Source organism: Triticum urartu, chromosome 1A (assembly GCF_056163025.1).
Source record: "Triticum urartu cultivar PI428250 chromosome 1A, HENAU_Tu73, whole genome shotgun sequence".
Classification (NCBI taxonomy): domain Eukaryota; kingdom Viridiplantae; phylum Streptophyta; class Magnoliopsida; order Poales; family Poaceae; genus Triticum; species Triticum urartu.
Genome location: NC_141873.1, coordinates 547,370,760 through 547,442,848, shown reverse-complemented (window position 1 = coordinate 547,442,848; position 72,089 = coordinate 547,370,760). Strand labels below are relative to the sequence as shown.

The following is a 72,089-nucleotide window of genomic DNA, read 5'->3' as shown; positions in this document are numbered from 1 at the left end:
CATTCGGTGAGCGATGTGGAGGGTCCAGCGTGCCGGGCTGCAACGCGAACGCGACAAGAGCGATGTACAGTCAAAACCGATTGACCGGTCGTCATCGGAACCACTATTCACACTAGAACCTTCGCTGCTCGGCCTACGCCAGCCACTGCCCTAAAACCACACCAAATCTCCAGCCCATTCCCCCATCTTTCGATACCCTAGCCCTCATCAAGCGTCCCCTAGTTCGCTGGAAAGCCATGGTGCGCTGCAAGATCACTTACTACAAGATGCTGACGCCGGAGCGCCGCGCAGAAATCGCGGCAGCGGTCGGCACCACAGACCTCTGTTCCCAAGCTCGCTTTGTGGCGGGCCAATCCCCGAGTTCTCTGGAGCCAAGCTATGAGGAGGAGGAAGCCGATCCAATGTTCATGGCGGAGGTCGCGGCGCAGAAGGCCCCCGATGGGTATGAGACGATGGACGTCGACTTCGTGTCGGCATCCGAGTCCCCCATGGTGCAGGCAGACCAGCGGTTCAACATGGAGATACTAAAGGAGGACCGGGAGGCAGAGGCTCAACTCGATGTGGAGCACATGCATGCCGTTGCCATCGAGGCTCTCCTGCAGGCGGAACCGGATGTCGTGGATGTGAACTGGGCGGCGGAGGCTCAACTTGAGGCGAAGCGCGCGGATGCCGCTGCCAGCGAGGCCCTCCTGCAGGCGGAACCGGGCGTCCTGGACTTGAACTGGGCGGTAGAGGCTCGACTCTACGCAGAGAGCGCGGATGCCGCTCTCATCGACGCCCTCCTGCAGGCGGAACCGGACGTCCTGGACTTGAACCGGGCGGCAGAGGCTTGACTCGACGCGGAGCGCGCGGATGCCGCTGCCATCGAGGCCCTCCTGCAGGCGAAACCGGACGTCCTCGACTTGAACCGGGCTGTGCTCTCGTCCGTGCAGAGCACCCGCACGCTCTGCTTGAACGAGTAGTTGGAGGCCGAGGACAACCACGGTGTGGAGACACACGTCGGCAGCGACGGCTGGTTCGCGCCGGCAGCCAAAGACGACGAGGTCGTCTCTTTCCGCGAGCAGTGATAGTTTTTCTTTATGTTGTTGTTTTTATGGATCTTTTGCTATGTAAAAATATATATTTGTTATGCAAGTCACCGGACTTGGGTCAGTCTACCATTTCAGGCGGTTGGATGAATATCCTGCGTCTCCTAACCTTTCTTTCCTTCTTCCTCACCTCTTCTTCTTCCCCAACAGACCACCGCACGGGCCGAACGAATACTCTCCAACATGCGGTTGGATAAGCATACTCTATGAAACGAAAGTTATGTGTCATCGATAGGATGGCTGAGTTTGGTGTGTTCACATGCAACAGCACGTGTCAGTGAGGGTGTGTTCCCTTGGTTGGGTCTGCGGCGTGTAGGAGCGACTGTGTGAGGGTGCGGTGCGACCGCGGCATGCAGGAGCGACCGTGTGAGGTTGCGGTGCAACCGCGATAGCCGTGCGCAAGTGGACCTCCTTCTCATTTTGAAAACCTTAGGAAAGCTTGGCAAAAATGTGTGGCGAACTTTGGCAATGCAAGGCCTAGACCCAAAAATGTGTGGAGTACTAGTGTTAAAAAAGAAAGGCTGGGTTTTCCTTCGCGCGATTTAATCGATATGAATCCTCATTTCATGTGTCAATTAATGCATATTTTTTTCTCCAAAGACCAAAGAGCTAACCATCTCACTTCTCATCGCTTGATTAATGCAGCGCCATGCAAACCAACCTTCTCACTTCCGCATGCATGCAGGGGATATTAATGTCCTTGGTTGCTAACCCCATCAATTTTGCCTCGATTAATGTTAGTGGCCCTTTGCAAATTGTAATTTTGATATACTGGCCTTGTGTACAAAAAAATGGAGGTAGTAACTATATTTGACTTCCTTCCCCATTGCGGTGACGTTGACGATATTTTTTTGGGTGGTTTGGCGAAGTGCGTTCGACGGAGAACACCATTGAGGGAGACCACGGTAAATCGTTCGCAAGTGCTGCCTGCAAGCCGAGACAACCGCCTTATTTGGATCCAGGAAGTCCTTTACTAGTACTACTAGGAGTAACTAATGCGGTGATATGGCTTCTCGAAGAAGACGATGGAGAAGCGGAGTCACCGAAGAGTGAAATGATGGTTGCTTCATCCATGCTTTTATGATTTGACGCCTCACTGCTTTGTGATTTGTCATAGAAGGGACAGGGGAGTAGACTTTGTGCTCTATACTGTACTACATGCGTCCAAGCATGGGAGAAAGAGGAGAGACGTTGCATTTTTCTATTCCTTTAATCAATCAATCAGGGAGCTTCGGTTCCATCTTTTTGGCTTTGGAAACACCGTCCACAATGGTTCCCACGATGCCAAAAGCTATTTTCACATTTGGCTACACATTGTGGATGCCCTTAACCATACCACTTGGTTTTGCTCCTGTGTGCTATCTATACAAATCTCAATTATATTGATCTAAAAAATTATAGAATCGAGATTAGTAAAAAGGAGGTGATTTTGCCGCGCGGATGTTGGGGGAGGTTTCTTATTTTAGCAATGCTACATCCACGTAATGGTTTACGTAAAGTTATGAACTGATGTGATGTGGGACTATTTGATTGGATTAAAGGAGAGGATTAGGCCCACCCCACCTGAAAATCAGGGGGGCATATATAGATTAGATGGAAAGTATACGTAGCATCTACGTAGCCCTTTGTAAGTCTAGGATTAGGCTTCTTATTTTTGGAGGATGTTGCCCTCGCGGTTTGCTAACATGTGGTTCCACGTGTCAGTGCTTTACCAAGCCGATCCGCGTCCCACATGAGGTAGAACAACGGCAGAAGCAACATGTGGTTAACTTGAAGAAGATGAGGGAGAAGTGGATTCAACAACGAGTGAAATGATGGTTGCTTCGTCCCTCCAACTTAACTGTGGGAAAGGTGCAGCTTTGTGATTTGACGCCTCATTGCTCATTACTACGCCGGTGCCATGACTGGGGTGCTTCACCCCGGCTGCTCTGCACTGTATTTCGGTATGGCACGTGGACCTGGTAGCTTGATGTCCCACATGTCGGCGAAAGGGACTAGAAGATTTATGAAAGCGAGCGCTCCACTCTTACGACAGAGGAGTAGACAACACGACGGCCCAGTGAGCTGTCACTTGTACTGTATAGTACTATAGTTTTAGTTTTGTTGTTTCGCACGATCCATCGATACAAACCCGATTAAACAGCAAAGGGCGGGATTTTTCCCGCGCAGTAGATGATACTGGCCATACATTTCAAAGGCAATTTTAATGTATGCAAACTGAATAATTATAAGTAACAATATGATATCTAGTAAAACTAAAAACACATATGATTTATTGTGTTAGAGTGTAGTAGTAGTGCTATATTGCATAGTTGTTAGATGTAACATGCGAGAACGTGTAGAGATGTAGTTTTGGAGGGCCTACAGAAAGAAAAGCGTAACACGGTCACCGAACTTCAGAATAAGCTGATTACGGTCACTATATACATTTTGCGGTGATTATACGGTCACTTGCTCACAGCTCAGCATCAGATTGCACTTTGTTGACCGGCCAAATAGTCTGCGTGGCGCTATGTTGACTAGTTAAATTGACCACGTTTGTTGTGGGTCCCACCTGTCAGTTCGCATAGGCAAATAGGTCAGATAAACACAAATTTACGCAGGCGCGACAAGGATCCAACCCGTGCGTGAGAATCACCTGGTTGTGTATGTGTCTGTGAGGGCCTGATGTGTGCGCATGCACATGTAGGTTGAGGACTTGAGCGTGATAGTGTGTGTTGGTCGTGTGGTGTACTGGTGTGTGCATGTGAGTGTTGCGTGCGTGCGTGTGAGTGTTGCATGCGTGTGTGGCTGTGTGTGTACGTGTGAGTGTTGCGTGCGTGCGTGGGTGCATGTGTTTGTGTGAGTGTTGCGTGGATGCAGTTCGTGTGCATGCGTGCATGTGTGTATAATCACCACACCAGCTCCTGTGTGTTAAAACAGACGGCTCAGCATACCAATACAAGGCCACCTTGTCCGCTGTGCCCGCGGTCATGACTTCGAACCACCGTCCAAATATATTTTTGTCGTTTGTTTTCATTCTTACTAGCAAGATGCCGGTGCGTTGCATGTAACATCAAGTGCATTTATATGACTTGTTTATCTTGTGAGAGAAAAGGATGAACGAGGGAAGGCCTTATTTGCAAATGTGGAGAGGTGTGTGGGTACCTTTTTGCAAAATTGCCATAGTTTATTTCCTATCCGTCAGATATAAATCGGACGGCCTATATTGCAGGATGTCAGGCACACCATCATCACCAACTCTGTTTTTTATAAGAGTGTTTTTATGTATTTTATAAGAGTGTAGATGTAGAGTAGATACAAGTCGACAGGTGGGCACGATGGTAGTGAGATAATGTGATGCAACACTAGAGGTGCCACGTGGAGCATTTAACTGGTCAACTAGTCATGTCATGAGTAAATACAGAGTTGTACGGTGAGCCCGTGACTACATAATAACCACTAAACGTAAATGGTGACCGTAATGAGTGGATTCTGAAGTCCAATGTATGTATCGTGCTTTCGCTTCAAATACAATGATCGTCATTGCATATATCGCGAGAGAAAGATGAAATATGCGTGAATTTTCTGGGGGCTTACTTTTTGAGGACCTGGAGATAGTTTTGTGTGCAAACGTGAAAGGGGCGTACATGGGGGGTATGCGATGGAGAGAGAGATGCCCTTCGTTTCTCTTTATTATGACTAACTTTGTATATAGTATAAAAATATACAAATTCACAGTGCCGAATAAATATCATTGTGGGCACCATGCAATGCAAATTAGCGTTCTTACTCCTCATATAACTTTGTAATGTTGTATATATGTAGAAACTCTAAAATAAATTTTTGGCCACACTTTTTTCAAAAGGAATGTTGTATGCGAAATAAACGTGAAGAGAGGGCTTTTTAGATCAATGGGGTACGTGATGTAACATGTGTGAATGTGTAGTTGATGCATTTGGCGGGGCCTAGAGAGGTATGTGTGTGTATTACGTATTCGAGAGAGGCATGGATAGAGGGGCCGACGGGGGTGGGGGGGTGGGTGGGAGAGATAGCACGAGAAATGAGAGTGGTCTAGAGAGAGAGACGAATATGACGTCATGACAAGAGATTCCATTCCCTTGAGTGTGTATATGCAGGGGGGGCGAATAGAGGCACCAAGAGAAATTTTCTGTGTGTGTGGTATTTGTGTTGGTATGTGTGGGTGTGAGAAGATATTGAGATGTGGGGGCAAAGGGTATGTCACCGCGTGAGGTTCGGTGGGACGAGGTGAGGCCCTTCGTTTTGTTCCGTCCTGAGCCACATTGGTCGGCCCATGACGCATTTAGGAAGACCCATGGATGACTAGTCGTACAAGACAAAGATAGCAGAATTGTGAAGGACTCTGTGTCCACAGACAAAGCCGGCTAGGATTTGTAACCCTAGGTTCTCGGACTAAGGTAACCCCTTTATCTCTGATATTACTATTCATCCAACCTAACTTTAAGGGGCATCCTACAAAATGATCTGCTAGAATCATACTCGTCGATTAGGAAGAGACATGTGAGACCATGCGTGAGAGACAGGCGTAAAGATAATGTGCGTACATGAGACACGTAGGCAGGTCCATGTATATAGAAAGGGTCAATGAGGATTGTGAGTGTGTATGTTTGCGAGAGGAAGAGTGCTTGTGATAAAGGTTAGTGAAAACAGTTGTAAATGGTTACGAGAGGGAGGGAGGGTTATATCTAGAGCATGTGTGCGAGAAAGGCACCTCGGGAGAGAGTGTGTGAGCATGTGTGAGAGACCACCAATGGAGAGTGAAACTACACGTAAAAGACTACTGAGGGAGTCCTGGATTAGGGGGTGTTTGGGTAGCCGGACTATACCTTCAGCCGGACTCCTGGACTATGAAGATACAAGATTGAAGACTTCGTCCCGTGTCCGGATGGGACTTTCCTTGGCGTGGAAGGCAAGCTTGGCGATGCGGATATTCAAGATCTCCTACCATTGTAACCGACTCTATGTAACCCTAACCCTATCCGGTGTCTATATAAACCAGAGGGTTGTAGTCCGTAGGGAATCAACTTCATACACAACAATCATACCATAGGCTAGCTTCTAGGGTTTAGCCTCCTTGATCTCGTGGTAGATCTACTCTTGTACTACCCATATCATCAATATTAATCAAGCAGGAGTAGGGTATTACCTCCATCGAGAGGGCCCGAACCTGGGTAAAAAACATCGTGTCCCTTGTCTCCTGTTACCATCCGGCCTTGACGCACAGTTCGGGACCCCCTACCCGAGATATGCCGGTTTTGACACCGACATTGGTGCTTTCATTGAGAGTTCCTCTGTGCCGTCACAATCAGGAAGGATGCCTCCCCCCGTCTTTAAAGATGGCGCCGTTGCTAAAGGAGCCTTGGTTGTCGGCCAAACCGTCCAGCTAGGTGGTTTCCTCATGACCGCCTGTTCGGCTGTTGCGCCGACGGTGACCTCTCGGGTCATCAAAAGCAACCTACATGTCAGCTCGGAGCTCGTCGAGCAGCTAGATCCAATGGAGCTCTGTTCCATGAACGAGCTCTTGGATCGCATCGCCGCCCTGGGGGTCGCTACGGATTACGACCAGGTTGGACTTAAACCCGATCTAAGAGAAATTAACTCTCCCCAAGTCACCCACCACGTTGCCGTGGTAGAGGCGCAGTGCGGCGACCCTTCATCTATTTTAAGGACTAGCTACGTCCGAATTCCCGACTCCTCCAAGCCAGATACCCGCGGAGAGGAGGATGTAACTCAAGACCTGAGCTTAGGATCAGGCAACGGGCTAGATTCGTTGGATAACATCCAAGAATCCGAACTTCAGAGTTCGGAAACTCTTCAGCCTCCGAATCTTGGATTGGGCGAGGTTTCAGATTCAACAACACCCGCCCACCCGAACATAAGCGATCTCTCCCAAATCAGGCAGAGGCCCGAGGAAACAGTACATCATTACTGGGCCAGATTCCTCCTGGTTATGAGCAGGATAAAGGATTGCCCCGAGGGAGACGCAATCTCAATTTTCTACAGTAATTGCACGGACGAGGGAATCCTTAACGCTGTAAGTCATCATGATATTACACGCTTCGCTGACTTTGCGTCCATAGTACAAAAATACTGTGCGATGGAAAGCGCCTGGAAAACCGAAATAAAGTTTTGGGATAATCCGGCCTTGAATACTAATCTCGTCCGAACTAAGAGGGTGCATCATCATAGGACACCCGGGATAAACACCAAAAAACCAAAACCCTCTACAGGGCATGGAACCGTACTGGAAAGGTGGCTTGATGGACCCTGTAGAATTCACAGTACAGAGGACGCCACACCAACTCATAGCCTTAGAGCGTGTTGGATACTCCGGCAGGTGGCCAAAATTGGCGAGGACCTCTTAATTCTGGAGGCCGCAGAAAGCCAGCCCGAGGACACCAGTACCGTTCTCACAGTCTTCGAGACTTTCGCATCAAACAATATGCAAAAAAGAACACTCCGCGGCCTCGCCGAAGTCTATCAAGTTGCAACAATAAATCCATGGAGCGACACTGCCATTACCTTCAACGCAATTGATGAACCTAGATTCCAAACAGCTCGAGCACCAGCCGCATTGGTCCTCAGTCCCATAGTGGACGGCTTTCGCCTCACCAAGGTGCTCATGGATGGAGGCAGCGGACTAAACCTCATTTATGAGGAAACCCTTCAAAAAATGGAAATAGACTAGAACCGCATCGAGCGAAGCAGCACAACCTTTAGAGGAATAATCCCCAGTCGGGAAGCACGCTGCACAGGAAAAATCACACTAGATGTGGTGTTCGACACGCCGGATAATTACAGGTCCGAAGAAGTCACGTTTCAGGTGGCCCCGTTTAAGAGCGGATATAACGCTTTACTAGGGCGAGAAGCATTCACAATGTTCCAAGAAATACCCCATTACGGGTACATGAAGCTTAAGATGCCCGGGCCGAATGCAATTGTCACTCTAGCTAGTGATCTGGACATAGCACTCTGCACCGAAAACAAGACGGCCGCATTAGCCCTTGAGGCGCTATCCGAAGCCTTGGTGGCCGAGGAACTGACTGCGCTGCGCTCCACGGTTAACAGGGATGATGTGATACTCGATAAGAGATCCAAATCCACATCCTTCAAGCCAGCCGACGAAATAGTCAAATTCCGGGTCCATCCAACGGACCCCAATAAAACAGCTTCAATCGGGGCACGACTGAACCCTGATGCAGACGCTGCACTATGAGAGTTCCTATGAGAGAACTGGGACATCTTCGCCTGGCACCCTTCAGACATGCCAGGGATCCCACGCAGGCTGGCCAAACACAGCTTAAATATCCTAAAAGGATTTAAACCTGTCAAACAAGCCCTTCGGCATTTTTCCGAACCCAAGAGACAGGCTATGGGAGAGGAGCTAGCCCAAGCTATTGGAGGCCGGATTCATCAGACATAAAACATCCGGACTGGCTAGCAAACCTGGTGATGGTACCAAAGAAGGACAAATCCTGGTGCCTGTCTGTCGACTTTAAAGACCTTAACAAGGCTTGCCCAAAGGATCCCTTCCCCCTCCCCCGCATCGACCAAATTATCGATGCCACCGCAGGACACGATTTATTGTGTTTCCTCGACGCATACTCCGGTTACCATCAAATCAAGATGGCAGAATCAGACCAAGCTGCAACAGCATTCATCACACCATACGGCCCATTCTGCTTCAACACAATGCCCTTCGGGCTAAAAAACGCCGGCGCAACATATCAGCGCATGATCCAGACATGTCTGGCAAATCAGATCGGCAAAACAGTCGACGCGTATGTGGACGATGTGGTCGTCAAATCAAGACATGTCGAATCTCTAGTAGACGACTTGAGGCTTACATTCGATAACCTCCAAAAATATGATATCAAGCTCAACCCGGAAAAATGCGTCTTTGGCGTTCCAGCCAGAAAGCTCTTGGGCTTCATTGTATCCGGTAGAGGAATTGAAGAAAATCTAGCCAAGATCCGAGCTTTGTCACAATTGGATATCCCAAAGGACCTCAAATAAATACAAAAATTAACCGGATGCGTGGCGGCTTTAAGCCGCTTCATCTCCCGCTTGGGAGAAAAGGCACTACCCCTCTATCGCCTCCTTCGGCGCACCGAACACTTTGAGTGGACGGAGGCCACCACGGCCGGACTTGATGAAATAAAAGCCATATTGGAAACAAACCCAGTCCTGGCCGCGCCGAACACCGGCGAAACAATGTTATTGTACATTGCAGCAACACATCAAGTTGTCAGCGCAGTACTCGTTGTCGAGCGGGAAACGGATGGACACAAATTCCCCCTTCAAAGGCCGGTCTACTACGTATCCACCGTCCTCACTCCATGCAAATCACGGTACCCGCATTATCAAAAGATTGCATACGCGGTATTCATGGCATCCCGGGAGCTACGACACTACTTTCAAGAGTGTTCCATAATAGTAGCCTCGGAAGTACCACTCAACGATATTATCAACAACCGCGACGCAACGGGCCGGATTGCAAAATGGGCCATCGAGCTTCTCCCATTTGATATAACCTATAAGCCACGGCGAGCTATTAAATCGCAAGTTTTGGCCGACTTCATTACAGAATGGACAGAGGCCGATGTCCCTAAAGAGTACAGCACATATTCAAACTGGATTATGCATTTTGACGGCTCCAAAATGTTGGCCGGACTGGGGGCTGGCGTCGTCCTGACGTCCCCCACAGGAGACACAGTCCAATATGTGCTCCAGATCATGTACATGGATTCCAACAATGCAGCCGAATATGAGGCCCTCCTACATGGCCTCCGGATAGCAGTATCCATGGGTATCCAGCGCCTAGAGGTACGCGGGGATTCAACCCTCGCGATATCCCAAATAAATGGAGACTTCGATGCCAAGGACCCAAAAATGGCAGCTTACTGCAGCGCCGTCCTAAAAATGTCAGCTCGGTTCGAAGGGCTGGAGTTCCACCATATAGCCCGAGAAAACAATCAAGCAGCGGACGTCCTGGCACGCATCGGAGCAAGACGCGATGCAGTCCCCCCCAACATCTTTTTGGAAAGATTGTTCAAGCCATCCGTAGCATGGGAGGGGCAACCCGCAAATAACAGACCGGACCCAGCCGCACCACTCGACGCCGAACAATCTGACACAATTGGAGGCTCTGACACAATGTGGTGTCTAGCTTGCATTGCTTCTTATTGGCTGGAATGGTTTCCGCTTAGTTTACACAAACAGTTGTGAACATGCCATGCCGTCCTTTTTTTCGTACATATTCCATCCTGGTATCATGTGTTTGCCTTACATCAAAGTAGTGATTGTCAGTATCATGCATGAATGAGTTCTGAAGAGAGAATTTTATTGCTTTTTCTTGTCAGTTTTTGACAATTCAAAATCAATAAAGCGGAAGGAAGTTAGCAAGGAGGCGGATAAAGGTGCTCCTTCCGAACGGAGAGCCTCTACAGTTTCTACTCCTCCACACCCCCAAGATGATTTCCAAGACAACACATGCATAGACACTCAACAAACATGTGTTTATGATGAGCACGTCTCCCCTAGTGCAGCATCAACGGTGCTCCCTCTAACTTGGCACTGTTATATGTGGTTGCATGTTATGTGTGATGTCTAGCTTGTATTGCTTCTAATTTTGTTGAATTCCATCTGCTTACTTTACACATTATACTTGAATAAGACACGTGTTCCTATTTCTAGAACATACAATATCTGTCTATCACACCATGTTCTTACATCAAATTACTACTGTTGTGTAACCTGCAACAATCACTTATCATAAGACACGTTTGACTTCGGAGTGTGATATAGGTTACATCTCACATTCTTTTCTAGCTTGTATTACTAATTTGTTGAAATGGCACTTATGACGAGACAGTTTTAATTTGTAGAGTGATATTCGTTGCATCTTTCATATGGTGTCTAGCTTTCATTGCTTCTAATTTGTTGAAACGCCTTCTCCTTAGTTTACACATCATAAGCTGTGAATACGCAATGGCACTAATGACGAGAGACCTCTAACATGTAGTGTGATGTTGTTTGCATCTTGCATATGATTTATTTCTTGTACTGCTTCACATTTGTTTAAACACCATTTATGATGAGACACTATTAACTTGGCAGAGCGATATTTGTAGCATCTTTATTATGGTGTCTACCTTCCATTGCATTGCTTCTAATTTGGTGAAATGTCTTCTTCTTAGATTACACATCATAGTTCTGGTTATCTCTTCCGTCCTGTTTGTCATACATATTACATCCTCCTATCATGTGGTTGTCTAACATCAAAGTTCAGTTCGTCTGCATCACGCATCAGTTTGTTCTGAAGAACTAAATTGTTATTTGTTTTTCTTGTCGGCTTGACTTAACATGGCATAGAGAAAGAGGAAGAAACACAGAATGGCAGGGAATGAGAAGCGGATGAATCCTGCAGATTCTGCTGGTACTGATGGTGCAATAGAAGGTCAAAGTCTAGCAGAAAATTCTACAAACAGGGCATCCCATGCTACACGAGTTGCAAAAAAAGACAAACAGAAACACATAGCTACCACCAAACAAGCAGAGACAGCCCTAGTTCTTGCAACACCTAGCACAGTACTACCAGCTGCACGACGTACTCGTGCGTCAACTGAGCTAGCAGCATGTTCCCAAGCTCCCTTGCCACCTGACACTACTTCCCAAGCACTCTTGACACAAGACGAGTTGGCAATATCAGATGAACCTTGTGAGCTTCAACAGCAAGAAGGTAGTTGATGGAGTTAAGTTACAGTTGCATGCTTCTTTATATATAGTCTCATAGTTTGATGTACACTAACACTTCCTATGTTTGTTGTTGGACTAGCACCTAGGCGCAAGAGGAAACAAACATTAGGGATAATGCTCGATAGGTTAACTAAATCTAGAGGAGGAAGAATGGATATCCATTTTGAGGCAGGTTTAAAAAGGCCACGTGATGCTATAGAGTCAGCCAAGTTAGTATCAGAGGCAGTGGTTGCTATTAGGTGTCATGTACGTATCCTCCCAACATGGATTCAGTACAGGAATGACAAAGATGAAACCCAGTTCAACATCTTCCTCGACCATTTATCTGTAAGTATGGTTATGTATGGAAACTAGTAATATCATCTTGCTATGTCCAATACTTTCTAGGTTGCTGATAATGAGACTCCCATAATTTTCAACAGATGAGGTTCAAGTTGGATAGCCAAGATGATGCAACCAGACAAGCTTGCACCCATGTTTACAAGTCTGCTATGCGACAGTATCGGTATAACTTGAGGAAAACTCACTTTGAAGGCAAGGCTAACAGTGAACTTGCCCAAACATCTCCAGTGGAAAATATATCTGATGAAGACTTGTGAGGCCTCGTTAAACACTGGTCCGATCTGAAGTATCAGGTACATTATATATATGTCATCACATCACATGTTGAAGTCCTATTTACGCATGTGCCACACAAATCTATCTTCTTGTAGGTGAACTGTTCAAAGAACAAGTCCAACCGTACGAAAGTGAAATTCCAACAGACGACCGGATCTCGTAGCTATATTGCACACTGCGAGGCTCTTGTAATTAGCTGCTGTTTCACTCTTTTCGCTGTACCATATTATCAGATCTATATTAACTTGTTCCAAATGCAGAGGAAAGCCCGCAAGGACCAAAAAGTACCTGAACCAAATGCTGTGGAAATCTTCAAGGACTATCACACCAGCAAGAAGAAGGGCATGACTACACCAGTCAAAGCCGTTGTTGTAAGTCCTTAATCCTCATGCCTTTTAACTACTACTTACTCTGACTTGTGCCTTGAACTGCATGGTTTGTAGCCAATGTCTATTACTCTTTTCAATTTTATACACAATTGTCTTAGCGTATCACTGCACCTTACAAGGTTTAAAAGAGAGGAGTGATGTTCCTTTGATCTTGACCCGTAATCTAGTTCCGTGCTAGACTTGGCCACACAACGTTACAATTGCCTGTTTGTCTGTTCTTAGTTGTTGTGTGATATGAATGATGTCATACTATGCTTACCGTATTATAAACTTCGTCTCTTTATCCTTAGCCCTCAATAAAATGTGAAGAAATAGACAATACATTAGAGATGGTACATGGTCATATGTTTGGAACCTGGTTTTATTATGTACTTTGCAATAAAATACAGCTAATATTTTATATGGGTTCACCAGAATAAGTTCTATATATAAACCAAAGCTATTTTGTTTGGTTTTGCTGCCTCCTTAATATCTTCTGTTCTGGTACTACTAATGTAAAACCTCAACTTTTCAGTGAGCTATGGAAAAAATGGTGGAACCGCCACCTTCTGAAGGTGGCGAGGCAACTATAACCGCAACGTCAGCTCTTGCTGCAGTGGGTCAGTACCTGTCCACTAACAGTGCCAAAAGCACATTCCTACGTAATACTGTGTTGGTTGTTAAGGCAATATCATCCAAACTGCCTCATGATCAAGATATGCAAGCTCAAAGCAATGTTCTATCTGCGCTCCAGACACAAGTCCATTCCCTAACAGAGACCCTTTGTGAAACAAGGAGAAACATTGCTCAATGTCGTCAAGATATGCATGGTTTTGAAACCAGACTATCAGACATTTTCTATGTTGTTCAGGAGCCTAGGGGAAATGAAGGTGAGGGTTATGGTGCTCCATCGGACAATACAACATGAAAACGTACTAGTCAGGTCAAATGAACTGAGCTTCTGAACTTCTGGTGGTGCATTTATTTGCTAGACTGTTAAGTTTTATGCCAACCTTCCTTTTGTTATATAGTTGTAATTTGTTTTGGTGCGATACAAAATTTATTCTTAACGTGCAGCCACCGCCTGAAGAAAACATCAAGCCATTTTTGTCTAGTGTAGGGTATTCCCTATATTTGCACTGGTGGCGATCTTTGATGCCGAGTGGATGTAATCTGTGCAATCGCCTTAATAGCCTAGCGTTAGTTTCGGCCTTATTTATTTCCTAGTGTTCGTTTTCCCTGATTTGCTAGTGGCTGGAACTACCATGGGCCATATACGTGCCGTAGGATCCATGGGTCTCCTACGGGCCGTCGATAAATCGGCCTGTAATCGGTGGGCCTCGGGCCGTCGTATAAATGGGTCTACATGGGCCATAATCGGGCGTAATTGGTATCGGCCCAGCACGGTAACAGGCCGTTAATAGGCTGTAGGACAGCAAAGGCTTAATTCTGTCACAGGCATAATGGGTCGTTAATGGGCCAGAATATAGGACGGGCTGGAAACGGCCCAACGGGTTAACATGCCAGAAACGGGCCGACTCTTGCCATGGGCCGAATTTGGCCGATTAGGGTAATAGGCCAGTAACGGGCCGACTCTTGCCATGGGCCAAATTTGGCCCATTAGTGGAACAGGCCAGTAACGGGCCGACTCTTGCTATGGGCCGAATTTGGCCCATTAGGGGAACATGCCAGTAATGGGCCGGAAGTAATCAAGGGCCGAAAAGGAGCCCAAGAACGTATGGGCCGTCAATAGGCCGAAAGCGAACACTGGCTAGAAACGGCCCATGTAAATCACGGGCTGTTAACGGGTGTAAAGAAAATTACTGTTCATTATGGGCTAGAGTCACCGTGGGCCTGTAATGGGCCGAAAGACGTCGTGGGCCATACATGGGCCGAAATGGAAATGGGCTGGTATTATATTCGACGGCACACATGACATTGTTGGGCCGATTTCCTTTAGGGCCTAACGGGTCGTGAGTTAATGGGCCGTAAAGTGGGCTATTTGCGAAGAGGCCGTTAACAGGCTTTTCATGGGCCAGCCCGTTAACTTTTGACCAAGTCAAATGGGCCGGCTTTCTAAGCTAAATGGGCCACTGTTGGGCCGTGCCACGTGTTGACATATCATAGGCGCCTATCTGACCCACTACGAGCTGACACGTGTTTTGTCCGGCCAATAAGAATTTTACACGTGGAAATTTCCCATTGGTCGGGGCTGTTAACGGGTTATCGGATCCAAAACCCGACCCGATAGCTTAACGACGTTCCGTTACGGTGGATGCCACGTGTCGGTCACCCTTGACGAAAGCACTTCGGTGACGCGCGATTTATCGTCATGGAAGTGGACACTTCCGTGATGATAATTTTGGTAATGTCATGGAACACTTCTACGACAGCACAGGTATGACTATCTTGATTCTGTCATAAATTTGTCATGGATGTACATGCATGACAAAAAATGCGACCTACTGTGACAAACACGTATCATCACGGAAGTGTATTTTTTTGTAGTGAAACCAATAGTAATAACATCCTTTTTGCAGTCTATCCTAGCATTAACAGTGTTTAAGAAGGGTCTACCAAATATAATGGGATAAAAGCCATCTTGTGGGGAGCCAAGAATAAGAAAATCAGCAGGATATTTAATTTTCCCACACAAAACTTCAACATCGCTAACAATTCCCATTGGTGAAATAGTATCTCTATTGGCAAGTTTAATGGTGACATCAATTTCTTCTAACTCAGCAGGTGCAATATCATGCATAATTTCTTTGTATAGGTCAATAGGTATTGCACTAGCACCATCACCCATATCACACAAGCCATGATAACAATGATCTCCTATTTTAACAGAAATAACAGGCATGCCTACCACAGGTCTATGTTTCTTTAGCACAAGGTTTAGCAATTCTAGCAGTTTCATCACAGAAATAAATAACATGCCCATCAATATTATCAGCCAAGAGATCCTTAACAATTGCAATATTAGGTTGAACTTTAACTTGCTCAGGAGGTGCATAGGTTCTAATATTGCTTTTATGAACCACAGTTGAAGCTTTAGCATGATCTTTTATCCTAACAGGGAAAGGTGGTTTCTCAACATAAGAAGTAGGAACAATAGGATCATTATAAGTGATAGTCTTTTCTTCAACTTTAATAGGTGCAGCTACTTTTACTTCTATAGGAGGATGATATTCAAACCACTTCTCCTTAGGGAGATCAACATGAGTAGCAAAATATTCACAAAAAGAAGCTACTATTTCAGAGTCAAGTCCATATTTAGTGCTAAATTTACGGAAAACATCGGTATCCATAAAAGATTTAACACAATCAAACTTAGGTGTCATACCTGACTCCTTACCTTCGTCGAGATCCCAATCTTCAGAGTTGCATTTAATTCTTTCCAATAGATCCCATTTGAATTCAATAGTCTTCATCATAAAAGAGCCAGCACAAGAAGTATCGAGCATTGTGCGGTTATTATCAGAAAGCCGAGCATAAATTTTTTGGATAATCATTTCTCTTGAGAGCTCATGATTGGGGCATGAATATAACACTGACTTAAGCCTCCCCCAAGTTTGAGCAACGCTTTCTCCTTCGCGAGGCCAAAAATTATATATATATATATATAATTACGATCACGATGAACAAGATGCATAGGATAAAACTTCTGATGAAATTCCAATTTCAATCGTTTGTAGTTCCATGATCCCATATCACCACATAGCCTATACCATGTCAATGCATCTCCCTCCAAAGATAAAGGGAAGACCTTCTTCTTGATAACATCATCGGGCATACCTGCAAGCTTAAATAATCCACAAACTTCATCCACATATATTAGGTGCTCATCAGGATGTAATGTTCCATCTCCTGCAAAGGATTAGCTAGCAGTTTTTCTATAATACCCGAAGGAATTTCAAAGTAAACATTTTCATTTTCATTTTCAGTAGGTTCAATAGGTTGAGGAGCAACTCTTTGCTCTACTGGTTGGGGTGAAGATACCTCGAACAAGCCCCTTAGAGGATTACTTTCCATAGTAACAAGTGGCAGTAAATTTTAGCACACTGTATAAATTTTTCCTTACCAAATTCCACCTACTAAAGGTGCTTCACTCCCGGCAACGGCGCCAGCAAAGAGTATTAATGACCCACAAGTATAGGGGATCTATCGTAGTCCTTTCGATAAGTAAGATTATCGAACCCAACGAGGAGCAGAAGGAAATGATAAGCGGTTTTCAGCAAGGTATTCTCTGCAAGCACTGAAATTATAGGTAACAGATAGTTTTGTGATAAGATAATTTGTAACGAGCAACAAGTAACAAAAGTAAATAAAGTGCAGCAAGGTGGCCCAATCCTTTTTGTAGCAAAGGACAAGCCTGGACAAATTTTTATATAGAGAAAAGTGCTCCTGAGGACACATGGGAATTATCGTCAAGCTAGGTTTCATCACGTTCATATGATTCCCGTTCGGTACCTTGATAATTTGGTATGTGGGTGGACCGGTGCTTGGGTGCTGTCCTTACTTGGACAAGCATCCCACTTATGATTAACCTCTATTGCAAGCATCTGCAACTACAACAAAAGTATTAAGGTAAACCTAACCATAGCATGAAACATATGGATCCAAATCAGCCCCTTACGAAGCAACGCATAAACTAGGATTTAAGCTTCTGTCACTCTCGCAACCCATCATCTACTTATTACTTACAAATGCCTTCCTCTAGGACCAAATAATGGTGAAGTGTCATGTAGTCGACATTCACATAAAACCACTGGAGGAAAGACAACATACATCTCATCAAAATATCGAACGAATACCAAATTCACATGACTACTAATAGCAAGACTTCTCCCATGTCCTCAGGAACAAACGTAACTACTCACAAAGCATATTCATGTTCATAATCAGAGGGGTATTAATGTGCATATAGGATCTGAACATATGATCTTCCACCAAATAAACCAACTAGCATCAACTACAAGGAGTAATTAACACTACTAGCAACCCACAGGTACCAATGCTAGACTTGAAGACAAGAATTTGATACAAGAGATGAACTAGGGTTTGAGAGGAGATGGTGCTGGTGAAGATGTTGATAGAGATTGACCCCCTCCCGATGAGAGGATCGTTGGCGATGACGATGGCGATGATTTCCCCCTCCCGGAGGGAAGTTTCCCCGGCAGAACAACTCCGCCAGAGCCCTAGATTGGTTCCGCCTCGTGGCGGGAGAGTCTCATCCCGAAAGGTTGCTTATGATTTTTCCCTCAACGAAAGACTCCATATAGCATAATATGCACATCGGAGGGCCACTAGGGGGCCCACGAGGCAGGGGGCGTGCCCAGGGGGTAGGGCGCACCCCCCACCATCGTGGCCAGGATGTGGCCCCCCTCTGGAACTTCTTGCGCTCAGTATTTTTTATATATTCTGAAAAGGACTTCCGTGAAGTTTCAGGACTTTTGGAGCTGTGCAGAATAGGTCTCTAATATTTGCTCCTTTTCCAACCCAGAATCCTAGCTGACGGCATTCCCCCTCTTTATGTAAACCTTGTAAAATAAGGGAGAATAGGCATAAGTATTGTGACATAATGTTGTTGCTATGGAACGACACGTATGGGATCACAAGAATCCCTACTATGGTTGCCGGGGTGCAGGGTTGCGAGGAGAGCAGGGCTAGTAGACAGCACAAGGATCGTTTACCCAGGTTCGGGCCGCGAGGATGCGTAAAACCCTAGTCCTGCTTCGGTGGGTGTATTTCTGAGAGTTCTTGGGCTCTCGAACTAGGTGTGGTCAGCGTGTGGTTCCAAAGAGCCGAATCCCTCTCCTCGTCGCCTCGGGCCTCCTTTTATAGGAAAAAGGGGTTGCCAAAGTGGCACACAGGAGGTGGAAAGGTCTATAGTGGCACGAGGTTATACCTCGTATTACAGGACAAGGTGCATTTAATGCATCGCTTAGGTGGGCAGGCAGCTGAGTTGGCGCGGTGGTGGAGCCTTGACAAAGATCTGCATGCCGCCACGCAGGCGCTTGGTGAGTTGACCTGGGACCTGCATGTTGCCACGCAGGTGCCGCCCTGCTGGTTGGGCTGGCAGCTTTATGTGAACGGCGGTGGAAGCTTGGTTGACGTGGGCTTGGCGGTGGCCTTGCCGGCGTCTTTGGCAAGGGCCTTGCCGGGTGGCCCGCCAAGGGTCTCGCCGTGGCGTCTTGTCGTCCCCGGCAAGGATCTTGCTAGGGGTCTGGTGGCCTTCCTTGGCAAGGATCTTGCTGAGAATCGTCGTCTTCTGGTCTGATCTTGAATATGTCTTCACAAAGATCTATATGCCACCACAGGGGTGCCTTCCCGAGTCCTGGCCCAACACTGATGATGGCACTGGGGGCCGTGGGCTCAAGGGTGGCTCACTTTGTTGGTGCGGGGCGAGTTGTCCCGGCAAGAGTCTTGCTGGGGCCACTGAGGCCACCCGGCAAGGGTCTTGCCAGGGGAACCTGCTTCGTCCCTCTACTCTTTGTGGTCTTGGCCTTGGCGTTGCTTTGCTTGTCTTGGGCTTCGATCTTACCTTGGCTCACCTCCCTCATTCTGCTTGGTGTTGCCGTGGGCGCGGCTTTGACTGCCCGTGCACAGAAAAAGGGGTACAAAGATGCGCCCCTATTTTTGTACACCGACAGGAGCCCCGGGGCCTGGGCCACACATAAGCACGACGCGTTGTTGGGCCAGGCCCAAAACGGTGCGCAGGTAGGTGGGCCTGTTTCTACAGTGGTAAGATTCTTCGCGCGCTCTGCCTCCCATGACCCGCGCGCGAGGCGCGGCGTGGAGGGGTGTGCGTGACTTGGGCAGCATGTGTGGGACGGTTTCCACACGCATGCGTCACGTCGCAGTAAATGGGCAGCGCGCCCCGCGGCTTCCCCATAGAAAGGGATAACCGTGGGCGCACTGTTCCTTTTACCCTCCGCGCAACCCCAATCTCAGAAACCTCCGCCTGCCTTCCTCTTCTTCCTTAAGCTTCGTCCCTGCTTGCCGTCGTTGCGCTTCCGCCGTCCTCTGTCCTGCCCTCCTCCCCAAGTTTCCATGGCGCCAAAATTCACCAAGGGCAAGGGAGTGGCCAAGGACGTCGGAGCCGCGGAGCTGCCGGAGAGTGCACTGGCGGTGCAGCGGACGCAGTCCGCCTTCTTCCCCTTGACGGTCGACGTGTTCGAGCTTCGGGAGTCCTTCAGGCCCCTGTGGGGAGTGAAGACGGGGAAGAGAATTCGGGGCATCCGGCCACGCGCGTCATCCCCGCTGTCGGTGTCAAAACCGGCGGATCTCAGGTAGGGGGTCCCGAACTGTGCGTCTGGGCCGTATGGTAACAGGAGGCAAGGGACACGAAGTTTTACCCAGGTTCGGGCCCTCTTGATGGAGGTAAAACCCTACGTCCTGCTTCATTAATATTGATGATATGGGTAGTACAAGAGTAGATCTACCACGAGATCGGAGAGGCTAAACCCTAGAAGCTAGCCTATGGTATGATTGTTGTTCTGTATGTTGTCCTACGAACTAAAACCCTCCAGTTTATATAGACACCGGAGAGGGTTAGGGTTACACAAAGTCGGTTACAATGGTAGGAGATCTATATATCCATATCACCAAGCTTGCCTTCCACGCCAAGGAAAGTGCCTTCCGGACACGGGACGAAGTCTTCAATCTTGTATCTTCATAGTCCAGGAGTTCGGCTGAAGGTATAGTCCTGCCATCCGGACACCCCCTAATCCAGGACTCCCTCAGTAGCCCCTGAACCAGGCTTCAATGACGACGAGTCCGGCGCGCAGATTGTCTTCGGCATTGCAAGGCGGGTTCCTCCTCCAAGTACTTCATAGAAGATTTTCAACACAAAGATAGTGTCCGGCTCTGCAAATTAAGTTTCCACATATTTCCATAGAGATAATAATATTTACACAAATCTAATCTGTTGACATATTCCGTAGTGTGACACACCACGGCCAGGCCTTTATCTGAATCATTTTATTATCCCACCTCAGCGCGTCATGCGAGGCGGTTTCCTTGGCACGTCTTGTTAAAGCAGAGATCGTGTCCCCTTATCCCGGGATTCTCATCAATACGGACGTGGGTAACCCAACCGTGCCATTGATTACGGCGCTTGGAGATAAGCGAGTTTTACCAGGCTGGTGGGGACACGTAGTTGCGTCCACCCATATAAGGGGATAAGGATCCACCTTTTCACCTACGCCTTCTTCCTCCTTTGCCTATCCATTTTCGCGCACTCGAGCTCCAGCGCCCAAGTCCGCACTCCCCACCTCAACCTTCTCCAGCCATGTCCGGAGCGGGAGGCAAGTGGATGGTCTTCTCCGTCACGGAGGGACACATCAAAAAGCTGAGGAAGGCCTGATACTTGTCTAACGACATCGCGTACCGGATTCCCGAAGAGGGGCAGCTCCTCCCCACCCCAAGGCCCCATGAGAGGGTAGTGTTCCTTCCCCACTTCCTCCGCGGACTGGGCTTTCCTATCCACCCATTCGTCTAGGGACTCATGTTCTACTACGGCCTGGATTTCCATGATCTGGCCCCCAACTTCATCCTCAACATCTCGGTGTTTGTTGTCGTGTGCGAGGCTTTTCTCCGCATCTGCCCCCATTTTGGCCTATGGCTCAAGACTTTCAATGTCAAGCCGAAGGTGGTACGCGGCAACCAGGCGGAGTGCGGAGGCGCCATGGTGGGCAAGATGCCCAACGTCTTATGGCTCGAGGGCTCCTTTGTGGACACCCTGAAGGGGTGGCAATCGGGGTGGTTTTACATCACCGAGCCGCGCGACCCTGAGTGGGTCGCAGCCCCCGAGTTCCGGTCCGGACCCCCAACGCGGCTCACGTCCTGGAAAGAGACGGGCTTGTCGTGGGGCATCAAAGGAGAGGTGACTAGACTGCAAACATGCATCCAAACCCTGGTGGACAAGAAGCTCAAGCTTGTCAACGTAGTCCAGGTTATGCTCATCCGCCGGATCCTCCCGTGTCAACAACAGGCCGTCAATCTGTGGGAGTTCAACCCGGCGCAGCACCAAACTCTGAGCAGGCTCTTCGACATGACGTACGAAGATGCCTGGAAGGTGCTTTTCAAGGGTGCCGAGGCTCCCGCATCCGCTACTGAGGATCGCGGATTCAGCGCGCAGCGTCACACTAGCGCGGTAAGTTGTTTGTACCTTTTACAGGGTATTAGTTTTTCATAGTTTAACTCTATGCGGGATCTAAGCTCCCTTACCTTTGACAGGATTGGCAGGCGAAGTCCGGACAGATCGACTGTCCGCCTCCCTTGCCCGAAGACCTAGCCGATGCCCGCTTGGCGAAGCTGCTGGTTCCGGCACCCTATGTGGTACCGGAGAAGAAGGCCATGAAGAAGGCCACGGGGACTCGAAAAAGTGCCCGGCTCCAGGAGGTGTTGGGTTCATCATCCGACGGCTCCAAGGCGCATTCCTCCCGTGAAGACGAGGAGGAGGAAGAAGAGACCTCTCCCCCTCCAGCAGGGGGGGGGGAGAAGAAAAGGAAGGCCGCCCTCACTGCGAGGCCGAAGGGTCCAAGAAGGGGAAAACCCTTCCTCCGGACTACTCCACCAACGCCGACGACGGCGGAGAGGAGTGGCCGCTCAGGGCCAAGCCCCTGGCGAAATCGTAAGTATCCGGATACCAGAGTAATTCATAGTATTCCTTTATTGCACAGCTTTCCCTTATGCCGAATATGATTATGCAGCCCACCCAAAGACCGGCTCGACGCGTCATCGAGCGGTTCACTGGACTCGTCGGATGTGAATTCGCTTTCGGCGGCTACCTCCCCCCGCCCTACGGACGACGCCGAAGTGTTGTCCCAACAGGTTCCAAGCCAGGAGCAGGTGGTCCTGGAGGCGCCACAAGGCGACCTCCCGGACTCCAGGAGTAAAGGGGATAAAACCCCCCAAGGCTCCAAGTCCGGCCCTAGGTCGGACACCGCTCTGGAACCATCAAAGGTTCCAGAGTCCGACGGGCGACCTCCTTCCAAGAGGAGCAAGCCCACTGTGCCGGTGACCCCCGTCCAACCGGAGGCGCCGGACAATCTGTTGGAGGTGCTCAAAGGCGCCTCCATCGACGAGGAGCACCACACCATTATGAGTGCGGTGGTCTAGGAGGTTCAGTCTGCCAAGAGTGGACTGACTGAAGCTTGTGCTAGCCTTTTAACAGGCTTTGAGGTAAGTAAAGAATGTGTAAATAATATTACCGCATAGATACTAGCCCCTAATGCTCTATTTGGCATTCGAGAAGAAAAGCCGAATAGAGGATCAAATAAAATTCGCAGGAGTCTAACAAAAAGGAGTCAATATGCGTATGCAAGCTTCTCTGCTGGCGTCCGCCGCACTGACTGCGGAAGTGGACACGCTAAAGCAGAACCTCGAGCAGTCCGAGCAAGAGCTCGGGCGTGTCAAGAAGCAGCTCGAGGATAAGGAAGGTAAGAAATACCTTGTTTAAATATATATATATATATAAAGTGCATGCAAAAAATGACAGGATTATCATGGCTATTGTAGGGGCCACGTCTGAGGTGGCGACCCTTAAGAAAGCGCTGGTCGAGGCCGAGAAGAGGGCGGCCACGGAGCGCACCGAGCGGGAGAAGTATGAGGCCCAGGTTGGCAAGGTGCAGCAAGAGCTCCAGGCTCTCATCAAAAAACATGAGAGTTTGGAGCTTGACTCAAAGATGCGAGCGTCTGAGCTCGCGTTGGCTATTAAAAATGCCAAGTCTGCCAAGGCCGAATCCGAGAAGACCCTCCAGGAGTTGGATGCGGTGAAAAAGATAGCGGCGGGTATGGCATTCTTTATGCAAAGCAAACACATAAACGTGAGTTACTTGTTACTTACCCGAATCCGGAGCTCTCCAGGGGCATTGCAGATCTTCCCTGTAGCATGTCCGATGCCGCCGCATTCTATCGAGCCGAGGAGGGCAGCTTGACAGAGAAGGTGTTCTGGTCTCAGTATGCAGAGGCTGGACACCCCGTGCCTCTGAGCGACCAGCTGAAGAAACTGGTAGAGCTCCACAAGGCGGCCGAACAGGCCATGAAAGGCCTCATAGTTCGGCTATGGCCTTGAGAGGCTCTACCTGGGAGCTATTTCGGGCTGGTGCGGCGGCTGGTGGGGGCCTGTCCAAGGCTCGAAGTCATCAAGCGCTCCGTCTGTATTGAAGGTGCCCGTAGGGCCCTTGCTAGTGCTAAGGTGCACTGGGGCAAGCTGGATGCTGAGAAGCTTGTGAAGGACGGGCCACCGCCGGGGAAAGAGCATCGCAAGCCTGAGAATTATTATAAGGATGTTCTGAAGGGTGCCTGCCTTATGGCGGATGAATGTTCCAAGGATGTAATTTTTGAGTAAAACTCGCTCGTTTTGTCCTGTGCGCTGAAAACTTGTTGGTATGCGCTAAGGAATGCTATTGGAATTTAAAATATTACCTTCTGTGCGGCTGTTTATCAATTCTGGGACATGCCGAGTCGTCGGCTTCTGCCCCCGTGCCGCTAGTGCTGGGGTGTTCGGGGATACACCTGAGCGCTCTTTTTCCCATGTTTGGGTCCTTCGAGGGAGGCGCTCAGCACAACAAACAAGGCAATCGGACTGTAATGCATGAACACTCTTACTTAACCATAGAATTCTATAATTTTAAATTTCGGCGAAGCCCCTGGTATTCGGAAGACCGAGTTCGGGGCGCTATCCACGCCTTGGCCGGACAGAGCCGACTCCTCGCTCTAAGCGGCATAAGTCTTTAGGGACTCGAAAAACCTCTCAAACAGCGACCATCTCTCGCTTCATCATGACAGTCAGTTTTAGCTTTCTCTACTGAGGTGCTCGACCCAGCTCAACTGTGGCACAATCGCAGTAGTTCTCCTAGTGCTACCTTAGCCGACATAGCGGAACGTAAGGCACCAAAACATAGGAGCCGGGCAAACCCAACTATTGACCCAAGACATGATTCGGAGCCGATGCATATAATGCTATAAGTTCGGGGTGCCGCACTTGTTAAAGTGTTTGGACTTCTCACACCATATTGAGGGGTACTAAAGCCCCTGGCGTATTTTGGCCGTACCAAAGTGTACGGATGCCACATGTCGTTAAGGAACATATATTTGTAAAAAAAAGAGTAATGCAAAAATAGACAAAAGCTATGCATTGTTTATTAAAAAGGGCTGCGATCAAAGCAGAACGATACAAATAATGTGATAAGCAAAAGGTTGGACTATTTAACATGTCCGTTCCAGGGGCAGGCTCCGGAATGGTATGCGAAACAGGTATACCGCTCGTGATAGAGACCACATGGGAGTTCCGTAATGCGGCATGGCTTGTCTGCTTCCCTGGTTCTTGTATCGTTTGTGCGGCAATTGAACTACCGAACAGGCCTTCCGAAGAATGGAGTCCTGAAAGTAAGAGAAAATTAAAAAATCGGCAGCCCCTGGTGCGGTTTAAGCCGTGTTTCGGGCGTTCCGTGATGGTGCCCCTTCCCCTGTACCCATGGTATTTCTAGAGCGTAGTTATGTACGTGAAGCACTGGCGTCGCATTTTTGCGAGGGCTGGGGTTGGGGCCGCATTGCTATGCCTGCTCGGAACGTGCCAGGTGGTCTTGTTGTGGGTTACTCCGGGCGCGCTTGACGGTGTCCGGACGTTTAATGGCCGGACTTGAGAACTGCCTCGAGAGGCTACTTTGTACTTCCACTGCAAGGGCCGCCGTGTGCTCCTCCGTTCGGAGGGAGCGTTCGGTGTTTCCATTGACCGTAATTACTCCTCGAGGGCCTGGCATCTTGAGCTTATGGTATGCGTAGTGAGGTACCGCATTGAACTTGGCGAATGCGGTTCGCCCGAGCAGTGAGTGATAGCCACTGCGAAATGGGACTATGTCGAAGATTAACTCCTCGCTTCGGAAATTATCTGGAGATCCTAAGACCACTTCAAGTGTGACTGAGCCTATATAGTTGGCCTCTACACCTGGTATTACGCCTTTAAAGGTCGTTTTGGTGGGCTTAATCCTCGAGGGATCTATGCCCATTTTCCGCACTGTATCCTGGTAAAGCAGGTGCAGGCTGCTGCCGCCGTCCATAAGGACTCTAGTGAGATGAAATCCGTCAATAATTGGGTCTAAAACCAATGCAGCGAATCCGCCATGACGGGTGCTAGTGGGATGGTCCCTTCAATCAAAGGTGATCGGGCAGGAGGACCATGGGTTAAACTTTGGGGCGACTGGCTCTACCACGTATACGTCCCTTAACGCGCGCTTCCGCTCCCTCTTGGGGATGTGGGTTTCGTATATCATGTTCACCGTCCGCACTTGTGGGGGAAAACCCTTCTGTCCACTGTTGTTCGGCGGCAGGGGCTCTTCGTCGTCATCACTATGCAGCCCCTTGTCGGTATTTTCGGCATTTAACTTGCCTGCCTGCTTGAACACCCAACAATCCCTGTTGGTGTGATTGGCCGGCTTTTCGGGGGTGCCATGAATCTGGCACAAGCGGTCGAGTATTCGGTCCAAACTGGACGGGCCCCTAGGATTTCTTTTGAATGGCTTTTTCCGTTGACCGGATTTATAGCCTCTGAATCCGGCATTAACTGTCGTATCCTCAGCATTGTCGCCGTTAATGTGGCGCTTCTGCTTGTTGCGACGCGACCTGCCACTATTATCCCTGGTATCCGAATTACTAGGGTTCTTGGTCATATTGTTGCTACGAGCAAGCCAGCTGTCTTCTCCCGCGCAAAAGCGGGTCATGAGTGTCGTGAGTGCTGCCATAGATTTCGGCTTTTCCTGTCCAAGGTGCCGGGCAAGCCACTCGTCATGGATATTATGCTTGAAGGCTGCTAGGGCCTCTACGTCCGGACAGTCGACTATTTGATTTTTCTTTGTTAGGAACCGTCTCCAGAATTGCCTGGCCGATTCCTCTGGCTGCTGAATTACGTGGCTTAGGTCATTGGCGTCTGGTGGTCGCACATAAGTGCCCTGGAAATTGTCGAGGAATGCGGCTTCCAGGTCCTCCCAACAACTGATTGATCCTGCTGGCAAGCTGTTAAGCCAATGCCGAGCTAGTCCTTTAAGCTTGAGTGGGAGTTATTTGATGGCGTGGAGATCATCGCCGCGGGCCATGTGGATATGAAGGAGATAATCCTCGATCCATACCGCAGGATTTGTTGTGCCATCATATGATTCGATGTTTACGGGTTTGAAACCCTCGGGGATTTGATGATCCATTACTTCGTCTGTGAAGCATAGTGGGTGTGCGGCGCCTCTGTACTGGGCTATATCACGACATAGCTCCAATGAGCTTTGTCTACTGTGTTCGGCCCTACCGAATTTGTGTCCGGCGTGACGGTTACCGTCTCGAGTCGTGGGGTACCCACGCGATCCGTAGATCGATCTTGTTTGCCTTGCCTTATCCTCCAACATATCTCGCAGGTCAGGCGCATTTTCCCATGCCTTGGTACAGGGTGCGGCTTGAGTGGAGGGCCGAGAGGCCTCTCTGTCGCGGCCACGAGGTGGCCGGTCGGCCGTATCAAGTGCTGGTGATGTAGGTTTAAGTGCTTCATCCTCTAATCGGGGTAGCAACCTACGCTTTGGGTAGCTCTTGGAGGGGCATTCGAGTTTATGCTCTTCGGCCGCAAGGACTTCAGTCCATCTTTCAACTAGCAAATCTTGATCAGCTCTAAGCTGTTGCTATTTTTTCTTGAGGCTTCTTGCCGTGGCCATAAGCCTGTGTTGAAAACGCTCTTGCTCGACGGGATCATCTGGCACGACGAATTCGTCGTCGTCGAGGCTTGCCTCGTCTTCGGAGGGAGGCATATAATTATCGTCCTCGACCTCTCTGTCTGCCGCTCTCTCATGAAGGCTGGCTTCTCCATCCTCCTGTGCTGAATCTTGCTGGAGGGGGTTTTCTTCGGCACTCTGCGGAGTATTATTATCTCCCGTTCTGGAATCACCGTATTTGCTTTGGCGGGATTTTGAGCGGCGCCGCTGACGCTGGCGCTTAGGCTGTTTCTTGGAGGGGTCATCCTCCGCTGTTCCATCGCCATCTCCTTCTTGTGGGGTGTCCACCATGTATATGTCACATGACGAGGTGGCTTTCCAGGGCCTAATAGGCGCTGGTTCTTCATCGTCTTCTGCATCGGCATCCATACCGTCGATGTCTTCGGAGTCGAAGTCGAGCATGTCGGTTAAATCGTCGACAGTGGCTACAAAGTGGGTGGTGGGTGGGTGTTGGATTTCTTCATCGTCCGTATCCCAACCTTGCTGACCGTAGTCCGGCCAGGGCTCTCCTGATAAAGATAGAGACTTTAGTGTCTTCAGAATATCGCCGAAAGGCGAGTGCTGAAAGATGTCCGCGGCAGTAAACTCCATGATCGGCGCCCAATCGGATTCGATCGGCAGGGGCGCGGAGGGTTCGGAGTCTGGAGAGGAGTCCGGCTCCTTGGAGTCACGAGTCTCGCGGAGTGCGGGGCTGGTGTTCAGCTCGATCGCCATTGGGATCGCAGCCCCTGAGGCGGCGTCCAACCACCCATCCTCGATCGACGCAGTTGGCTCCGAATTAAGGGTCGACGCCGATGCGGGTGCGGCCTCCAGGGCACTGTTCGGCGGCAGAGCTAGATCATGCTCGTCGTGACAGTGCGGCGCGCTCAGCAGTGGCTCGAATCCGTCAAAGATCAAGTCCCCGCGGATGTCAGCCGTGTAGTTTAAACTTCCAAATCGAACCTGACGGCCAGGGGCATAGCTTTCGATCTGCTCCAGATGGCCAAGTGAATTGGCCCGCAGTGCGAAGCCGCCGAAGACAAAGATCTGTCCGGGGAGGAAGGTCTCACCCTGGACTGCATCGCTATTGATGATCGTAGGAGCCATCAAGCCTAACGGCGACGACACAGAGGAACTCTCAACGAAAGCACCAATGTCGGTGTCAAAACCGGCGGATCTCGGGTAGTGGATCCCGAACTGTGCGTATGGGCTGGATGGTAACAGGAGGCAAGGGACACGAAGTTTTACCCAGGTTCGGGCGCTCTTGATGGAGGTAAAACCCTACGTCCTGCTTGATTAATATTGATGATATGGGTAGTACAAGAGTAGATCTACCACGAGATCGGAGAGGCTAAACCCTAGAAGCTAGCCTATGGTATGATTGTTGTTTTGTATGTTGTCCTACGGACTAAAACCCTCCAGTTTATATAGAAACCGGAGAGGGTTAGGGTTACACAAAGTCGGTTACAATGGTAGGAGATATATATATATATATATCTGTATCACCAAGCTTGCCTTCCACGCCAAGGAAAGTCCCTTCCGGACACTGGACGAAGTCTTCAATCTTGTATCTTCATAGTCCAGGAGTCCGGCTGAAGGTATAGTCCGGCCATCCGGACACCCCCTAATCTAGGACTCCCACACCCGCCAACTGCGCCGAGGCTGCCCCAAACCGGTACCCCTTCTTTGTTGATTATTTTTCTTGCGGGCTCTATCCTCCCTTCTCCGATTTCTTCAGCGACATCATGCACACCTTCGTCTTCCACCTCCTGGATTTTACTCCGAATACACCACGCACTAGATTTCCTTACAGCTGTGTGTTGGGAAAAGTCAGTTTTGCCAACGGACTATTGGACGGGTAAGATTCTATCTAACTGTTGGTCGGTAATACTTGCGTATCATGACCAACTGTAGGTCGGGAATAGTTGGATATTTGATGTCCGATTGTTGGTTGGGGAAGCATCTTTTTCCATCTGACTGTTGGTCGGTGATCAATGCCGACCGACTGCTAGTTTCCAATTGGGCTGGCCCGTCTCTGCGCGCGCGGGCCAAAAACTTAGCGCCAGGCCTCCCTCATATTTTCCCATCCGGCCTACTTGTGGCATGACCGCACCCCAATTCTCCAAACCTAAATCCTCTCAGGCGCTCCCTCCCTCCGCCGCTAACCGCTAGATCTAGCAGCCCGCACGCCGTCTCCACTTGCCAGCACGCCGTCACCGCGACAGCGAGGTTGCTGCCACGTCCCCTTCATCCTCCTACACCCCCACTGCTATCCCCCAAACACTCCCAAACCATAGCTTGTGCGCTAGAGTTCGGGGAGAGATAGATTGCACCAGCGCGGAGAGGCCAAGGCGAGATGGTGGACGCCGCCGTCTTTCTCAGATCCGGTGGTGAGTGAGGGAGGTGCGTCACCAGGGAGCGAAAGCACTAGAACTCTCTCATCACCCAAGCGCCTCCATCCCTGTCGCCATGCCACGGGCCTCCTCCAATCTGCCCTCACCGGTTCTGTTGAAGGGGGATCTGGCTGTTGACTACTAGTGCTTCCCCTCCCTTGGTGGTGAGTGTTCTTTTCCCTCTCCTTCTCCCTCTCTACCCCTCCCCCATCTAGGGGCGGATTCAATGGGGGTTCCATGGGTGCCATGTCCCCCTCCCCCTGAAAATGCAAATTATATTTACTATATAGTAGTTAGGCTAATTTGTGTGTACTACCTGTGTTTAAATACGAGTATTAAGCTTGGCACCCCCTCTCATGCTGTTTTAGATCCGCCACTGCCCGCATCAGGGTTGTAGTTTGTTGATTTGTTCCTTTTCCCTTTTCCATTCAGATCAGCCATAACTTGTGGTAGTACTTCTATTCAGCAAGCAGCGCTTTGGTTGGGAGCTCGAGCTCGAGCAGAACGTAAGATATGGTTCCTGTAATAGGGTATTTTGTGCATTGTCTAGAGTGTATTGAACAATTGCAAAATTGTATTACTAATTCTTATAGTGAAAAGATAGATGTAAGATCGCGGCAGATAGTTTTCTAGCAATTCTGTACTTGAATCGACAAAATCTGGTAGACATATAATCTATTAGACATTTGTGACTATCAAATTTGCTCCTCTTCTCTGATGATGACTTCGCCGAAAATTTTATTTTCTTATATTGCTATATCATTTTGTGCTTCTAATGTTTTTCTGCACCATTCGAGCTAGTATGTTTTCCATCAAAAAATTAGAAGTGCACCACGCTTTTTCATCAAATATTCATCTATAGGCTGTATGACTTTTATTTTATTAAACCTCCCTGGGCCATTCGTGAGAGGGATGTTAAGGATCTCTTTTACAATGTAAATATTCAATTTTGTGTAATGATTTTCGCAATTATGTAAAGATAATTGACTATAGCACAAACTGACGAAGTTCTTGACCTTGTTTGTGTAATTTGTACATAGTAAGGAAACTATACTATAGGTTGCAGTTCATTTACATGGCATTGGAAGGATTAAAACATATTTATTCATGCCTTAAATTTATCTTGCCTTTTTTTGTTGGAAGCAAAGACTGCTTTGTCATGACTTGTTTGAAAAGTTATCTCTCAGGTGGAATTAGCTCATGATGGAAGTGGTTAATACTACTCGTATAATCGTCCAAGCAGCATTAGCAATGGACACCATGGAGGTGTTTCTAGGTGCTCTGAGTATCAAGGTTTGTACTTCTGTCTCGTTGATGAGTTCACTGTAATCCAGCTTACGACGTGGAAGATGTATTGTTTCATATGGATGTTTGTGTATGTTCCTCTGATGTGTTATTGTAATCCAATTTTTCTTCAAGCACACCAACTGAGTTTCCTGTTGTATTTCCATAGCAGCTAAATATTTTCTGTTGTGTTTTCAGCGATGTTGTGTTTGCAGGGGAAAAAATGGCAAGCGCAAGCGGAAAAGTTAAAGATGGTGGGGTCACCAAAGACCAACTGAAAGTAGCAGAGTATGAAGTAATGAGAAGTAAACCATTAAGAAAATGAGAGACGGACGGAAATGGTATGTGAAAAATTACTGTTGTGCAGCAAGATATGGAAGCAAACTGCACACCAAAAAAAGAAAAGAAAGGTATGTAGCTTCCATCACATTTATTTTCTCCGCCAAGAAGAAAATGTAGCTTCCAGCACTAACCTATCTATGCAGGCACCTTCCCACGCACCTGTATGCATGAATGAAGGACGTGTTTTGAGTTCTAGTGTAACAAAAGATCATGATCATGTAGACCCCGCACATCAGCCGTCGAAATTAAGCCATCCTGCTGAGTTAAAATTGTAGTATATTCATCTACACATTTTCATTTTTGGTGGAAAGTAAATATAGGTAGAACATTCAGCAGTACAAACACAACTAGCTGAAGTCAGTGATATATGTTCTATTCTGTTATGAAAATAGAACATCTAAAACACATGTGCTTTATGTGATGGCTTAGTTCCTCCCTGCATTTCCTTTTTAAATTCATCGTAATTTACTAAACCTTCTAGTTCTGTTATCTGGGCTAGACCACCACATGTGTTTTATGTGATGGTTTAGTTCCTCTAGAGATTACCTTGAAATTTGGAATTTCAAAGTCTAACTGTGATTACTAATTACGAAGATATCATGTGGTGACCGATGTTGTCGCAGTGATGTGGTGTAGTCAGCATGGGTTATGCAGTTTAAGTCTTGGATGTTATGCCTGAGCTACTTTTTAACTCCTCATGTGATTACTAATTATCCTGAAACACCAAACCATGAGAAAAGTAGGTGGCCTTTTGTTATGCTCTTTTTTTGCCGAATGAACTTGGTTCTCTTTCTCTCTCCACCTTTAGATCGACAGAGTAGCATCTTACACCATAATTTATCCGCACAAAACTTAAATCTAAGTTATATTGACGATTCTCAATGCCGTGGCACTGATCGACCCCCTCCCCCCTCACACACACACACACGTAGGTGAGTTCTTTCTGATTGCTTCAGTCTCCCTATCCTACCCATCAAATGCGAGTTATACTGATATGAAACTAGATCTCCTTGTAGAATTTTAGTTTTGCATTTTGTTATATTTATAATGGGGCATCGTATTATTAACTAACTTTTATTCTCTATACACTTAATGCAAACGAGGTATTTTGTGTTCTTATTCTCTGTTTTGCACAAGTGGCATGCAACTATTTCCATGCTTTTTATTATCTAGAAGCAACAAGGATATATCATACATGAGGGTACTTAAAAGGCCAGCTAGGAAATAAAATAGCTTTGAATACCAAACTCGAGAACCTAGTTTTGTAAGTAGACTTTTAGTGCTGCCACTATCGTGAACTATATGCAGCATGGAGCACTCTAATTATTCTTCTCAATTGTTCTCTATCTTGACAACTACTGTAGTGCAGGCTGAAGCGATGGCATGTATGACTGATGTAACTGCATCTCAATAAGAACTATTTGGTGCATAGTATATTGGTCCCAGCCTACTTGTTGTAAATGCGTGATTTTGATGGATTTTGTTCATGGATTTGATTATACAATCTAGAAATTTTACCGTTCTGAGCCAAATTCAATAGAGTATATCATCCAGTAGTAGCAATTTTAATTATCATGGTGTATTAAATTCAACGCTAAATCCACTATGAACTTCTAGAAATCTGTACATCTACTGAAAGAGTCATAGTTATATATATTTAGTTTTCAGTTGGATTTTTTTTGAAACAAGTGTTTGAATATGGGCTAATGGTACCTATGTATAGTAACTTAAGTATGTTTCAGGTACACTATTTGCCCAGCAATCGTACAAACTAAATGATGCACTTCCTTTTGAATGGATAGACAAATAGTGGGCAGAGGGCTTCTATGCCACATCCATGGCTAGTGCTGGAAGTTGATTGTCGGTCTTCATGTCCTGAAATGCTACTTTTATAGATTAGGCACATATATTCCTCATTTTGTGTTGTTGTGTGTGCACAGTGCACATGTGAATTTTGCCTGCATTCAATTTCATAAATTAATTGAACATTCTAATAACTGAGACTTACTTGACTTCTGTAGGGCGCAAACATAAGGGATTGGACTCACAATGAACCATGAAGCCAACGATCCACGTCAACTGGATGTTCTATATCTCATTTTGTACAACTGCTGTCTCATACTTTCATCTTTTTGCTGTCCTTCTGTACATCTGGTGTATGGTGTCTTGATGCTTAGAACAAACTGGTGTATGGTGTCTTTGAGCTTAGAACAAACTGAAGTGTCTGTATGTAACAATTAGTTAATGGAATAAAAAAAATGTTTGGTGCACCTGATGTATGTTGTCTTGGTGATTATGCTTTACCACACATGAACTACATGTACACAACAATTAGTACCATATGGTAACTCCGGTTGTGGTTTGCTAAACAAAATGTTGCTCAATTGTTGGTTGGAAAAAGTAAACACTGTCTGATTGTTGGTCGGCAAAACAAACCCCGTCCAACAGTCGGTCGGGAAAGGCTAACACCAAGCCCAACAAAATGTTGGTTGGGAAAGAATTACCCATCAGATGGTCGGTCGACAAAGGCCCATGAATACCCCAACAGACTGTTGGTCGGGAAAGGCCCATGGAAGGCCCAACAGACTGATGGTTGGGAAAAATACCCCTTAGCCGTCAAGAAATCGGTCAGGAAAGATATGTCGGTCGTGAAAGGGCTTTCCCGTCTGGACTTTCCCCAACAGACATGATCGGTCGGCAATAGTTTTTCCCGACCGATTGTTTGTTGGTGGAAGCTGTATTTCCGACCAACCTTGCTGTCGGAAATGTAGTGCTGTGGTGTAGTGGAATGCGGTGGCGTGCATGGCCCTTTTCGCGCACCTCTGTGAAGGCTTCGCCGGGGTGCACCCCTACACGGCGCTCTTCCGCCATTACTTCTTCCCTCGGATCCAAACGGGAGGTGCCATCTCGGGTGCATCGCCTGGATCCCAAAACCCAAGGGAGCGTACCTGGACGGCGCCATGAAGGAGAGGTGGGAAGAATGGCGGGACCGGTGGTGCTGGATCGAAGAGAAGGACCCGCCGGCGTTCTGCAGAGTTCGCCGGGCGCCGCCAGTTCGCGGAAGCGATTGGAGCGACATCGACACCGATGACGGAAAGCTCACGGTCGCCACCACCAGGATTCTCCGGCTTAACCAGGTCGGGCTCACCCTTCAGATGATCGGGGTGGACTTCATCCGTCGCTGGATCTCTCCTCTGCATAACAAGGGGAGGCCAACCTGGCTCTTCACGAACCCCGCCGACATCATGCGGCTCCGCCCTGGCCTCACCCACAACTTCACAGTGATGGCGCACGCACATTTCTGCCAGCGGATCTTCCAGCTCGATGTGGGCCGTGACGGCGAGGTCGAGCGGACCAGCAAGGTGGAGAGGGCCGCCGCGAAGGCCGGCAAGGTCCTCAAGGCGCCTCTGTTCAAGCTGCCGACGGGGGTGGTCCCGCTGTGCAACAACTCGCCTTGGTCCAAGATCATCGCCATGATGCCGGAGTGCAACGCGCAAGGCCCTGTCCCGAGCTGGAAGGAGCCGGAGGATGCTGAAGTGCAGCAGTTCTTCGACACCCTGCACGAGGTGTATGTCAACGCCGACGTCGAGCGTCTGCTTGTCCAGGACACCTCCCATGCGAAGCTGAACTACATCGCCACCAGGGCGAGGGAAGCGCAACTTGCGAGGGAGGCCGGCTACGCCGACGGAGTGGAGGACAAGGCCGCGACGGCCGCAGAGGAGGAGGAGCTCTCCCGGTGGGCGGCGGCTGTCGGGGGAGCCAGCAGCGCTAGCATCGAGGCTCCTTTGGTTGAAGATGTGACCGACGGGTCCTCGTCGGAGGAGGCCGAGACCGCAGAGCCGACGCCGCCTACGGGGAGGGGCGAGTCCTGCGGCGGGCCAGTTCCGGCCAGTCGGTCCGGCCTGGCAGGGCTGCACGGTCACAACTGACCTTGGAGGAGCCCGGGCGCCATACGAGTGCTGCGAGGACAGAGAAGCCGACGAAGGCCGTGGTGAAGAAGAAGACAGCCGCCCCTTCTTCGTCTGCGCGTGCCCAGACACCACCTCCTTCTCCTCCTCCGGCGAATGTTGATATGGAGGTTACTTTTGATTATGGATCCCTCAGCCTGAGGAGGAAGAGGAAGACAGGAGAGGAGGAGGCGGACGACGAGTAAGTATCTGGTTCCTTTTCGTTATCTCTGCCTCCTCAATCTGCGTTTCTTGTCTTGACTTGCTTTCATCTTTGCAGGGACAGGGAGACGCTGGCCCAGAGGGCAAAGAGGGCCAAGGTCTCGGCGGGTGGCCAGCCCCCAGCTGGTACTTCGGGGGCGCCATTGGTGGTGTTGAGCAGCCCGGACAGCAGCCCCCGGCATAGCCCCCAGCGTAAGTTCATCAATCTTCTCCCATTGACACGTGTCAGGGGCACGACACCTTGGTGCTGACCTTGTCAGGTACGCAGGAGGATAGCAGCAGGAGGAGGAGCCACAGAGGGCTACTCCCAACATGCCGCCCCCATCGACTACGCCGCCCCAGGGGGTGTCCTCGGCAAGGGCGCCAGGCACCGGGCCCATGCACATGGAGGAGGAGGAGAACTTGGGCGCCGGCGGCTTTTCCTCGACGCCATATGTTGGCAGGGAGGGTGCTTCCGTTTCCTAGCCGGGTACTAGCACAGGTAAGCCGTTTGTCGTTCGTCCCTGCTTCCCCCCTCTTTTTTTGCTCCTGGTCCTGGCCTTGCCTCACCCCCTTCTTCGGCGCCCACACTCCTCCTCGGTGAACCCATAGGACGTGCATGCCGTCATTGAGGGCGTTGCCAAGGCCGCCGGGGCAGACGCCGAGAGGATCGCCACCGAGAAGGCCGCCAAAGACGCTGTCGAGGATGCCGCCAAGGGGCCCACTAAGGAGGCCGACAAGGCTGCTGCTGAGGAGGCCGACAAGGGGCCTGCCGGGGAAGGCGGCGGGACCGTTGCCGAGGAGGAGGGGGAGGAGGCTGGCGACCAGCCTTCCTCCTCTGCTACTTCCGGCTTCGGCAAGTACCTGAGGGTGTGACGATTTGTTCGTCCACCTTCCAGGCGCGTCAAGCACCAGGACACCCGTTGAGGGAGAGGTGTTCGACGACGAGATGCTTGGTGCTTCCGGGTTTGAAGTCGTCGACGAGCCGATCATTGGCGGTGACGGCTCGCAGAAAGAGCAGTTCCTCCACTACATGGGCGCCATCTTCCGGAAGCTCCAGGCACTCCACCGCACCCACCTGGACAAGGCTAAGTCCAGGACGGTGGTGGTGGAGAAGGCGGAGGCGGACCTCCAGAAGCGCGTTGCCGAGGCGCAGGACTGGTTCCGCGAGGCCCACAAAGAGCTTAAGGTGGCCCAGGGTGAGCAGGCCTTGCACGACGTGGAGCTCACCATGAAGCTCGCCGACGTCGAGAAAGCTCAGGAGGCGGCGAAGAACCTGGCCGAGGCCGCCGAAGCTGCTCGGACCCAGCGCGAGCCCGCGCTGAACTCCCAGGGGGAGGAACTCGCTGCGTGCGAGGAGAAGCTTGCTGCCATGCTTCGCGGCAAGGATGCAGAGGTGGAGAAGATTGTCTTGCAGCAGACCAGCAACCTGGAGCAGAGGCACAAGGAGGCACTCAATGCCCAGTCCCAGGTTCACGCCGGCAAGGTGGAGGAGCTGGAGGCAGAGCACGACAGGCTGAAGGAGGAGGCCCTGAACCTGTCCCAGGAGCAGGACACGCTCAATAGTGCCCTAACAGAGGTGCAGGGCGCGGTCGTCCGCAAGGCTGGCAAGCTCTCCGAGGCCAACAACTCCATCAAAGACCTCAAGCCGAAGCTGGAAGGTCTCGAGAAGGTGCTGTCGGAGGCCACAACCCGAGAGGGGACCCTGGCTAAGGAGCTGGAGGCTGAGAAGCTGTTGCGAAAGAACGAGGGCCTCAACTTCGCGGACCACGTGGAGGGCGAGAACTGTTGGCTCGATCACCTTGCCACCGTCGCCAACCAGGCCGCCGCGCAGCTAGCCCTCATGGGGATGCTGGACGTGAGGTATGTCCCGGAGCGGGGTGTGAGCGCCAATTGCAGCCTGACCATGTTCTTCAAGAAGGTTGTCGGCACTCTGGAGCGGCTCCACGCCAACCGGACGGCCTCACTGGCTGACGAGTCCCGGAGGTTTTGCCAGGGTGCCATGACCAAGGTTGTCACCAAGGTGGTGCACTGGTACCCCGACCTCGACTTCAACACCGCGCTGGAGAGCTTGCCGGAGGGAACCGACCTTGCGCCGCTCAGGGAGCGCATCGAGCCCATCATCAGCTGAGTCAGTGGAATTCTGAGGGTGGAGGGCCAGCGCCAGGATTAGGCATCCCGTTTTTTTCTTTATCGCCGCTGCAGGTTCACAACCAAGACAATTGCTATCTCTAGTTAGAACTGCATCAACAATTTGATGTAACATAACTCTGCAGCACTTTTTAGTATCATGCATGTTATTTTCCTGTTCGATTTTTCCTTGTATGTCCACCCTACGTAACTAGGTAGGCTTGCCGGCGCGTAAACCCAGGGCGGCGTCGTGGGGATGGGTCCCCATTGGCCTGTCGGGTGTGCTTGCTGCCGGGCAAACCACCTTACCGCCCTTAGTGCGGCCGCCTGAACTGTCGAGTTTGACTCGAGTCAGAGTCAGGAGCGTTGCCAGGTGTGGAAGGCTACCCCACCACTCTCGACACGGCAGCTTTGAGTTGTTGAGCGGACTCGAAACAGAAAAAAGGCATTGCCAATCGCGGGGGGGGGGGGGGGGGGGGGGGGTGGGCTTCGTGCAGGTTCCCCATACATAGGCCAGATCTCTGAGGAGTGTAAGAGGAAATAGTCCAAGGCTCTGAATGACTTAGCTTTTCTGTCGCTGAGACAGTGTCGTTCCTCCAGCCGCCTTCTTCTCAGAAACCGAAAGCGATGAAGAACGTCTAGGCTAACTACCAGACCAGATTCTCACAATTGTGCCCCCTACCTGGCGCGCCAAGGATGTTGGTGTGGAACGACACCTATGGGATCACAAGAATCCCTACTACGGTTGTCGGGGCGCAGGGTTGCGAGGAGAGCAGGGCTAGTAGACAACACATGGATCGTTTACCCAGGTTCGGGCCGCGAGGATGCGTAAAACCCTAGTCCTGCTTTGGTGGGTGTATTTCTGAGAGTTCTTGGGCTTTCGAACTAGTAGTGGTCAGCGTGTGGTTCCAAAGAGCCAAATCCCTCTCCTCGTCGCCTCGGGCCTCCTTTTATAGGAAAAAGGGGTTGCCACAGTGGCACACAGGAGGTGGAAAGGTCTACAGTGGCACGAGGTTATCCCTCGTATTATAGGACAAGGTGCATTTAATGCATCGCTTAGGTGTCCTCTTGCTTTATCGGGGACGGGGGCGAGGCCCGTCCCGTCCGTCGCCGCTCCTTCTCGCTTCGACACGTGCCTCGGCCGGGGATGCGTGCGGTGCCAAGTAGGCAGGCAGGCAGCTGAGTTGGCGTGGTGGTGGAGCCTTCACGAAGATCTGCATGCCGCCATGCAGGCGCTTGATGAGTTGACCTGGGAGCTGCATGTTGCCACGCAGGTGCCCGCCTAGCTGGTTGGGCTGGCAGCTGCATGTGAATGGCGGTGGAAGCTTGGTTGACGTGGGCTTGGCGGTGGCCTTGCCGGCATCTTTGGTGAGGGCCTTGCCGGGTGGCCCGGCAAGGGTCTCCCCGTGGCGTGTTGTCGTCCCCGGCAAGGATCTTGTCGGGGGTCTGGTGGCCTTCCTTGTCAAGGATCTTGCCGAGAATCATTGTCTTCTGGTCTGATCTTGAATATGTCTTCACAAAGATCTATATGCCACCCCAGGGGTGCCTTCCCGAGTCCTGGCCCCACGCTGATGATGGCATTAGGGGCCGTCGGCTCAAGGGTGGCTCGCTCTGTTGGTGTGGGGCGAGCTGTCCCGGCACGAGTCTTGCCAGGGGAACCTGCTTCTTCCCTCTGCTCTTTGTGGTCTTGGCCTTGGCGTTGCTTTGATTGTCTTCGGCTTCGATCTTACCTTGGCTCACCTCCCTCGTTCTGCTTGGTGTGGCCGTGGGCGCGGCTTTGACTACCCGTGCACAGAAAAAGGGGTACAAAGATGCGCCCCCATTTTTGTACACCGACAAATGTGTAATAATAGCCCATAATGCAATAAATATCGATATAAAAGCATGATGCAAAATGGACGTATCAACAGCTTAGCCGTCGGCTTAGTTTGAACCTACGCCGACGGCTATGCCGTTGGCATAGCCCTGCCCCAGGATCGCCCAGTTGACGCCACGTGGCAGATATGCCGACGGCCTAGCCGTCAGCATAGTTTGAATCTATGCCGACGGCTGGGCCGTCGGCATATCTACCGCGTGGAGGCAACTAGGTGCTCATGCCGGCACTATGCCGATGGCCTAGCCATCGGCATAGATTGTATTTGATATTTTTTCTTTTTTCTGTTTGTTTTCAGATCAATTCAATTCAAATATACAGCAGATATCAGCAGATATATATGATAGAAATAGATATATAGAACACATCTAAGTATCATGCGGCACCATCACAACAATATATGCATAAGCACCATCACAATCAACATAAACATAAGCATAAGCATATAAAGAAGCACACAAGTCATCTAAAGGACCATCAAAGACCACAAGTTTATCATCATCATCACCACACACAAGTCATCTAAAGAAACATAAGCGAAAGGCTTAAGCGCCAGAACGTCGAGCACCGCGGAGGTCGTCACCGCCAAGACCGCTGAAGCCCAGGTCGTCACTGCTAGCGCCAGCACTACGCCAAGACCGCCTCCACCTCTGCCTCCATCTCCGTGGATTGGAGTGGTCAGGCTCCGTGACTCGGGAGTGCTGCGAAGACCACCGCCAACGGTTGATCCACCGGTTCCCTGGATGTTGAAAAGACATATTAACGGGATATATGACTGTGTTGAAAGGCATGATATGCGTTGAGTGAATAGATTGGGGATGAACTAACCGGCGAGGGGCCAGCGTTCTGTGCCACAAACTCCTCAAAGGTAAGCAACCTTGGTTGTGGTGGAAGAGATGCTGCTGGTTGCAATTGAGGAACCCTGCCGGCCGCCATTTCTTGAAGAGCATACTGCATCTGGCGATTGTTCTGCTCATGGTATGCGTGGAGGGCCGCGTGCCACGCCATGGTCTCCTGGCGTGTGTACTCCATGTAGGCCTATAGTATGACATGATGGTACTCATAAAACTACTAAATGCGGAAAATAAAAGTGAGCAATGAAGATAAGAGGGAAAATACTTACAGATTGTCGCTCTTGAAAGAGGGACTGTGACTGTGCACTGGTCATGGGCGTGCTAGTGCGCTGGCTCAGGCTCGAGTTGATCCAACGGAGCTGTGTGTAGGAGATAGTAGGAGTGATCACAACATCGAGAACTGCCTCCTGACTGTGCTCCTTGGGCCCCATGCCCACCACCACCCTCTCTTCCAAATCTGCCGCAATGGGGTCAGGTGTGTCAGGATGTAACCTCAGATACCCATCGGAGTAGGCCTTCTTCCTCTATGCGGTCTTCTTGCCATAGTACTTGGGCTCGCCAGGCATGGAGTCCTTCCGCGTATGGGCGATCTCCCACGCATGCATGTGTGAGAGCGGCCGCTTCAGTTTCTCCTCCTGCAGCACCAAACAGAGGTTAGTCATACATAAGAAAGTGACGGTAAATAGAAGAAGAATGTTTAGTGGGGTTAGTCATACATTAAGTGCCTTGTGAAGAAAGTGGTTTCGGTTTCGCTGAGCATGTACTCCCTCATTCCCTCGGTCAGCCTTGTTTTTGATTCTCGTAGCCGCCCAGGCTCCAGCCTCATCACACCAAAGATCCAACAACGCCGCCCAGGACTCGTCTTTTCCATAAACCCAATTTGGACACACCTACATAATGAAAGCATAATGGCATGTCAACATGAAATGGTGAAATGTACCACAAGGTAATGAAAGCATAATGAAAAATCTTTTATACTTACCGCCAAGTACTCGTGCCTCTCCAAGGTAATGCCCATCCTCCGCGCTTCTTCCTTGGTCATCTTCACACCAAGAGCGTCGTGATAGTATGTCGAGATGGCCACATAGCGCACCTCGTACTGCATCTGGCGGGCCTTCTTCTTGCATTGGCGCAACACGATCTGGTCCGCTCTGGCCTTGTGCTCGGGAAGAACTCAATAGAATTTCTACAATCATGCATGAAACAAGAATGGAAGAAGCCATGAGTTAAATCATTCATGAAACTAGAATGGACTTGTGCTTCTGAAGAGAACTCACCCAGAACGTATTGATCACGGCCTTGGCATGGGTCTCATGGTCCACGTGGAGGGCCGCTTCCCAGTGGTCCCAGCTCGTGGCCAAAACCTGACGGTCCGGGTGCCTGACTGGATCCGGACAGTACAACCCCGGCTAGTATAACTTTAGCAAGACGGTGATGAGGCCATTGGGAATACAGACCCCTTTAGAATATATCCAGTTGCTGCAAAAGAATGAACTATTAGCATGTGACAAGCAAAATAAATAACAACCGGAATGAGCATGTGACAAGCAAAATAGTGAAATTATTATAAAGTGGCACTTACTCTTTCCCCGTGGGCTCAATGAGCCAATTCCGCTCCTCAGTAGTAGGAACCTGCTTTGGTATCTTTGCATCATGCATCCACCCCTTGTTGTCAACCCCCTTCCCGCCACCACCATCATCCCCGCCACCACCATCATCCCCGCCACCACCCTCCTCCTCGCCTGCCTCCCCTCCCCAACCTCCTCCTCCTCCTCGTCCTCCTCCTCCACCTCCTCCTCGGCCCCATCCCGAACCTCCTCCTCGTCCTCGTCCTACTCCTCCTCCTCTCTAGAGGGTACCTCACTAGAGGAGGGCCTCGAAGACAACACCCCTAAGTCGCTGAGGGTGCGCTCTTTCTGGCCGCGACCCCCTATAGTGGCTCCCCCCACCACCACCACCTCGACCTCTAGGGGCTCTCCCCCCGCCTGATACGTCCATTTTGCATCATGCTTTTATATTGATTTTTATTGCATTATGGGCTGTTATTTCACATTATGTCACAATACTTATGACTATTCTCTCTTATTTTACAAGGTTTACATAAGGAGGGAGAATGCCGACAGCTGGAATTCTGGGCTGGAAAAGGAGCAAATATTAGAGACCTATTCTGCACAACTCCAAAAGTCCTGAAACTCCACGGAATACCTTATAATAAATAATGAAAAATCCTCGCCAAAGATGAAGACCAGGGGACCCACACCCTTCTCACGAGGGTGGGGGACGCCCCACTAGGGCGCGCCCCTACCTCTTGGGCCCCCTGGTGGCTCTCCGATGACCATCTTCTCCTATATGAAGTCTTTCATCGAGAAAAAAAATAAGAAGGAACCTTTCGGGACGAAACTCCGCCGCCACGAGGCGGAACCTTGGCGGATCCAATCTAGAGCTCCAGCAGAGCTGTTCTGCCGGGGAAACTTCCCTCCCGGAGGGGGAAATCATCGCCATCGTCATCAACAACGCTCCTCTCATCGGGAGAGGGCAATCTCCATCAACATCTTCATCAGCACCATCTCATCTCAAAACCCTAGTTCATCTCTTGTATCCAATTCTTGTCTCCAAGTCTAGGATTGGTGCTAGTAGGTTGCTAGTAGTGTTAATTACTCCTTGTAGTTGATGCTAGTTGGTTTAATTGGTGGAAGATCATATGTTCAGATGCTTTATGCATATTATTACCCCTCTGATTATGAACATGAATATGCTTTGTGAGTAGTTGCGTTTGTTCCTGAGGACAAGGGAGAAGTCTTGCTATTAGTAGTCATGTGAATTTGGTATTCGTTCGATATTTTGATGAGATGTATGTTGTCTAGCCTCTAGTGGTGTTATGTGAACATCGACTACATAACACTTCACCATTATTTGGGCCTAGAGGAAGGCATTAGGAAGTAATAAGTAGATGATGGGTTGCTAGAGTGATAGAAGCTTAAACCCTAGTTTATGCGTTGCTTCGTAAGGGGCTGATTTGGATCCATATGTTTCATGCTATGGTTAGGTTTACCTTAATACTTTTGTTGTAGTTGCGGATGCTTGCAATAGAGGTTAATCATAAGTGGTATGCTTGTTCAAGTAAGAATAGCACCCAAGCACCGGGCCACCCACATGTCAAATTATCAAAGTACCGAACGCGAATCATATGAACATGATGAAAACTAGCTTGACGATATTCCTATGTGTCCTCAGGAGCGCTTTTCCTTATATAAGAGTTTGTCCAGGCTTGTCCTTTGCTACCAAAAGGATTGGGCCACCTTGCTGCACTTTATTTACTTTTGTTACTTGTTGCTCGTTACAAGTTATCTTATCACAAAACTATCTGTTACCACTTATTTCAGTACTTGCAGAGAATACCTTGCTGAAAACCGCTTATCATTTCCTTCTGCTCCTCGTTGGTTTGACACTCTTACTTATCGAAAGGACTACGATAGATACCCTATACTTGTGGGTCGTCAAGACTCTTTTCTGGCGCCGTTGCCGTGGAGTGAAGCGCCTTTGGTAGGTGGAATTTGGTAAGGAAAAATTTATATAGTGTGCTCAAATTTACTGTCACTTGTTACAGTGGAAAGTAATCCTCCGAGGGGCTTGTTCGGGGTATCTTCACCCCGACCAGTAGAGCAAAGAGTTGCTCCTCAACCTACTGAACCTATTGAAGATGAAATTCCTTATGAGTATCCTTCGGGTATGATAGAAAAACTGCTAGCTAATCCTTTTACAGGAGATGGAACAAAGCATCCTGATGAACACCTAATATATGTGGATGAAGTTTGTGGATTATTTAAGCTTGCAGGTATATCCGGTGATGTTGCTAAGAAGAAGGTCTTCCCTTTATCTTTGAAGGGAGACGCATTGATATGGTATAGGCTATGTGATGATACGAGATCATGGAACTATAGAAGATTGAAATTGGAATTTCATCAAAAGTATTACCCAATGCATCTTGTTCATCGTGATCGCAATTATATATATAATTTTTGGCCTCGCGAAGGATAAATCATCGCTCAAGCTTGGGGGAGGCTTAAATCAATTTTATATTCATGCCCCAATCATGAGCTCCCAAGAGAAACAATTCTTCAAAAAATTTATGCTCGGCTTTCTGAACATAATCGCACCATGCTCGATACTTCTTGTGCTGGCTCTTTTATGATGAAGACTATTGGATTTAGATGGGATTTATTGGATAGAATTAAACGCAACTCTAAAGATTGGGATCTCGGCAAAGGTAAGGAGTCAGGTATGACACCTAAGTTTGATTGTGTTAAATCTTTTACGGATACCGCTATTTTCCGTAAGTTTAGCACTAAACACTAGTAGAAAACAGGGCTTTGGTCCAGGCCGGGTCAGCCCATTAGTCCCGGTTCAGTCCAGAACCAGGACCAATGTGGGCATTGGTCCCGGTTCATGAGCCCACGGGGCCGGCCAGGCCACGTGGGCCATTGGTCCCGGTTCATCTGGACCTTTTGGTCCCGGTTGGTGGGATGAACCGGGACCAATGGGCCTCGCTCCTGGCCCACCACCATTGGTCCCGGTTGGTGGCTTGAACCGGGACCAAAGGCTCCCCTTTAGTCCCGGCTCATGTGACCAACCGGGACCAATGAGGTGCCTATATATACCCCTCGCTCGCGAGCAGAGCACCCCAGTGCTCTGTTTTTCTCTGGCCGAGGGGGAGAGGGCTTGATGGTGCTCTAGCTCACCTCCTATGCACACAAGGTGTTCGATGGAATACCCGAGCCACACTACTTAAGATTTCTCCTCTCCAAGCTCGACCTCCAAGCTCCATTTTCCATAATATTTGTCTAGGTTTAGCGGTCCGTCACGCCCAGTCCCCGTCTTCACCGCCGTTGATCACCCGCGCCGAGCTCATCGCCGGCACCACCGTGGTGAGCCTCTTGTTCTTATTTTCTTTCTGAAAGGAAAAATATTCTTACTTGTATGTTTACATAGATACTTGTATTATTTTGTTACTTTTATTATTGCATCTTATATAGTGCGATGGTTTTGGTATCCGCCCCCGTCGGCCCTCGTCCTGTCTATGATTCTGATGTGGTATATATATTATCTTTATAACTATTGGTTCATTTATTGTTTATGAAAATTATGCCGACCAACGTGACATAGATTTTATTTATGTACGATGTATGTGAATCGGAAATGCCAACTGACCCTATTGTCGAGAGGTTAAATTTAGTTGAAGAAGAAAACAATTTGTTGAAGGAAAAAATAAAAAAAGTTGAGGAGGAGAAGATGATATTGGAGTTGCATGTTGCGGATGTCATCGATGATCACAAGATCAAGATGGATGCAATGCGCTTGAAGATTAGAAAATATGCCATTCATACCGAGGCTTGGTATCATTATGCCGTTGGATTAATTGTTACCTTGGTTGTGATTACGATCGCATTTCTTTTCGCATTGAAATGTTTTACATAGTTTCAATGTATGGTTTAATTAATTAGATGCTCTGGAGAGCTATATGTTGTTAGTTGAGAACTATGTATGCACTTTGGTTTTAATGTGATGATGAACTTCTATTAATTTGGACACTTAATTATATATAATGCACGCAGATGAACCGGCAATGGATGTATGGTGACAGACACACCCGCGAGTACATTTAGGGCGTGCATGAGTTTCTCGATGCGGCTGAGGCAAACAAGCAGAATGGTTTTATGTGTTGTCCATGCACTGAATGTGGGAATACAAGGTCTTACTCTAACCGAAAAATCCTTCACTCCCACCTGCTTTACAAGGGTTTCATGCCACACTATAATGTTTGGACGAGGCACGGAGAAATAGGGGTTATGATGGAAGACGGCGAAGAAGAAGAGTACGATGACAACTATGTGCCCCCTGAATACGGTGATGCTGCAACGGGGGGAGCTGGTGAAGATCAAGAGGATCCAGACGATGTGCCCAATGATGCTGCAACGGGTGAAGCTGCTAAAGATCAAGAGGAACCAGACGATGTGCCCGATGATGATGATCTCCGCCGGGTCATTGTCGATGCAAGGACGCAATGCGAAAGTCAAAAGGAGGAGCTGAAGTTCGATCACGTGTTAGAGGATCACAAAAAAGGGTTATACCCCAATTGCGAAGATGGCAACACAAAGCTCGGTACCATACTGGAATTGCTGCAGTGGAAGGCAGAGAATGCTGTGGCTGACAAAGGATTTGAGAAGCTACTGAAAATATTGAAGAAGAAGCTTCCAAAGGATAACGAATGGCCCGACAGTACATACGCAGCAAAGAAGGTCGTATGCCCTCTAGGATTGGAGGTGGAGAAGATACATGCATGCCCTAATGACTGCATCCTCTACCGCGGTGCATACAAGGATCTGAACGCATGCCCGGTATGCGGTGCTTTGCAGTATAAGATCAGACGAGATGACCCTGGTGATGTTGACGGCGAGCCCCTCAGGAAGAGGGTTCCTGCGAAGGTGATGTGGTAACTCCTATAATACCACGGTTGAAACATCTGTTCAGAAACGAAGAGCATGCCAAGTTGATGCGATGGCACAGTGAGAACCGAAAGAAAGATGGGAAGTTGAGAGCACCCGCTGATGGGTCGCAGTGGAGAAAAATCGAGAGAAAGTACTGGGATGAGTTTGCAAAGGACCCAAGGAATGTATGGTTTGCTTTAAGCGCGGATGGCATTAATCCTTTCGGGGAGCAGAGCAGCAATCACAGCACCTGGCCCGTGACTCTATGTATGTATAACCTTCCTCCTTGGATGTGCATGAAGCGGAAGTTCATTATGATGCCAGTTCTCATCCAAGGCCCTAAGCAACCCAGCAACGAAATTGATGTGTACCTAAGGCCATTAGTTGAAGAACTTTTACAGCTGTGGAATGGAAACAGTGTACGTACGTGGGATGAGCACAGACAGGAGGAATTTAACCTGAAGGCGTTGCTGTTCGTGACCATCAACGATTGGCCCGCTCTCAGTAACCTTTCAGGACAGACAAACAAAGGATACCACGCATGCATGCACTGTTTAGATGACACTGAAAGTATATAACTAGACAAATGCAGGAAGAATGTGTACCTGGGCCATTGTCGATTTCTTCCGACCAACCATCAATGTCGAAAGAAAGGCAAGCATTTCAAAGGCGAGGCAGATCACCGAAAGAAGCCCGCCATGCGCACCGGTGATCACGTGCTTGCTATGGTCAATGATTTACACTACGTAATCTTTGGAAAGGGTCCCGGTGGACTAGCTGTTCCGAATGACGCTGAGGGACATGCACCCATGTGGAAGAAGAAATCTATATTTTGGGACCTACCCTACTGGAAAGACCTAGAGGTCCGCTCCTCAATCGACGTGATGCACGTGACGAAGAACCTTTGCGTGAACCTGCTAGGCTTCTTGGGCGTGTATGGGAAGACAAAATATACACCTGAGGCACGGGAGGACCTGCAACGTTTGCACGAAAAAGATGGCATGCCTCCGAAGCAGTATAAAGGTCCTGCCAGCTACGCTCTTACGAAAGAAGAGAAAGAAATCTTCTTTGAATGCCTGCTCAGTATGAAGGTCACGACTGGCTTCTCGTCGAATATAAAGGGAATAATATATATGCTAGAGAAAAAGTTTCAGAACCTAAAGTCTCATGACTGCCACATGATTATGACGCAACTGCTTCCGGTTGCATTGAGGGGGCTTCTACCGGAAAAAGTCTGATTAGCCATTGTGAAGCTATGTGCATTCCTCAATGTAATATCTCAGAAGGTGATCGATCCAGAAATCGTACCAAGGCTAAGGAGTGATGCGGCGCAATGTCTTGTCAGTTTCGAGCTGGTGTTCCCACCATCCTTCTTCAATATCATGACGCACGTCCTAGTTCATCTAGTCGACGAGATTGTCATCCTGGGGCCCGTATTTCTACACAATATGTTCCCGTTTGAGAGGTTCATGGGAGTCCTAAAGAAATATGTCCGTAACCGCGCTAGGCCAGAAGGAAGCATCTCCATGGGCCATCAAATAGAGGATGTTTTCGGGTTTTGTGTTGACTTCATTCCTGGCCTTAAGAAGATAGGTCTCCCTAAATCGCGGTATGAGGGGAGACTGACTGGAAAAGGCACTCTTGGAAGAGACTCAATAATATGCAGGGACGGATATTCTTGGTCTCAAGCAAACTACACAGTTCTATAGAACTCTACCTTGGTGACCCCGTATGTCGATGAACACAAGAACAGTCTGCACTCCAAACACCTGGAGCAGTGCGATGACTGGATTACATGTGAACACATCAGGACTTTCAGCAGTTGGTTGGAAACACGTCTCAGAGGTGACAACACTGTTTGTGATGAGTTGTACTTGTTGTCCAGGGGACCATCTTTGACTGTATTGACTTAGAAAGGATACGAGATAAATGGGAATACATTTTACACGATCGCCCAAGATCAAAAGAGCACCAACCAAAACAGCGGTGTCCGCTTTGATGCAGCAACCGAGAGCGGAGAGGACACATATTATGGTTACATAGTGGACATATGGGAACTTGACTACGGACCTGATTTTAAGGTCCCTTTGTTTAAGTGCAAATGGGTCAATTTGTTAGGTGGCGGGGTACAGGTAGACCCACAGTATGGAATGACAATAGTGGATCTGAAAAATCTTGGGTACGCTGATGAACCGTTCGTCCTAGCCGATGATGTGGCACAGGTTATCCATGTGAAGGACATGTCTACCAAACCGAGAAAAAGAAAAGATAAGGAAGCGAATACATCATACGATGAGCCAAAGCGCCACATAGTTCTTTCAGGAAAAAGGGACATCCTGGGAGTGGACGGCAAGACAGACATGTCTGAAGATTATGAAAAGTTTCATGAAATTCCTCCCTTCAATGTCAAGGATGACCCAAGCATCCTGATAAACAATGAAGATTATCCATGGTTACAGCGCAATAAGCAAATGACACAAGCGAAGAAAAAGTGAAGACTTTCTCCCGCAACTATTATGATGATACCATGCCAACTTTGTAACACACGAACATGCTACAATTGTCCGTTTTGTACATGCACATGCTATGTGGCTGAAATTATGATACCATGCCAACTTTCAACTTTTTCAGAGTTCATTTGAAATGCTTTCATGTCTTATGGTTCGGCCCTCGTAATACCATGACCATTAGTCCCTGGCCCATGCCAACTTTCAACTTTCAACTTTCTAAAACTAATGGCACTAACAGAAAGATTATAATTTTGCTCCTCGCCCCTGGCCCATGACCATTAGTCCCGGTTTGTGCCACAAACTGGGACTAAAGGGTTGGTCCTCGTTGCGGGCAGAGTTTAGTCCCACCTCGCCAATCGAAGGGGGCTCACACCGGTTTATAAGCCCTTCCCTCTCTGCCTTGTTGAGCTCCTCTCAAAGTGAAAATAGATGCCCTAATAGAGAAAAGTTTAACCTAAATTCATAGTGAATTTCTCTGAAATTCATAGAAATTTACTAGGAATTTAGGTTGAATTTTCTCTATAAGCGCATCTATTCTCATTTTTTTAGTAAGTTAATCACAAACTTGTGATTCAAACAATTTTCAAAGAATTCAAATTTTAACTATTAAAATTTGAAAACTAATGGCACTAACAGAAAGTTTATAATTTTTCTAAACCTAATGGCACTAACAGAAAGTTTATAATTTTGCTAACCTAAAAGCAAACAGAATTAAAAATTAAAGAAAAAAACAAAAGAAAATAAATAATGCAAAAAAAAATCAAATAAACAGGAAAAAAACTATTTTTATAGTAGAGTTAATCACAAAATAAAATAAATAAAGCAACACAGAAAACAAAAAAACTAAAAAAGTGTTTTCAAATTTGAAAACTAATGGCACTAACAGAAAGTTTATAATTTTTCTAAAACTAAAAGCAAAAGGAATAAAAAATAAAGAAAATAAATAATGCCGAAAACAAAACAAAAAATTGGAAAAAAATAGCAACAATAAGTTTTTTGTTGTAAGTAGAAACAAAATAAAATAAATAAAGCAACAAAGAAAAAAAAACAAAAAAAAGTGTTTTCAAATTTGAAAACTAATGGCATTAACAAAAAGTTTATAATTTTTCTAAAACTAAAAGCATAAAGAATTAAAAAATAAAGCAAGAAACAAAAGAAAATAAATAAAGCAACAAAAAAACAAAAAAGTGCCACCTACTGGGCCCCCACGGCCTGAATAGGACTAGAAACCCATCCAAGGGCCAGGATTCAGGCCCGCAGGAGGCCCAGTAGGCCCATGGGCATAGCAGTGACAATTAGGCCCATAAGCCTGCAATGGAGAGGAGCTCGAGAGGGGTGCGGCAGTGGGGCTTATAAACCACTGCGCACCCCTCTCAACTAGCGAGGTGGGACTAAACGTTCGACGCAGCAGCCGCACAAGGCCTTTGGTCCCGGTTGGTGGCACCAACCTGGACTAAAGCGGGGCATTGGTCACGGTTGGTGACACGAACCATGACCAATGCCCCTCTTTAGTCCCGGTTGGTGCCACCAACCGGGACCAAAGGCCGCCGCTTCCCGCCCTTTGGGCTGCTAAAAAGAGGCCTTTGGTCCCGGTTGGTGGCACCAACCGGGACTATGCTCTTGCTATATATACAACACTTAACAGTTTTCGACCAAATCACCCACTTCTCCCCCGATGCCCCCTGCTCCTCCTCGTCGCCATTGCCGCCCGACGCCCCTGCTCCTCCTCGTCGCCATCGCCACTGACGCCGTCAGGCTGCTCGCCTTCGCCGTCGCTGCCGCCACCGATGCCGTGAGGCTGATCGCCTTCACTGTCGTCGCCGCCCCCTGTGAGCACAGCCCCTCCCGTCCCGCGCCCCTGTCCTGCGTGGCCGCCGCGCCGCCACCCCTGCCCTGCGTGGCTGCCGTGCGCTGCCCCTGCCCTGTGCTGGCGCCGCGCGCCGCCCAGCCGCCACTGCCCTGTCAGGCCGGCACCGCCCCCCCCCCCCCCCCGATCTGTTTTTTCATGTATATATGGTGTTTTTTTCAGATTATATGTATATGTGTGAGTATATGATTGTTGGAAATATGCCCTAGAGGCAATAATAAATAAGTTATTATTATATTTCCTTGTTCATGATAATCGTTTATTATCCATGCTAGAATTGTATTGATAGGAAACTCAGATACATGTGTGGATACATAGACAACACCATGTCCCTAGTAAGCCTCTAGTTGACTAGCTCGTTGATCAATAGATGGTTACGGTTTCCTGACCATGGATATTAGATGTCATTGATAACGGGATCACATCATTAGGAGAATGATGTGATGGACAAGACCCAATCCTAAGCTTAGCTCAAAGATCGTGTAGTTCGTATGCTAAAGCTTTTCTAATGTCAAGTATCATTTCCTTAGACCATGAGATTGTGCAACTCCTGGATACCGTAGGAGTGCTTTGGGTGTGCCAAACGTCACAACGTAACTGGGTGGCTATAAAGGTGCACTACAGGTATCTCTGAAAGTGTCTGTTGGGTTGGCACGAATCGAGACTAGGATTTGTCACTCCGTGTAAACGGAGAGGTATCTCTGGGCCCACTCGGTAGGACATCATCATAATGTGCACAATGTGATGAAGGAGTTGATCACGGGATGATGTGTTACGGAACGAGTAAAGAGACTTGCCGGTAACGAGATTGAACAAGGTATCGGGATACCGACGATCGAATCTCGGGCAAGTATCGTACCGCTAGACAAAGGGAATTGAATACGGGATTGATTAAGTCCTTGACATCGTGGTTCATCCGATGAGATCATCGTGGAACATGTGGGAGCCAACATGGGTATCCAGATCCCGCTGTTGGTTATTGACCGGAGAACGTCTCGGTCATGTCTGCATGTCTCCCGAACCCGTAGGGTCTACACACTTAAGGTTCGGTGACGCTAGGTTATAGAGATATTAGTATGCGGTAACACGAAAGTTGTTCGGAGTCCAGGATGAGATCCCGGACGTCACGAGGAGTTCCGGAATGGTCCGGAGGTAAAGAATTATATATAGGAAGTGCTATTTCGGCCATCGGGACAAGTTTCGGGGTCACCGGTATTGTACCGGGACCACCGGAAGGGTCCCGGGGGTCCACCAGGCGGGGCCACCTGCCCCGGGGGCCACATGGGCTGTAGGGGGTGCGCCTTGGCCTACATGGGCCAAGGGCACCAGCCCCAAGAGGCCCATGCGCCAAGAGAAGAGAAAAAGGGGAGAGTGCTAAAAGGGGAAGGCACCTCCGAGGTGCCTTGGGGAGGATGGACTCCTCCCCCCCCTTGGCCGCACCCTTCCTTGGAGGAAGGGGCAAGGGCTGCGCCTCCCCCCTCTCCCTTGGCCCTATATATAGTGGGGAAAAGGAGGGGCAACCATACCTAAGGCCTGGCGCCTCCCTCTCCCTCCCGTGACACATCTCCCTCCTCCCGCAGCGCTTAGCGAAGACCTGTTGGAATCCCGCTACTTCCACCACGCCGTCGTGCTGCTGGATCTCCATCAACCTCTCCTCCCCCCTTGCTGGATCAAGAAGGAGGAGACGTCGCTGCTCCGTACGTGTGTTGAACGCGGAGGTGCCGTCCGTTCGGCGCTAGGATCATCGGTGATTTGGATCACGACGAGTACGACTCCATCAACCCCGTTCTCTTGAACGCTTCCGCGCGCGATCTACAAGGGTATGTAGATCCACTCCTCCCTCGTTGCTAGATGAATTCATAGATTGATCTTGGTGACACTTAGGAAAATTTTGAATTATTGCCACGTTCCACAACAGTGGCATCATGAGCTAGGTCTATGCGTAGTTTCTATGCACGAGTAGAACACAAAGTAGTTGTGGGCGTTGATTTTGTTCAATATGCTTGCCGTTACTAGTCTTATCTTGATTCGGCGGCATCGTGGGATGAAGCGGCCCGGACCGACCTTACACGTACTCTTACGTGAGACAGGTTCCACCGACTGACATGCACTAGTTGCATAAGGTGGCTAGCGGGTGTCTGTCTCTCCCACTTTAGTCGGATCGGATTCGATGAAAAGGGTCCTTATGAAGGGTAAATAGCAATTGGCATATCACGTTGTGGTTTTGCGTAGGTAAGAACCGTTCTTGCTAGAAACCCATAGCAGCCACGTAAAACATGCAAACAACAATTAGAGGACGTCTAACTTGTTTTTGTAGGGTATGCTATGTGATGTGATATGGCCAAAAGGATGTGATGAATGATATATGTGATGTATGAGATTGATCATGTTCTTGTCAAGGGAATCACAACTTGCATGTCGATGACGAGACAACTTCAAGAAGACACGATGATGGAGATCATGATGATGGAGATCATGGTGTCATGCCGGTGACAAGATGATCATGGAGCCCCAAGATGGAGATCAAAGGAGCTATATGATATTGGCCATATCATGTCACTATTATTTGATTGCATGTGATGTTTATCATGTTTATGCATCTTATTTGCTTAGAACGACGGTAGTAAATAAGATGATCCCTCACTAAAATTTCAAGAAGTGTTCTCCCCTAACTGTGCACCGTTGCTAAAGTTCGTCGTTTCGAAGCACCACGTGATGATCAGGTGTGATAGATCCTTACGTTCACATACAACGGGTGTAAGACAGTTTTACACATGCAAAACACTTAGGGTTAACTTGACGAGCCTAGCATGTGCATAGACATGGCCTCGGAACACAGAAGACCGAAAGGTCGAGCATGAGTCGTATAGAAGATACGATCAACATGAAGATGTTCACCGACGTTGGCTAGTCCGTCTCACGTGATGATCGGACACGGCCTAGTTGACTCGGATCATGTAATCACTTAGATGACTAGAGGGATGTCTATCTGAGTGGGAGTTCATAAGATGAACTTAATTATCCTGAACATAGTCAAAAGATCTTTGCAAATTATGTCATAGCTCGCGCTTCAGTTCTACTGTTTAGATATGTTCCTAGAGAAAATTTAGTTGAAAGTTGATAGTAGCAATTATGCGGACTAGGTCCGTAAACTGAGGATTGTCCTCATTGCTTCATAGAAGGCTTATGTCCTTAATGCACCGCTTAGTGTGTTGAACCTCGAACGTCGTCTGTGGATGTTGCGAACATCTGACATACACGTTTTGATGACTACATGATAGTTCAGTGTGTAATGCTAAATGGTTTAGAGTTAAGGCACCGAAGACGGTTTTTGAAACGTCGCGAAAACATATGAGATGTTTCGAGGACTGAAATTGGGATTTCAGGCTCGTGCCCACGTCAAGAGGTATAAGACCTCCGACGATTTTCTTAGCCTGCAAACTAAGGGAGAAAAGCTCAATTGTTGAGCTTGTGCTCAGATTGTCTGAGTACAACAATCGCTTGAATCGAGTGGGAGTTGATCTTCCAGATGAAATAGTGATGGTTCTCCGAAGTCATTACCACCAAGCTGCTTGAGCTTCGTGATGAACTATAATATATCAGGGACATATATGATGATCCTTGAGATATTCGCGATGTTTGACACCACAAAAGTAGAGATCAAGAAGGAGCATCAATTGTTGATGGTTGGTGAAACCACTAGTTTCAAGAAGGGCAAGGGCACGAAGGGATACTTCATGAAACGGCAATTCAGCTGCTGCTCTAGTGAAGAAACCCAAGGTTGAACCCAAACCCGAGACTAAGTGCTTCTGTAATAAAGGGAACATCCACTGGAGCAGAATTACCCTAGATACTTGGTAGATAAGAAGGCTGGCATGGTCGATAGAAGTATATTGGATATACATTGTGTTGATGTGTACTTTACTAGTACTCCTAGTAGCACCAGGGTATTAGATACCGGTTCGGTTGCTAAGTGTTAGTAACTCGAAACAAAAGGCTACGGAATAAACGGAGACTAGCTAAAGGTGAGCTGACGATATGTGTTGGAAGTATTTCCAATGTTGATATGATCAAGCATCGCATGCTCCCTCTACCATCGAGATTGGTGTTAAACCTAAATAATTGTTATTTGGTGTTTGCGTTGAGCATAGACATGATTGGATTATGTCTATCGCAATACGGTTATTCATTTAAGGAGAATAATGGTTACTCTGTTTATTTGAATAATACCTTCAATGGTCTTACACCTAAAATGAATGGTTTATTGAATCTCGATCGTAGTGATACACATGTTCATGCCAAAAGATAGTAATGATAGTACCACCTACTTGTGGCACTGCCACTTAAGTCATATCGGTATAAAACGCATGAAGAAGCTCCATGTTGATGGATCTTTGGACTCACTCATTTTTGAAAGGATTGAGACATGCGAACCATGTTTGTTGGTAGATATGCATGAAGAAACTCTATGCAAATGGATCATTTGGACTCACTTGGTTTTGAACCACTTGAGACATGCAAATCATACCACATGGGCAAGATGACTGAAAGCCTCGTTTTCAGTAAAATGGAACTAGAAAGCAACTTGTTGGAAGAAATACATTTTGATGTGTGCAGTCCAATGAGTGCTGAGGCGTGTAGTGGATATCGTTATGTTCTTACTTCACAGATGATTTGAGTAGATATTGAGTATATTTACTTGATGAATCACGAGTCTGAATTATTGAAAGTTTCAAGTAATTTCAGGGTGAAGTTGAAAGATCGTCGTGACAAGAGGATAAAATATCTATGATATGATCATAGAGATGAATATCTGAATTACGAGTTTGGCACAGAATTAAGACATTGTGGAAATTGTTTCACAACTAATACAGCCTGGAACACCATAGTGTGATGGTGTGTCCGAACATCATAACTGCACCCTATTGGATATGATGCATACCATGATGTCTCTTATCGAATTACCACGATAGTTTATGGGTAAGGCATTAGAGACAACCACATTCACTTTAAATAGGGCACCACGTAATTCCGATGAGATGACACCGTATGAACTATGGTTTAGGGAAACCTAAGCTGTCGTTTCTTAAAAGTTTGGGGCTGCGACGCTTATGTGAAAAAGTTTCAGGCTGATAAGCTCGAACCCAAAGAGGATAAATGCATCTTCATAGGACACCCAGAACAGTTGGGTATACCTCCTGTCTCAGATTCGAAAGCAATAAGGGATTGTTTCTAGAATCGGGTCCTTTCTCGAGGAAAAGTTTCTCTCGAAAGAATTGAGTGGGAGGATGGTGGAGACATGATGAGGTTATTGAACCGTCTCTTCATCTAGTGTGTGGCAGGGCACAGGAAGTTGTTCCTGTGGCGCCTACACCAATTGAAGTGGAAGCTTGTGATAGTGATCATGAAACTTCAGATCAAGTCACTACCAAACCTCATGGGACGACAAGGATGCGTACTACTTCAGAGTGGTACGTAATCCTGTCTTGGAAGTCATGTTGCTAGACAACAATGAACCTACGAGCTATGGAGAAGCGATGGTGGGACCGGATTCCGATAAATGGCTCGAGGCCATATAATCCGAGAGAGGATCCATGTATAAAAACAAAGTGTAGACTTTGGAAGAACTACTTGATGGTCGTAAGGCTCTTGAGTACAGATGGATTTTAAAAGGAAGACAGACAATGATGGTATGTGTCACCATTAAGAAAGCTCGACTTGTCGTTAAGGTGTTTCCCGACAAGTTCAAGGAGTTGACTACGGTGAGACTTTCTCACTCGTAGCGATGCTAAGAGTCTATTGGAAATATATTAGTGATTACTGCATTATTTATGAAATCTTGCAAATAGGATGTCAAAACTTTGTTTCCTCGACGATTTTCTTGAGGAAAGGTTGTGTATGATACAACCGGAAGGTTTTTGTCAATCCTGAAAGATGCTAATAAGTATGCAAAGCTCCAGCAATCCTTCTAAGGACTGGAGTAAGCATCTCGGAGTTGGAATGTATGCTTTGATGATGATCAAAGATTTTGGGTTTATACGAAGTTTATGAGAAACTTGTATTTCCAAAGAAGTGAGTGGGAGCACTATAGAATTTCTGATGAGTATATGTTATGGATCAGAAATGATGTAGAATTTCTGGAAAGCATATAGGGTTATTTGGAAAGTGTTTTTCAATGGAAAGCCTGGATTAAGCTACTTGAACATTGAGCATCAAGATCTATAAGGATAGATCAAAACGCTTAATGGTACTTTCAAATGAGCACGTACCTTGACGTAATCTTGAAGGTGTTCAAGATGGACCAGTCAAAGAAGGAGTTCTTGCCTGAGTTGTAAGGTATGAAGTTAAGACTTAAAGCTCGACCACGGCAGAATAGAGAGAAAGGACGAAGGTCGTCCCCTATGCTTAAGACGTAGGCTCTACAGTATGCTATGCTGTGTACCGCACCTGAAGTGTGTCTTGCCTTGAGTCAGTCAAGGGGTACAAGAGTGATCCAAGAATGGATCACAGGACAGCGGTCAAAGTTATCCTTAGTAACTAGTGGACTAAGGAATTTTCTCGATTATGGAGGTGGCAAAAGAGTTCATCGTAAAGGGTTACGTCGATGCAAGCTTAGCACCTATCCGGATAGCTCTGAGTAGAGATACCGGATACGTATAATGGAGCAACAATTTAGAATAGCTCCAAGTAGAACAGTTATTTGGAAAAGCTCCAAATAGAACGTGGTAGCTGCATCTAGGAGATGACATAAAGATTTGTAAAGCACACACGGATCTGAAAGGTTCAGACCCGTTGACTAAAACCTCTCTCACAAGCAACATGATCAAACCCATAACTCATTGAGTGTTAATCACATAGTGATGTGAACTAGATTATTGAATCTAGTAAACTCTTTGGATGTTGGTTACATGGCGATGTGACCTGTGAGTGTTAATCACATGACGATGAACTAGATTATTGACTCTAGTGCAAGTGGGAGACTGTTGGAAATATGCCCTAGAGGCAATAATAAATAAGTTATTATTATATTTCCTTGTTCATGATAATCGTTTATTATCCATGCTAGAATTGTATTGATAGGAAACTCAGATATATGTGTGGATACATAGACAACACCATGTCCCTAGTAAGCCTCTCGTTGACTAGCTCGTTGATCAATAGATGGTTACGGTTTCCTGACCATGGACATTAGATGTCATTGATAACGGGATTACATCATTAGGAGAATGATGTGATGGACAAGACCCAATCCTAAGCTTAGCTCAAAGATCGTGTAGTTCGTATGCTAAAGCTTTTCTAATGTCAAGTATCATTTCCTTAGACCATGAGATTGTACAACTCCCGGATACCGTAGGAGTGCTTTGGGTGTGCCAAACGTCACAACGTAACTGGGTGGCTATAAAGGTGCACTACAGGTATCTCTGAAAGTGTCTGTTGGGTTGGCACGAATCGAGACTGGGATTTGTCACTCCGTGTAAACGGAGAGGTATCTCTGGGCCCACTCGGTAGGACATCATCATAATGTGCACAATGTGATCAAGGAGTTGATCACGGGATGATGTGTTACAGAACCAGTAAAGAGACTTGCCGGTAACGAGATTGAACAAGGTATCGGGATACCGATGATCAAATCTCGGGCAACTATCGTACCGCTAGACAAAGGGAATTGAATACGGGATTGATTAAGTCCTTGACATCGTGGTTCATCCGATGAGATCATCGTGGAACATGTGGGAGCCAACATGGGTATCCAGATCCCGCTGTTGGTTATTGACCGGAGAACGTCTCGGTCATGTCTGCATGTCTCCCGAACCCGTAGGGTCTACACACTTAAGGTTCGGTGACGCTAGGGTTATAGAGATATTAGTATGCGGTAACACGAAAGTTGTTCAGAGTCCCGGATGAGATCCCGGACGTCACGAGGAGTTCCGGAATGGTCCGGAGGTAAAGAATTATATATAGGAAGTGCTATTTCGGCCACCGGGACAAGTTTCGGGGTCACCGGTATTGTACCGGGACCACCGAAAGGGTCCCGGGGGTCCACCGGGTGGGGCCACCTGCCCCGGGGGCCACATGGGCTGTAGGGGGTGCGCCTTGGCCTACATGGGCCAAGGGCACCAGCCCCAAGAGGCCCATGCGCCAAGAGAAGAGAAAAAGGGGAGAGTCCTAAAAGGGGAAGGCACCTCCGAGGTGCCTTGGGGAGGATGCACTCCTCCCCCCCCCTTGGCCGCACCCTTCCTTGGAGGAAGGGGCAAGGGCTGCGCCTCCCCCCTCTCCCTTGTCCCTATATATAGTGGGGAAAAGGAGGAGCAACCATACCTAAGGCCTGGCGCCTCCCTCTCCCTCCCGTGACACATCTCCCTCCTCCCGCAGCGCTTAGCGAAGCCCTGTTGGAATCCCGCTGCTTCCACCACGCCGTCGTGATGCTGGATCTCCATAAACCTCTCCTCCCCCCTTGCTGGATCAAGAAGGAGGAGACGTCGCTGCTCCGTACGTGTGTTGAACGCGGAGGTGCCGTCCGTTCGGCGCTAGGATCATCGGTGATTTGGATCACGACGAGTACGACTCCATCAACCCTGTTCTCTTGAACGCTTCCGCGCGCGATCTACAAGGGTATGTAGATCCACTCCTCCCTCGTTGCTAGATGATTTCATAGATTGATCTTGGTGACACGTAGGAAAATTTTGAATTATTGCTACGTTCCGCAACAGTGGCATCATGAGCTAGGTCTATGCGTAGTTTCTATGCACGAGTAGAACACAAAGTAGTTGTGTCCGTTGATTTTGTTCAATATGCTTGCCGTTACTAGTCTTATCTTGATTCGGCGGCATCGTGGGATGAAGCGGCCTGGACCGACCTTACACGTACTCTTACGTGAGACAGGTTCCACCGACTGACATGCACTAGTTGCATAAGGTGGCTAGCGGGTGTCTGTCTCTCCCACTTTAGTCGGATCGGATTCGATGAAAAGGGTCCTTATGAAGGGTAAATAGCAATTGGCATATCACGTTGTGGTTTTGCGTAGGTAAGAACCGTTCTTGCTAGAAACCCATAGCAGCCACGTAAAACATGCAAACAACAATTAGAGGACGTCTAACTTGTTTTTGTAGGGTATGCTATGTGATGTGATATGGCCAAAAGGATGTGATGAATGATATATGTGATGTATGAGATTGATCATGTTCTTGTCAAGGGAATCACAACTTGCATGTCGATGACGAGACAACTTCAAGAAGACACGATGATGGAGATCATGATGATGGAGATCATGGTGTCATGCCGGTGACAAGATGATCATGGAGCCCCAAGATGGAGATCAAAGGAGCTATATGATATTGGCCATATCATGTCACTATTATTTGATTGCATGTGATGTTTATCATGTTTATGCATCTTATTTGCTTAGAACGACGGTAGTAAATAAGATGATCCCTCACTAAAATTTCAAGAAGTGTTCTCCCCTAACTGTGCACCGTTGCTAAAGTTCGTCGTTTCGAAGCACCACGTGATGATCAGGTGTGATAGATCCTTACGTTCACATACAACGGGTGTAAGACAGTTTTACACATGCAAAACACTTAGGGTTAACTTGACGAGCCTAGCATGTGCATAGACATGGCCTCGGAACACAGAAGACCGAAAGGTCGAGCATGAGTCGTATAGAAGATACGATCAACATGAAGATGTTCACCAACGTTGGCTAGTCCGTCTCACGTGATGATCGGACACGGCCTAGTTGACTCGGATCATGTAATCACTTAGATGACTAGAGGGATGTCTATCTGAGTGGGAGTTCATAAGATGAACTTAATTATCCTGAACATAGTCAAAAGATCTTTGCAAATTATGTCGTAGCTCGCGCTTCAGTTCTACTGTTTAGATATGTTCCTAGAGAAAATTTAGTTGAAAGTTGATAGTAGCAATTATGCGGACTAGGTCCGTAAACTGAGGATTGTCCTCATTGCTTCATAGAAGGCTTATGTCCTTAATGCACCGCTTAGTGTGTTGAACCTCGAACGTCGTCTGTGGATGTTGCGAACATCTGACATACACGTTTTGATGACTACATGATAGTTCAGTGTGTAATGCTAAATGGTTTAGAGTTAAGGCACCGAAGACGGTTTTTGAAACGTCGCGAAAACATATGAGATGTTTCGAGGACTGAAATTGGGATTTCAGGCTCGTGCCCACGTCAAGAGGTATAAGACCTCCGACGATTTTCTTAGCCTGCAAACTAAGGGAGAAAAGCTCAATTGTTGAGCTTGTGCTCAGATTGTCTGAGTACAACAATCGCTTGAATCGAGTGGGAGTTGATCTTCCAGATGAAATAGTGATGGTTCTCCGAAGTCATTACCACCAAGCTGCTTGAGCTTCGTGATGAACTATAATATATCAGGGACATATATGATGATCCTTGAGATATTCGCGATGTTTGACACCACAAAAGTAGAGATCAAGAAGGAGCATCAATTGTTGATGGTTGGTGAAACCACTAGTTTCAAGAAGGGCAAGGGCACGAAGGGATACTTCATGAAACGGCAATTCAGCTGCTGCTCTAGTGAAGAAACCCAAGGTTGAACCCAAACCCGAGACTAAGTGCTTCTGTAATAAAGGGAACATCCACTGGAGCAGAATTACCCTAGATACTTGGTAGATAAGAAGGCTGGCAAGGTCGATAGAAGTATATTGGATATACATTGTGTTGATGTGTACTTTACTAGTACTCCTAGTAGCACCAGGGTATTAGATACCGGTTCGGTTGCTAAGTGTTAGTAACTCGAAACAAAAGGCTACGGAATAAACGGAGACTAGCTAAAGGTGAGCTGACGATATGTGTTGGAAGTATTTCCAATGTTGATATGATCAAGCATCGCACGCTCCCTCTACCATCGAGATTGGTGTTAAACCTAAATAATTGTTATTTGGTGTTTGCGTTGAGCATAGACATGATTGGATTATGTCTATCGCAATACGGTTATTCATTTAAGGAGAATAATGGTTACTCTGTTTATTTGAATAATACCTTCAATGGTCTTACACCTAAAATGAATGGTTTATTGAATCTCGATCATAGTGATACACATGTTCATGCCAAAAGATAGTAATGATAGTACCACCTACTTGTGGCACTGCCACTTAAGTCATATCGGTATAAAACGCATGAAGAAGCTCCATGTTGATGGATCTTTGGACTCACTCATTTTTGAAAGGATTGAGACATGCGAACCATGTTTGTTGGTAGATATGCATGAAGAAACTCTATGCAAATGGATCGTTTGGACTCACTTGGTTTTGAACCACTTGAGACATGCAAATCATACCACATGGGCAAGATGACTGAAAGCCTTGTTTTCAGTAAAATGGAACTAGAAAGCAACTTGTTGGAAGAAATACATTTTGATGTGTGCAGTCCAATGAGTGCTGAGGCGTGTAGTGGATATCGTTATGTTCTTACTTCACAGATGATTTGAGTAGATATTTGAGTATATTTACTTGATGAATCACAAGTCTGAATTATTGAAAGGTTCAAGTAATTTCAGGGTGAAGTTGAAAGATCGTCGTGACAAGAGGATCAAATATCTATGATATGATCATAGAGATGAATATCTGAATTACGAGTTTGGCACAGAATTAAGACATTGTGGAAATTGTTTCACAACTAATACAGCCTGGAACACCATAGTGTGAAGGTGTGTCCGAACATCATAACTGCACCCTATTGGATATGATGCATACCATGATGTCTCTTATCGAATTACCACGATAGTTTATGGGTTAGGCATTAGAGACAACCACATTCACTTTAAATAGGGCACCACGTAATTCTGATGAGATGACATCGTATGAACTATGGTTTAGGGAAACCTAAGCTGTCATTTCTTAAAAGTTTGGGGCTGGGACGCTTATGTGAAAAAGTTTCAGGCTGATAAGCTCGAACCCAAAGAGGATAAATGCATCTTAATAGGACACCCAGAACAGTTGGGTATACCTCCTGTCTCAGATTCGAAAGCAATAAGGGATTGTTTCTAGAATCGGGTCCTTTCTCGAGGAAAAGTTTCTCTCGAAAGAATTGAGTGGGAGGATGGTGGAGACTTGATGAGGTTATTGAACCGTCTCTTCAACTAGTGTGTGGCAGGGCACAGGAAGTTGTTCCTATGGCGCCTACACCAATTGAAGTGGAAGCTTGTGATAGTGATCATGAAACTTCAGATCAAGTCACTACCAAACCTCGTGGGATGACAAGGATGCGTACTACTTCAGAGTGGTACGTAATCCTGTCTTGGAAGTCATGTTGCTAGACAACAATGAACCTACGAGCTATGGAGAAGCGATGGTGGGACCGGATTCCGATAAATGGCTCGAGGCCATATAATCTGAGAGAGGATCCATGTATGAAAACAAAGTGTAGACTTTGGAAGAACTACTTGATGGTCGTAAGGCTCTTGAGTACAGATGGATTTTAAAAGGAAGACAGACAATGATGGTAAGTGTCACCATTAAGAAAGCTCGACTTGTCGTTAAGGTGTTTCCCGACAAGTTCAAGGAGTTGACTACGGTGAGACTTTCTCACTCGTAGCGATGCTAAGAGTCTGTTGGAATTATATTAGCGATTACTGCATTATTTATGAAATCTTGCAGATAGGATGTCAAAACATTGTTTCCTCGACGATTTTCTTGAGGAAAGGTTGTATATGATACAACTTGAAGGTTTTTGTCAATCCTGAAAGATGCTAATAAGTATGCAAAGCTCCAGCAATCCTTCTAAGGACTGGAGTAAGCATCTCGGAGTTGGAATGTATGCTTTGATGATGATCAAAGATTTTGGGTTTATACAAAGTTATGAGAAACTTGTATTTCCAAAGAAGTGAGTGGGAGCACTATAGAATTTCTGATGAGTATATGTTATGGATCAGAAATGATGTAGAATTTCTGGAAAGCATATAGGGTTATTTGGAAAGTGTTTTTCAATGGAAAGCCTGGATTAAGCTACTTGAACATTGAGCATCAAGATCTATAAGGATAGATCAAAACGCTTAATGGTACTTTCAAATGAGCACGTACCTTGACGTAATCTTGAAGGTGTTCAAGATGGACCAGTCAAAGAAGGAGTTCTTGCCTGAGTTGTAAGGTATGAAGTTAAGACTTAAAGCTCGACCATGGCAGAATAGAGAGAAAGGACGAAGGTCGTCCCCTATGCTTAAGACGTAGGCTCTACAGTATGCTATGCTGTGTACCGCACCTGAAGTGTGTCTTGCCTTGAGTCAGTCAAGGGGTACAAGAGTGATCCAAGAATGGATCACAGGACAGCGGTCAAAGTTATCCTTAGTAACTAGTGGACTAAGGAATTTTCTCGATTATGGAGGTGGCAAAAGAGTTCGTCGTAAAGGGTTACGTCGATGCAAGCTTAGCACCTATCCGGATAGCTCTGAGTAGAGATACCGGATACGTATAATGGAGCAACAATTTAGAATAGCTCCAAGTAGAACAGTTATTTGGAAAAGCTCCAAATAGAACGTGGTAGCTGCATCTAGGAGATGACATAAAGATTTGTAAAGCACACACGGATCTGAAAGGTTCAGACCCGTTGACTAAAACCTCTCTCACAAGCAACATGATCAAACCCATAACTCATTGAGTGTTAATCACATAGTGATGTGAACTAGATTATTGAATCTAGTAAACTCTTTGGATGTTGGTTACATGGTGATGTGACGTGTGAGTGTTAATCACATGACGATGAACTAGATTATTGACTCTAGTGCAAGTGGGAGACTGTTGGAAATATGCCCTAGAGGCAATAATAAATAAGTTATTATTATATTTCCTTGTTCATGATAATCGTTTATTATCCATGCTAGAATTGTATTGATAGGAAACTCAGATATATGTGTGGATACATAGACAACACCATGTCCCTAGTAAGCCTCTCGTTGACTAGCTCGTTGATCAATAGATGGTTACGGTTTCCTGACCATGGACATTAGATGTCATTGATAACGGGATTACATCATTAGGAGAATGATGTGATGGACAAGACCCAATCCTAAGCTTAGCTCAAAGATCGTGTAGTTCGTATGCTAAAGCTTTTCTAATGTCAAGTATCATTTCGTTAGACCATGAGATTGTGCAACTCCCGGATACCGTAGGAGTGCTTTGGGTGTGCCAAACGTCACAACGTAACTGGGTGGCTATAAAGGTGCACTACAGGTATCTCTGAAAGTGTCTGTTGGGTTGGCACGAATCGAGACTGGGATTTGTCACTCCCTGTAAACGGAGAGGTATCTCTGGGCCCACTCGGTAGGACATCATCATAATGTGCACAATGTGATCAAGGAGTTGATCACGGGATGATGTGTTACAGAACGAGTAAAGAGACTTGCCGGTAACGAGATTGAACAAGGTATCGGGATACCGACGATCAAATCTCGGGCAACTATCGTACCGCTAGACAAAGGGAATTGAATACGGGATTGATTAAGTCCTTGACATCGTGGTTCATCCGATGAGATCATCGTGGAACATGTGGGAGCCAACATGGGTATCCAGATCCCGCTGTTGGTTATTGACCGGAGAACATCTCGGTCATGTCTGCATGTCTCCCGAACCCGTAGGGTCTACACACTTAAGGTTCGGTGACGCTAGGGTTATAGAGATATTAGTATGCGGTAACACGAAAGTTGTTCAGAGTCCCGGATGAGATCCCGGACGTCACGAGGAGTTCCGGAATGGTCCGGAGGTAAAGAATTATATATAGGAAGTGCTATTTCGGCCACCGGGACAAGTTTCGGGGTCACCGGTATTGTACCGGGACCACCGGAAGGGTCCCGGGGGTCCACCGGGTGGGGCCACCTGCCCCGGGGGCCACATGGGCTGTAGGGGGTGCGCCACGGCCTACATGGGCCAAGGGCACCAGCCCCAAGAGGCCCATGCGCCAAGAGAAGAGAAAAATGGGAGAGTCCTAAAAGGGGAAGGCACCTCCGAGGTGCCTTGGGGAGGATGCACTCCTCCCCCCCCCTTGGCCGCACCCTTCCTTGGAGGAAGGGGCAAGGGCTGCGCCTCCCCCCTCTCCCTTGTCCCTATATATAGTGGGGAAAAGGAGGAGCAACCATACCTAAGGCCTGGCGCCTCCCTCTCCCTCCCGTGACACATCTCCCTCCTCCCGCAGCGCTTAGCGAAGCCCTGTTGGAATCCCGCTGCTTCCACCACGCCGTCGTGCTGCTGGATCTCCATCAACCTCTCCTCCCCCCTTGCTGGATCAAGAAGGAGGAGACGTCGCTGCTCCGTACGTGTGTTGAACGCGGAGGTGCCGTCCGTTCGGCGCTAGGATCATCGGTGATTTGGATCACGACGAGTACGACTCCATCAACCCTGTTCTCTTGAACGCTTCCGCGCGCGATCTACAAGGGTATGTAGATCCACTCCTCCCTCGTTGCTAGATGATTTCATAGATTGATCTTGGTGACACGTAGGAAAATTTTGAATTATTGCTACGTTCCGCAACAGTGGCATCATGAGCTAGGTCTATGCGTAGTTTCTATGCACGAGTAGAACACAAAGTAGTTGTGTCCGTTGATTTTGTTCAATATGCTTGCCGTTACTAGTCTTATCTTGATTCGGCGGCATCGTGGGATGAAGCGGCCCGGACCGACCTTACACGTACTCTTACGTGAGACAGGTTCCACCGACTGACATGCACTAGTTGCATAAGGTGGCTAGCGGGTGTCTGTCTCTCCCACTTTAGTCGGATCGGATTCGATGAAAAGGGTCCTTATGAAGGGTAAATAGCAATTGGCATATCACGTTGTGGTTTTGCGTAGGTAAGAAACGTTCTTGCTAGAAACCCATAGCAGCCACGTAAAACATGCAAACAACAATTAGAGGACGTCTAACTTGTTTTTGCAGGGTATGCTATGTGATGTGATATGGCCAAAAGGATGTGATGAATGATATATGTGATGTATGAGATTGATCATGTTCTTGTCAAGGGAATCACGACTTGCATGTCGATGACGAGACAACTTCAAGAAGACACGATGATGGAGATCATGATGATGGAGATCATGGTGTCATGCCAGTGACAAGATGATCATGGAGCCCCAAGATGGACATCAAAGGAGCTATATGATATTGGCCATATCATGTCACTATTATTTGATTGCATGTGATGTTTATCATGTTTATGCATCTTATTTGCTTAGAACTCATTGAGTGTTAATCACATAGTGATGTGAACTAGATTATTGAATCTAGTAAACTCTTTGGATGTTGGTTACATGGCGATGTGACCTGTGAGTGTTAATCACATGACGATGTGAACTAGATTATTGACTCTAGTGCAAGTGGGAGACTGTTGGAAATATGCCCTAGAGGCAATAATAAATAAGTTATTATTATATTCCTTGTTCATGATAATCGTTTATTATCCATGCTAGAATTGTATTGATAGGAAACTCATATACATGTGTGGATACATAGACAACACCATGTCCCTAGTAAGCCTCTGGTTGACTAGCTCATTGATCAATAGATGGTTACGGTTTCCTAACCATGGACATTATATGTCATTGATAACGGGATCACATCATTAGGAGAATGATGTGATGGACAAGACCCAATCCTAAGCTTAGCTCAAAGATCGTGTAGTTCGTATGCTAAAGCTTTTCTAATGTCAAGTATCATTTCCTTAGACCATGAGATTGTGCAACTCCCGGATACCGTAGGAGTGCTTTGGGTGTGCCAAACGTCACAACGTAACTGGGTGGCTATAAAGGTGCACTACAGGTATCTCTGAAAGTGTCTGTTGGGTTGGCACGAATCGAGACTGGGATTTGTCACTCCGTGTAAACGGAGAGGTATCTCTGGGCCCACTCGGTAGGACATCATCATAATGTGCACAATGTGATCAAGGAGTTGATCACGGGATGATGTGTTACGGAATGAGTAAAGATACTTGCGGGTAACGAGATTGAACAAGGTATCGGGATACCGACGATCGAATCTTGGGCAAGTATCGTACCGCTAGACAAAGGGAATTGAATACGGGATTGATTAAGTCCTTGACATCGTGGTTCATCCGATGAGATCATCATGGAACATGTGGGAGCCAACATGGGTATCCAGATCCCGCTGTTGGTTATTGACCGGAGAACGTCTCGGTCATGTCTGCATGTCTCCCGAACCCGTAGGGTCTACACACTTAAGGTTCGGTGACGCTAGGGTTATAGAGATATTAGTATGCGGTAACACGAAAGTTGTTCGGAGTCCCGGATGAGATCCCGGATGTCACGAGGAGTTCCGGAATGGTCCGGAGGTAAAGAATTATATATAGGAAGTGCTATTTCGGCCATCGGGACAAGTTTCGCGGTCACCGGTATTGTACCGGGACCACCGGAAGGGTCCCGGGGGTCCACCGGGTGGGGCCACCTGCCCCGGGGGCCACATGGGCTGTAGGGGGTGCGCCTTGGCGTACATGGGCCAAGGGCACCAGCCCCAAGAGGCCCATGCGCCAAGAGAAGAGAAAAAGGGGAGAGTCCTAAAAGGGGAAGGCACCTCCGAGGTGCCTTGGGGAGGATGCACTCCTCCCCCCCCTTGGCCGCACCCTTCCTTGGAGGAAGGGGCAAGGGCTGCGCCTCCCCCCTCTCCCTTGGCCCTATATATAGTGGGGAAAAGGAGGAGCAACCATACCTAAGGCCTGGCGCCTCCCTCTCCCTCCCGTGACACATCTCCCTCCTCCCGCATCGCTTAGCGAAGCCCTGTTGGAATCCCGCTACTTCCACCACGCCGTCGTGCTGCTGGCTCTCCATCAACCTCTCCTCCCCCCTTGCTGGATCAAGAAGGAGGAGACGCCGGTGCTCCGTACGTGTGTTGAACGCGGAGGTGCCGTCCGTTCGGCGCTAGGATCATCGGTGATTTGGATCACGACGAGTACGACTCCATCAACCCTGTTCTCTTGAACGCTTCCGCGCGCGATCTACAAGGGTATGTAGATCCACTCCTCCCTCGTTGCTAGATGATTTCATAGATTGATCTTGGTGACACGTAGGAAAATTTTGAATTATTGCTACGTTCCGCAACAGTGGCATCATGAGCTAGGTCTATGCGTAGTTTCTATGCACGAGTAGAACACAAAGTAGTTGTGTCCGTTGATTTTGTTCAATATGCTTGCCGTTACTAGTCTTATCTTGATTCAGCGGCATCGTGGGATGAAGCGGCCCGGACCGACCTTACACGTACTCTTACGTGAGACAGGTTCCACCGACTGACATGCACTAGTTGCATAAGGTGGCTAGCGGGTGTCTGTCTCTCCCACTTTAGTCGGATCGGATTCGATGAAAAGGGTCCTTATGAAGGGTAAATAGCAATTGGCATATCACGTTGTGGTTTTGCGTAGGTAAGAAACGTTCTTGCTAGAAACCCATAGCAGCCACGTAAAACATGCAAACAACAATTAGAGGACGTCTAACTTGTTTTTGCAGGGTATGCTATGTGATGTGATATGGCCAAAAGGATGTGATGAATGATATATGTGATGTATGAGATTGATCATGTTCTTGTCAAGGGAATCACGACTTGCATGTCGATGACGAGACAACTTCAAGAAGACACGATGATGGAGATCATGATGATGGAGATCATGGTGTCATGCCAGTGACAAGATGATCATGGAGCCCCAAGATGGACATCAAAGGAGCTATATGATATTGGCCATATCATGTCACTATTATTTGATTGCATGTGATGTTTATCATGTTTATGCATCTTATTTGCTTAGAACTCATTGAGTGTTAATCACATAGTGATGTGAACTAGATTATTGAATCTAGTAAACTCTTTGGATGTTGGTTACATGGCGATGTGACCTGTGAGTGTTAATCACATGACGATGTGAACTAGATTATTGACTCTAGTGCAAGTGGGAGACTGTTGGAAATATGCCCTAGAGGCAATAATAAATAAGTTATTATTATATTCCTTGTTCATGATAATCGTTTATTATCCATGCTAGAATTGTATTGATAGGAAACTCATATACATGTGTGGATACATAGACAACACCATGTCCCTAGTAAGCCTCTGGTTGACTAGCTCGTTGATCAATAGATGGTTACGGTTTCCTAACCATGGACATTAGATGTCATTGATAACGGGATCACATCATTAGGATAATGATGTGATGGACAAGACCCAATCCTAAGCTTAGCTCAAAGATCGTGTAGTTCGTATGCTAAAGCTTTTCTAATGTCAAGTATCATTTCCTTAGACCATGAGATTGTGCAACTCCCGGATACCGTAGGAGTGCTTTGGGTGTGCCAAACGTCACAACGTAACTGGGTGGCTATAAAGGTGCACTACAGGTATCTCTGAAAGTGTCTGTTGGGTTGGCACGAATCGAGACTGGGATTTGTCACTCCGTGTAAACGGAGAGGTATCTCTGGGCCCACTCGGTAGGACATCATCATAATGTGCACAATGTGATCAAGGAGTTGATCACGGGATGATGTGTTACGGAATGAGTAAAGATACTTGCGGGTAACGAGATTGAACAAGGTATCGGGATACCGACGATCGAATCTTGGGCAAGTATCGTACCGCTAGACAAAGGGAATTGAATACGGGATTGATTAAGTCCTTGACATCGTGGTTCATCCGATGAGATCATCATGGAACATGTGGGAGCCAACATGGGTATCCAGATCCCGCTGTTGGTTATTGACCGGAGAACGTCTCGGTCATGTCTGCATGTCTCCCGAACCCGTAGGGTCTACACACTTAAGGTTCGGTGACGCTAGGGTTATAGAGATATTAGTATGCGGTAACACGAAAGTTGTTCGGAGTCCCGGATGAGATCCCGGATGTCACGAGGAGTTCCGGAATGGTCCGGAGGTAAAGAATTATATATAGGAAGTGCTATTTCGGCCATCGGGACAAGTTTCGCGGTCACCGGTATTGTACCGGGACCACCGGAAGGGTCCCGGGGGTCCACCGGGTGGGGCCACCTGCCCCGGGGGCCACATGGGCTGTAGGGGGTGCGCCTTGGCGTACATGGGCCAAGGGCACCAGCCCCAAGAGGCCCATGCGCCAAGAGAAGAGAAAAAGGGGAGAGTCCTAAAAGGGGAAGGCACCTCCGAGGTGCCTTGGGGAGGATGGACTCCTCCCCCCCTTGGTCGCACCCTTCCTTGGAGGAAGGGGCAAGGGCTGCGCCTCCCCCATCTCCCTTGGCCCTATATATAGTGGGGAAAAGGAGGAGCAACCATACCTAAGGCCTGGCGCCTCCCTCTCCCTCCCGTGACACATCTCCCTCCTCCCGCATCGCTTAGCGAATCCCTGTTGGAATCCCGCTACTTCCACCACGCCGTCGTGCTGCTGGATCTCCATCAACCTCTCCTCCCCCCTTGCTGGATCAAGAAGGAGGAGACGTCGCTGCTCCGTACGTGTGTTGAACGCGGAGGTGCCGTCCGTTCGGCGCTAGGATCATCGGTGATTTGGATCACGACGAGTACGACTCCATCAACCCCGTTCTCTTGAACGCTTCCGCACGCGATCTACAAGGGTATGTAGATCCACTCCTCCCTCGTTGCTAGATGACTTCATAGATTGATCTTGGTGACACG

General features: G+C 47.8%; 1 long non-coding RNA gene across 3 annotated transcripts; it reads left to right on the top strand.

Annotated features, from left to right (window-relative positions):
- Positions 1–29,669: 29,669 nt before the first annotated feature.
- On the top strand, positions 29,670–33,983 carry LOC147992520 (uncharacterized). Of its 3 annotated transcripts, XR_015615368.1 has the most exons (4): positions 29,675–30,148; positions 30,417–30,490; positions 31,172–31,277; positions 31,467–33,978. It is a non-coding gene; the product is annotated as an uncharacterized LOC147992520 (long non-coding RNA). The 3 variants fall into 3 exon arrangements; XR_015615367.1 differs by having other exon boundaries at positions 29,670–30,148; positions 30,417–31,277; positions 31,467–33,983; XR_015615369.1 differs by lacking the exon at positions 30,417–30,490 and having other exon boundaries at positions 29,678–30,148; positions 31,467–33,977.
- The last annotated feature ends 38,106 nt before the right edge of the window (positions 33,984–72,089 follow it).